The sequence below is a fragment of the Tetrao urogallus genome, assembly GCF_951394365.1.
Source record: "Tetrao urogallus genome assembly, chromosome: 22".
Classification (NCBI taxonomy): domain Eukaryota; kingdom Metazoa; phylum Chordata; class Aves; order Galliformes; family Phasianidae; genus Tetrao; species Tetrao urogallus.
The window spans coordinates 5095740-5166476 of record NC_136835.1 but is presented as its reverse complement, the minus strand read 5'-3'; the positions used below and the strand labels follow the sequence as shown (position 1 = coordinate 5166476).

General features: G+C 44.7%; 2 protein-coding genes across 2 annotated transcripts; both read left to right on the top strand.

The window, feature by feature from the left end:
• Positions 1-18387: 18387 nt before the first annotated feature.
• PRDM10 (PR/SET domain 10) lies at positions 18388-46063 on the top strand (the record flags this gene model as incomplete). The annotated part of the gene is made up of 22 exons (XM_079545914.1): positions 18388-18471; positions 20502-20666; positions 22062-22121; positions 24540-24659; positions 25588-25795; positions 26159-26400; positions 27366-27569; positions 29483-29555; positions 29996-30113; positions 30990-31119; positions 33224-33451; positions 37070-37417; positions 38239-38394; positions 39377-39556; positions 40236-40346; positions 41417-41617; positions 42167-42310; positions 43369-43539; positions 43720-43860; positions 44619-44787; positions 45255-45367; positions 45827-46063. Exons 1-22 carry the CDS (start codon positions 18403-18405, stop codon positions 46061-46063), a joined length of 3588 nt encoding a protein of 1195 aa, XP_079402040.1. The 5' UTR covers positions 18388-18402.
• A 4306-nt stretch (positions 46064-50369) lies between these two features.
• On the top strand, positions 50370-65833 carry NFRKB (nuclear factor related to kappaB binding protein; the record flags this gene model as incomplete). The annotated part of the gene is made up of 25 exons (XM_079545915.1): positions 50370-50539; positions 50782-50983; positions 51069-51196; positions 52090-52264; positions 52476-52577; positions 53176-53249; positions 53586-53670; positions 54139-54319; positions 54467-54575; positions 55032-55158; positions 55966-56031; positions 57026-57105; positions 57189-57232; positions 57636-57696; positions 58294-58468; positions 59064-59170; positions 59473-59596; positions 60076-60155; positions 60834-61054; positions 61150-61447; positions 61732-61950; positions 62428-63213; positions 63955-64061; positions 64835-64970; positions 65708-65833. The coding sequence occupies exons 1-25, from the start codon at positions 50405-50407 to the stop codon at positions 65831-65833; spliced, it is 3948 nt and encodes a 1315-aa protein (XP_079402041.1). The 5' UTR covers positions 50370-50404.
• Between the last annotated feature and the right edge of the window lie 4904 nt (positions 65834-70737).

Genomic DNA, 70737 nt, shown 5'->3' with positions numbered 1-70737 from the left:
TGGATGGGGGTGTTCTTGCTTTATCTCTGGCTAGGAAACACACGTATGGGGGAGGAGAAGGAGCAGCCCATGGTCCCCCAGCCTGATCCCACAGCCATTGCTTGAAGGAGATCCCTGGGCAGGATCAGCAGTTGGATGCCTCCAGCAGCTCAAAGCCCAAACAGCAGCAAATAACACAAGTATTACTTCAAGCTTTTCCTCCATCTACACAGGCAGAGACAGGATATATCAAATACTCCTCTTCTTTCTTGCCCTTCTTTTGTTGCCCTGTTTCTCTGCACGCTGTCCAAGTTTCCCCAGCCTCTGTCCCTTCTTTTTTTGTTACAGACCGACTTCAATCAAACCCCAGATCTCAAAGCCCCCAAACAACCAACAAAGAATGTATTTCAGCATGCTAAATTTGAGAAGCCACAGTAAGGGCTGTGGTATAATACTGTGATATCACTAACAAAGAACTATTACTGCATTGTGAAGGAGAACAGCATCTGGCACAGGACAGGAAATCGTTTACCAAAAAAGAACCCAAGAAGTACAGCGATGAGAAACAAGAATGAAATGAGTTTATGGCTACAGACATTGTTGTGTTCCTTAGGGGTTCTCGCATTGGGAAAACGTTTCTTTAAATCCTGGGAAGGAAAAACACTGCACACGTTGAGCCTGGTTTGCTGCCTTTGACACAAACACTTGCCAACAGCATCTCAACAATTGCACGATTCACTGTAGAGAATCCCATTGAGGAAGAGCCCTGAATTCTGTACAGCAGAGGGCTCTTTCATTCATTTCTATTTTCCATTTATTTTAATCAACCAATATGTCAGCTGTTAAAGAAAACCCGATGAAAGAATAGGGAAGGGGATGAATCCTCAATAGAGCTAAAAATACCGAGCTGTCTTTCAGTCTTAATTACACTTTCAATGTGTTTTTGCAGGGTTGCAGTCGCTCTATTTATATGAAATAGTATTTTGTAAAATATTTTTGCATGTTTTCTACCGCCACTGTAACAGAAATGGATCAAAGGCAAAGATAAAGCAAAGGCAGAAATGCAGTTGGTGAGATAATTGCTTTGCTTTGGTTCCACATTTGGTGTTGTTTCATTTAGCTTTGAGGATGGAAGTCGAACCCAACCCTGAAAATAGGAAAGGAAATGAGTTTGAAGCCCCAAATTAGAAAGCATTTTCTTTACACATGTATTGCAAGTTCCGTTTGCTTCCATCCCACAGAAGAACAGTTTGTGATGGCTCTCAATCTTTGTTCACACTACCTCCAATAAGCTCCAGTCCCTCTGAGGGTGTCATTGACCACAATTACTGCTTCACCCACCCTGAGCTGAAAGCAGTAATTCTGTGCCTGCAAACTGGAGTGATAGAGGCAACGGAGCTGCTTTGAGAGCAGGAAGCCCATGGGGCAACGTGGAGATACTGCTGTGATTAGCGAGGTGCTCGGCAGGTTAGCAGCAGGGATGCCTGAACTTAGAGGTTAGAGATAAATTTTATCCTCAGGTGCTGCCTACATGGTCAAAAAATACTCCTTCAGTAACAGCTCTGCTTACCCAGGTCTGCAGTTGGCATGGGGTGAGCACTGACTTTCCTTCCATCGAAAGGTGGACATTACAGTGGAGTAAGATTTAAACACATCCAACATCTTCAAGGCACAACGAGGAGCTCGAAACCCAGCCAGTGCTACAGAGAATTATTTGCCCATTGTTACAATGCCTGCAGTGCCCAGATAGCATAAGATGCCCTGGAGAAAAAAATACCTTCTGATCCAGATCAGCAAAGCCAGCTATCAAACCACCTCCTGCACACTCTGTTCCTTACTGCAGCTCCCTGCTGTGCTCAGGGAGGCACCTGGTTCCTCCTCCACCCTCTCCTTTGTGCCCTGCCCAGGTGCAGAGCAAGGAGTCCTCTCACTCAGATACCCCAATACCTGGCAGCCACCACCTCCAGCTCCTGGAAAGGGCTTCTGAAAGCTTGGCACATCGCTTCTTGCCCCCAGTCAGACATTATGGAGCAAAAGTATGCATGAAAAATAAAACAAGAACAAAAAGATTTCTCTGAGCTCAGAGCTGCTGCCATTTCACGTGCTGCAGCTGGGAAAAAGGGCTTCCAAGTGTAGGACAGCCTGCTTCAGCTGCAGTGCCTGAGAGGCTTCACCTCCTTGGTTCCTGCAATGGACATTTGTGATTATGTGAACATACACAACAGTCTGGGAAAGCAAGAGCCACAGCCTTAACTCTGCATGCAAACAGCTTTGGGGCTGGGAGTTTCCAGCACTTTAAAGTAGGGTGGGATGATTTGATGAACTTGGGTAGGAAGAAATGAAAACAGGCAGCACCAGCAGGTTTCCTCAAAGTCATGCAGAGAAATAGCAGGCAGAGGACAGGGAAGGGAAGGCAGGCTCTGCAATTCATTACTGAAATCAACACAGACACATTTAACATTGCAATATAACATTTAACATGTAACATTGCAATGTAACATTTAACATGCAACATTACAAACTGTTGCATTTGAGCAGGACAGCAGGACTGTGAAATGGCTCATTCAGCTTCATAGGATGTTCCTAAATGGAACAGAACTTATCCAGGAGATGAATTCTGCCTAATCAGACTGATCTCAGAAGTGTAAAGTGACCAAATGATCTCAGATGCTTTCCTGTCCTGTACCTTCCTAAGTAGCTCAGCACTTAAACCAGTGCCTTCCAGGACAATCCAACCACAGCAGCAAGGAAGACATCTCAGTTTAGAAATGAGCTGCTCTTTGCACAGGCTTGCAGCTGGCAAAGCCCTCTATCAAAATGATTCCAAATTTGCTTTAGGAAATAGCCCTGATATTTCTGTGGTGCTCTTGTTATGCAGTCAGATCCACACTAAGCAGGGAACTTCAAATCATTTTGAAAACAAGGGCTCAAATTCAGGGTTCCTTTGGTAAAACTTTCAGCACAGATCCATCCTGAGCTCTCACCACAGCCTGTTAGCTTTAAGAACTGCCTTCCTGAGCAAATGGATTTTAGAGCACTGTGGAATATCAGTTCTACTCTGACAGCAAAACTCTTAATACAGATTTCCAGGAGGGCTCCTGCAAAATTAAAGCAGAGCAAACCCAACATGATGCAGGACACATCAGCACTCTCAGCTGGATGCACAGCAAATATTTTATTGTGAACTGCAGCATCATGCTCTAGCGAGCAAATCCTGAATTTTTCCACTGTATGCAGGCTGAGGTTACAGGAGTTCAAAGCAACAGTTGAACAATTCTGTAATAACAGAGAAATGCTAAGTACTGACAGAATTGTTTGAAAGAATGAATGCTTGCCTTGCCATGTGAACACATTGCTTTGAAGAAAATACCTCTGCCTGGTGTTTGGCCAGGTGTCTGGGCACACCTGGGATACAGAACAGTTGTGTGCACACAGCCAACATCACACGAGCTTCTCCTACAATGGAAAACAACAGGGGAAAAAAAAAAAAATGGGGTTGAAATAATTGGGTTATGTTCCGTTCACTACACTGAAAGATTTCTGGAGAGCAGATTAATATGTTATTGCTTTGCAGAGCACAGTATCCCAGTTCCTCCTGCAATGCCATTTGTCTGAGGCACACTGGGGGACCTGCCAACACTCCCAGCTCCGGGCAGCTCTGCACTTCCCCCATTGCAGCTCATTGCCGTGTTGCTCCTGCTGGCTGCTAGCAGGAGCTTTCCCTTTGGAGCTGTCTGCACCAGGGCAGAGGCTGCAGCTCAGAGCTTAACTGCTGTCTCAGATGATACCATTTTTCTTTTGTCAGCTTCAGAAATAAGGCGGCATTGAACTCTGGCAGATCTTGGCACTTGCTCTACGTTTACCTCATTTGATTCCTACTGCTCCTTTAATACACTTGTTTTCCAAGGCTCAGGTATGTGTCTGTAGTGTGGGTGGAATATACTTACCTTTCCAACTCAGTTCAGTTTCAAAACATCCCCTCCTTTACACCAATCAGTCACCAAAGCAAACATTTCTCTTCCCCTGACACTACTCTCCTCTTGAAGGACACATCCCACTGCAAAGAACTGCTCTGCAAAAACACTTTGAACATAATCCAAAGTGACATCTAAATCAATACAGCCCCATGCTGCTGCAGGTGTCTGCTTGTGCAGATCTCTCTGCAGGGTCAGTTATTCAAACAGGACACTGCAGTCTCAAATACCAGAGATGCTGATAGCAGTGCAACACCACCAGTACTGAAAAGGTTGTTTTGCTTGCACTGAACAACAAAAATCCAGAGCCCTCTGGGAAAGCACCAGCAGTGGTTTCCTGCTCAGATCGTTTGATCTTGGGGAGAAAAGGTAGGGGAAAAACTTGAAAAACATGGTAAATAAAAACCATAGCCTAAGGGCACAGAATAAATAGGCACAAATAAAGCACACAACTGCTTCTGAAAGCTTAAATGGTGACTTTAAAGCACCCGTGAACTTTCAACAGAAAATGAAATGCTACGTCAAAAGAAATACTGCACTAAAACACAGCCCATGAAGCACAAAAATCCCACAAAGCCACAACAAAAACAAGACCTTACCTACAGCAAGGCCTGCAGCACCAGGGCACCTCTCACCTGGGGCCATTTATAAATGCCAGCATCCCCACCCCACCACCCACAGGCCCAGGTGCTCTATATAAGCGGAGCCCTGGGCTGCCACTCCTCACCTGCATGGATCATCCTGTAAGAACAGGATGGCTCTGGTTTGGGGCTGTTGGTTGGGGTGGTGGGTGCTGTGCTTTGTTTAGCTTTATCTGTCCTTATCAGGCTGTGCTGTAGCCTTGGGGCTGCTCTGTTGCTGTACCTCTGACCCGCTTTGTGGTTTTGGTCTTGTTTGCTGCTCTAGGTATCTGGGTTCAGGGTGCCACCTTCAGTCAGTCAGGCTTGTTTTGTCTGGGCTCCTTAGGATGGGGCTGTGGCTATTGAATGCTTCTGCAAGCTCAGAGGTGTGTCCTTTCCCATAAGAGCCAAAGAATTCACAATGGGAGCCCTTCCCCTTAAAACTCAGTAGGGCTTTGTGAAACTTCTTCAAGGAAGAAATCATATAGCTTGGAGACTTGTTTTCAAACTCTCAGTGATAGGATTCTACTAGAGGGGCCAGTAAGACAAAGTAGAGAACATACTGTACAAGGAGAGATGAAAGGAATGCGCACAGCTTAACAAAAACAAATTATAGGAGAGGATATGACTGCTGTCTATAAATACATGGGGAGAGTAAACAGTAGAGGGGAAAAAAAGAAGTCCCCTATCCAAGCTACATAAAAATCTTGGCGTAAGAACAAATAAGCAGAAATAAGCCTTGAAAGAATTATCCTTATTTGTCCTCAGGGCCACTTTGTTGTCTCCCAGCAAAGGTTGCAAGAGTGAAAGTGCCAGCTTCAGCTGAGAGGAAACCTGCTCAGGTGCTGCACTGCTCAGCCTGTGATGCTCAGCAGCTGGGGACCCTTCTGCCTCCCACACCCATGGAAGGATCTGAAGTCCTCATTTCTGACCATTTAAGGAAGAGTAACCGCTCGACTGATATTTCTGTCGTGATCCATATTGAAGTGATTAGTGGGTTTTCCCCAGGCACAGTGCTTATTTTTGCTGGTTGTCAAAAAGCCTGCATAAATAGTACGAGTACCTAGATTATCAGATGGGTATTAATGCTCCTGTGGAGGCATTAAACACAACTTACCCACTTTGTCCATCTGGTCGTCTTTCATAGCTGGAAGTAGCAGGGCTGGCTCTGAGGGATCCCCCCTCCCAGCAGAGGTGGCTCAGACTGCCTCCATCACCTCATCACCCCCTTTGGAAAACAGCTGTCAGAAGGATGTGTTTTAATAAATCCAGGGCTGGACAAGGGGAAATATTCTGGGAAAGTGAAGTCCTTCAGATCTTTCACAGTTCTTTAAAGACTCTGTTGTGATGCCTAGATATGGTGTTAATTCTAAGAGATAATATTTCACTTTTATTTCTGCTCAGCTTCTAGCAGACTCAGAAATATCAAAAAGCATCATTAATAGTTTTGAGTCATCCCAGGCTGCTTAATGGGGAGGAAAGGAAAATAGCCTTTGGTTACTTAGCAGTTGGCACAGAATTATCTGCTGCCAGTGAGAGTGCACCAACAGAACCAGACATGGGCAGGGGCGACACAGGGACCTGAGCAAAGCATCAGCAGGGCCGGGTTCTGTCCCCATCGTAGGGCTGCTCAGGAAGGAGGACATAGGGATCCATTACCAGCAATCCCAGGTGAAGGGGCTGACCTGGATTTGAAGCTGAGCTCCATCTGCCCAGTGCGGATTTCTGGGAAATGCTCCAATAATTAGAAAAGTAAAGAACGGCTCTGCTGCATTGGTGTTCTGTACATGACGTGGCCTGCATGCACTGCTGCTGTGCCCGTGGGATCTGCTGAACTCAGGTCTGAAGTCCCTGCCAGAGGCAGCAGCCTTACAGTGGGGGCAGGCAGGCACTGCCACAGGAACAGCTGTGTTCTTCCTTACTGTGTGTTGGCAGCTCCATCCCAATTCCTGTACCCAGCATGGCTTTGTTACGTAGGTCCTCATGGTGAACTGAAAAGCTTCCTTTTCCTAGGAGTTAGTGCACATTTCTGTGAAGTGCACAGGAAAGCCCATTCTGGAGCACGTGAATTGTTTTGTAATTCACTTTTCTGCCTATGTTCATTAAATGTTGGGGAATGAATGACATTACTGTGGGTGCAGAGCAGCTGAAGGTAGCCAAAGCGAATGCATGTGATGAAATGCTTTCTTTAATGGTACAAATTGAATTTACCTCTTAAGTCAAAGCAATCTGGAGATTATTAGGTAGGTGCTGTTAGAACAGCCCAGCTTGTTTGGTGAAACTTTCTGTGCCGAATGCAAAGGATAATTTGGCTTATTTAAAAGAAACTTTTTTCTGGAGGGGATGACAACAGGAGCACTTTGTTCCACTTGTATGTTCTATTTGTATGTCTTGCATGAGGCAATCTTAATTACCTTTATTATGGCTTGCTCTAAATCAGTAAACTCATATCGTTACCTTCACCATGTTTCATATTCTCCAAGCAGAATGCAAAGTAATCACATTTCGGCTGCATTATAATTCAGAAGGTTCTAACAAACATTTTCTCCATCTTCTAGATTGGTATTTTAAATCAGCCTTGCGTGAGGGAAGTTCAGTGGATACTACAGTGCACAGCCCATTCCATACAGCTTAATTTGCAAGTCTGGATGCGAGTGCCTACTTATCATGCACAGATGTAGACAGGAGAGGTCAGTGGGGCCATCAGGCACGGCCTGCTTACATAACTCAGATGAGTTTACAGCACTCGAGCATTTTTCTTCGTCTCATTTTAATTTACGTGCCTCTCAGAATGGGACAATGTCACAGAAAAATCAAATAACCCCAACAAAACCAGCAACCAAGAGCTGTGGGCTGAAGGAAAGCTTCAGAAAAGCTTTGCAGGAGGTCTGGAGGGAGATGGGGGTTGCTGAGCATCTTTAGGGAGAAGTGGCCCAGGAAGCGGGAGGTTTGCCTTCTATGGCAAAAACTTGTGATGGTGCCTTTACTTGGCAAAAGGGATGGATGGGGGTGTTTGGGAGAGCAACTCGGGTCAGGCAGATGTTGGTGAGTAGATGAGATGGGGCTGCTGTGCTCTTCCAGCCGGAGGGAGGAGGGCACAGCCCTCACTGGGAGGAGCTGAGTGCACGCAGTGCTGTGTCCCCTTGCAATGGCCGTGGGGATGACAAAGCAGGGAAGGCAGGAGGACAGCGTGCACAGCTGAGCAGTGTGCAAACGAGGTGATGCAGAGATGGAGATGCAGACCTGATGGCCTGTGAGATGAGAGAAAGGATTCAGTGCAGGGTTACGGTGCTGTTCCAGACAACGCGGGCAAATAGGGAAATTATTGGGACTACCTGTGAAGACTAGAAATAAATCAACCTAATGTGAAGGTTTTTCTCGCTCTGACAGCGTGAGGCCATTAGGAAAACAAAGAATGAATTAAACGTGGGAAATACAATGGGCATTACATCAGATTCCAGATACGGCAGATGATGAATCGGAGCAGCACGCCTTCTCTGCATCTGGCAGCTTGTTATGTCCTCTGAGCGCCTGCCCTGAATCGGCCTTTCTAAGCTAAGGGAAGAAAATACCCATGAAGAACTTTCAGAACGTGACCCACGTACCAGGAAAGGACAGCCCTGAAGTCCTCCTACGCTCTTCTGTGCTCAACTGCACAACCACAGGGTTGCATGGAAACGTAACACAATAGCATGCTTGTATGCGAGTCAGTGCTGAAATGCTAGGGAGACTCATAGGAATCCCAAATAAAATAGGACAACTTGAAAATCTTTGTTTTTTTCTTTCTAAAATGAGTACAGATAGCTGTTGAGGAATATGGGAAATAAAGCAATTTTATTTGGTCTCGTATATTTCCTTGTGCTATTTGTTATCCCAGTGTTTCAGCATGCTATAATGAAATTGAGGCTGGTTTTTATAGGATAAAGGGAGAAGTTGACTCTGTAAGTACAAGGAACTGCCCAGAGGATTTGAGCAGAGAAAAAAAGTATAAGGAAATTGGGTAAGAAATTCAGCTCACTTCAGTTCCAAACATGTTTTTTGTGTAACAATTCAAGTCATTGAGTGTGAGTTAGAGAATTTGTATCTGATTTTTTCTTTTTAACTTGGTTGCTCATGGAAGGGCTGTGTCAGTGCAATAGGGGCTGCTTTCTGTGCCCCAGTATAAAGGGCTGCAGTAGGGACTGTAGACAAGTGGCTTGCACTGAGAGCTGAGTTTGCTGCAGTTCTCCAAGGGCAGAGGATGAGGACAAGCAGCAGAACCTGCCCTCCCCTGCTATGGGCTCACTGGGCCACAACAGGCCAGGTTTGTGTGTGTGCTTGTGCAAAAACCGTGTGTGGAGCAATCTGGATTAAACTGAAGGATGCTCACTCATATCATCTTATTTAGGAAGTCTCTCCTAAGCCACTAGCTCACACAGCTTGCTGAGTGCATGCTAATGGCGAACAGGGACTGAGCAAAGCTGTATTTTTGCACGCTGCCATAACACAAACACCTCTTGAAGAGCTGCAACAAGAGGAAGGCGATGAACCCCACCGCTGGGACCCGTTAGCTGAATTCCCCGGAGCGGTCAATCAGCGCGGCTCCTCCCCACCGCCAGAGGGCGCTCCGCCCTCCCTCGCCCTCCCAACAGGGGGCGCTGCTCGCCTCCCCCACTAGGGGGCGGAGCGCCGCGATAAGAAGAGAGCTCGGATTGGCGGGAAGGACCTCTGCGGAGCGGTGCGGAGATGAGAGCGGCGCGTTGATTGGCGGCGGGCATCCGGGGGGAGGGGGAGCGGTGAAGGCCTGGGCAGCGGTTCCCCCCCTCCCCGTGGGTCGGCCCCCTCCTCCCCCCCCATTTGCTCCCCGACCCCCACGCTTGGCCTGCCCCAGAGTCTTTTCTCGACGACTTTTGTGCCTCATCTTCGCGGGCGGAGGCGTTTCAGCCAATCAGCGCGCGCCGCCGCTGACTGTTGCCAGGCAGATTATGGTAATGAGGTCCGGGCGGCCGCCCCCCCCCCTCCCGCTCTGCAGCTACCATTGTGAGGTGAGGACAGGTGGGGGGGTTTGGGGCCGCAGCGGGGCCGGCGGCGGAGGCCGGGACGCGGCAACCGCACGGGACCCCCTCAGGTAACGCGATGGGACGGTCCGGGAGGGCAGCGCGGTGCGGGGCCGCCGCGGGGCCGCGCCGGGGGTTTCGGCCGCGTTGTTTTAGTCGCACCCAAGATGGCGCCCGGAGCTGGCGGCCGCTGAGCGCTGCGGCCGGGATAAACCGTTCGCTCCCGGGAGTGGGGGGGGGGGGAAGAAGGGCGCGATCGTTCCCCTCCCCCCCCCCAACCCCGCGGGAGAGGTACGGTCCGCTCCCCGCCCCAGCCGGGATCCCCCACCCGCCCGGCCGGAGGGAAAGGGGCTGCCCCCACCCCTGCCCCCCTCCCCGGATGGTACAGTCCGGACCCCGGCACCTCGCTACGGGCGGGGGGTGTGTATGTGTGTGTGTGTGTATGTGTGTGTGCGTGCGTGCTGCAGCCATCTTGTTCCCCCCCAGTGCTGTGGGCGCTCAGCCCCCCGTTACGGCGGGCCGCTCGCTTTCCTCGGCCCGCTCTTTAGCCCGGCTCCCCTCCTTCAGGCAGCCGGGCCTTCCCATCTCCTCTCCTCTGCCCGCTCGGCGCGACCTTTCGCCGGCAGCCCCTGCCCCTCTGCCCCCCTTCCCCCCCCCCCGGTGCCTCCCTCGGTGGTTGGTGCTGTGTGAGCGTCGGGCTGGGGGGGGGGCGGCGGGGGTCAAACTGAGGAGAGCGGCGGCGGGAAGGGGCGCACCTGCCCCTACCTGATTGGCCGCGTGCCTCGCGCCCCCGTTTGCCATTGGCTTAGAGAGAGGAGGGGGCATTGCGCCCCACTCCTCGGATTGGCTGCGGTGGGGCGAGGAGAGTATATAAGGGACGGGTGGGGGCACCTGCGGGCTTCAGCTGCCCCTTTGCGGAGCGGCTCCTGTGGGGTGGCTGTGGGGTTGATGGGAAGGGCTTGGCGGGAAGGGCTCGGCAACCTTCACCGCCATGTTGGAGGTACCAAGGTGGGCTCGGCCAAGGGCAGAGCGGGACCAGCCCCCTGTTTGTGGCTCCTGCCATGTTGGGTGCTCTGCAGGATAGAACGAGGGCCACGTGTAGCTTCTGTGTGTGGGCTCTGATAGCTGCCCACGGGGTGCTCAGGTTGGTTTTTGTAGCAGTGTTGGTGGTTGCCTCAGCCAGATGAGCTCGTTCTTGTGGGCCGTGGGTTGGCTGTTACGTGGGACTGATTTATTTCTTTAAGGGGCCTCTTGCTTTCAAGGTTTGCGCTGTTGAGTCGCTGGAACTGCTCCTGTGTTGCTCTGGCATTGAGAAAGTGTTAAACTACTGAGTGAAAATGGAAAAAATGAGGCCTTGGGTTTTTGTCTTGTAGACCGTAAAAAGGCAGCTGACCCCATAAAGGGTTCATTATCCTGCGTGAGAAACTTCATGTTTGGAGGCTGCTCGTTGTGGATCCCTGGAAGGAGCCTTTCCAAAGCTTAAAAACCTCTTTCCCAGGTCTTTTGTTTTTGAACCTGATCTTCACAGCCGAAGGACTGAAATGAGTGGGCAGTGTTCGCTGTTTGGTTATCTGCACACAATGCTTCCGTCACATTAGTGCTGTATTCATGGTCCTTATGGGCTCTCGAAGGATGAGTGAGCTCGGTGCTGCCTATCCCTGTGAAAAGCATATCAATATTTCTATTTACGAGTTTTGATGGTGATGGAGACTATATTGAACTTTTTCTTCTATTACTTCTTTCAACGATCGAATTTTCCTCCTCTTGGCCAAGTCAGAAGATGAAATGCTTGTGAATCAACTGATTTTACAAGAGGGTTATTGGGCTCTTCTGTTGTGATGAAGTAGTTGGTGGTCCCAAGCCTCCTAACGCCTTCATTTTTAGGAGCAGTAAGGAGGTGTATTTCTCAAGTTAGTCCCAACACGAATAACTTGTCTCCTGGAATGTGATGCTTTTTGGCACTTTGCTACGTGTGTTCTTCTCTTGTGTGTGAGCTGTTTGAAATGAAGACAGCTTTATTACCTTGGTGTGGGATGAGATATCGATGTGACTGTTGTTATCTGATGGAATAACTGGCTGCTTGCTCTTGACAAGAAGTTGGTGTGAGGAGCTTGCTCTCATCCTGCACCTCTCTTTGCTGTTAACCTGCATAGGAAATCCTTAGATGAGCTCTGTTAATTTGCTTTATAGTAAGCAGCTACTTTCAGTGCGTTTCTGACCACCTGCAGTTGCTGTCAGCTGTGTAAACAAAATTGTAATTAATTTATAAGTGTAGCTCATTATGGAGGCTGACTTAACGTTGTGGATTTTGTTTTGGCTTAAACGAGAGCTGAGCTGCTTGCCACTTCTACTTTTTGTGTCAGTACACCATAGAAAGATAAGCGGCCTGTTCTGTTAGGTCGGCACCTGCCGTCATGTTCAGGAGGCCTGGTTTGTTCTCTTGCACTTCACACCATCTGCAGCAGGCGAGTCTTGGGGCTGCTTCTTAATGTGCAGAGAAGAGGTTTTGTCATTTGAAAGCGGTGATTTAATGCGGAGGGGTGGGAGAGGGAGGAAAGAAGCAGCACAGTTTGCAGGAATGGGAGCAAATTGCAGCTTTAAGTGGTGGTGGCTTTGGGAGGAGGAATGGGAGGCGAGGCAGGAGGAATGGAGCTGAGTGTGGTGGTGTGGTTTTCAGTTAAAAAGGTGCATTTGCAACAGTATAGGCACAGTTTGCTACAGATGCTTTCCTTCTTGTTACTCTCGAGGAAGAGCCTTCCCTGCTTTGTTCCTTTATCATTCTTCTCTGTCGTTTATAAAGCAAATCAATTAAGTAAATGAGGTCACTACCTGGAGCAGCTGAAGCCTGCGAGTTGTGGTTTATGGCAGTGGCAGATGCTGAGGATATCACAGGGACCTGAGAACACAAAACATTTGAAAGAAGAAAATGACATGAAAAATATAATAACGTGTTCAGAAAGCTGAGGAGGAGGAAGAAATCAATTATAGGGGTGACTAAGAAGAACATGTGTATAAACATAAATTTTAATCCTGTCTCTCTTCCTGCTGAGAACAGGAAGGACAGAGACTGTGAGAAACACTTGGTCATACAAGAACTGAGGCTGCACAGAAATCTCATCTAGAGAGGGAGCTGCATCTCCAAGCAGGTCTGGAGCCAGGTCTGTGCAGCTCTCCTGTAGGACATAAATCTGCCTTGGAATTCACTTGCAGTTCCAGATTATCTCCTGTGTTTTGTGGGATAAACAGACCTGTAGCTACTTATGTGGTACTTCCAGAGCATAGCTGCTGTTGTGGTATTGTTTTTGGAGCTTGGGCAGTGCCTTCAGTACATCACACGAGCCCTTTCATTGGTGCAGCAGCAGAGGACTTCTCTTGGAGATCTGAGAGGCCTCTTCCATCTCGTTGTGCTGTGATGGATGTGGTGCAAGGATGCAGCTAGATCAATTCATTATGTGCAATTTGAGCAAAGAGTGAGTTGGTGTTTGGCTGAGTTGTTCTATTTATTATATGGCTAAATAAATTGAAGCCATTTTTCCTTTTGTGGAAATAAATAATCTCTGCTGTCCCAGCCCTGTGTATGATTTCCATTTCTAACTCGCCGATAAAACATGAATATTGTGGCTATATATTACCTCCCCTGATTATTAACGTGCAGACAATACACAAGAGCTGAGCTCCTTGAAACAATGTGTGTTTTTGATGAATGAGGATGCAGAGGAAGAGCCAGCAGTCGTGACTCAGTAGTCAATGAGGTTGGAACCCCAGCGTGCTTCCCAGCCGTGCTGCTGCAGTGGGAGCACCTCCTTGCCAAGGAACCTCAGGAAATGCAGCAACTCTGCCTTCTAGGCAAGCTGGGGTAATTAACTTAAGTGTGGGATATAGCTTTTGCAGGCACATGTGATGTTCCTTTCGAGTATCGTAAATCACTTTCATATTAAAAGCTGGAGGAAGACCCCGTGGTCATAAAACCCCCTTTTTGTAGCAATCTTGCTGTCCTTGCATATGGTTAACAGTGGCAAAGAGTGGTCAGTGAGCTCAGTACTTAAAGAATTAAGCTAATAGCCACTGCTGTTATTGCTGCAGGGAACTCCAGTCTATATGCGAGCCTCTTTTACACTAGGGAGTAAATCACATTAGCTTTTTTTATGTGCCATTATTGTAAAGTGGCTTCTCATCTGAGATACTGCAGTGGCTTTATGACTCCCTGAGAAGGAAAGCAGTTTTCTCCCTTTGCCCAGCTTTAATGTTTCCCCCTCGCTGCCATCTCAAAGAAGGGACAAGGATGGATGTTTGGCAGCTGCTGGCTCCGGTGCTTCCTCAGCAGAATGCTCTTAATTGAACTTGGAGAGCTCTCTGCAGATGAAGCCTCAGGAGTTTTTGTCTGTATCTCCTGCGTGGCCCAATGGTTGAAAGAAAGTCTCATTCCCTAACAGCAGCTGTGTGAAGAAAATACAGGTGCTGTTGATCCTTTTTATGACTTTCAGAGCTGAACTTCTCTTTGCAGCGCTGTGTGGTTTCACTTGTCAATTTCTGTCAGGAATCCTTGCATGTCAAATAAAAAGAGCAGCTGCTTTACCTCTTCTGAGCCCTTTTCTCAAAGCACTGCTCCATCCCATTCCCAGCTGATGGGGTCACAGGGGCACCTCAGGGTGCTGTGCTGCGGATGCTGAGGCTGCCTGTAGGTAGGCGGTGCTTTCATCAGCACTTGCCCTTTGGGGCTGGATGGCTGCTGCTGAGGACAGCAAGGCTGATGAGGACGTTGGTGTTAGTGGTGAAAGAGGTGCTTTGCCCTGAGCAGAGTTCATCCAGAGCTGAACATGGCAAATGGGGAAAGCTGCTGATTTAATGATACGGCTTCAGATGCTGCTGGGATGGGAGAGAGGGGTTATGGTGTATTGTGGAGGTCAGCAGGAGTTCTCAAGGTTTCCACGGAGATGAAGAGCAGGTCAAACGCAAAGAGGCTTTCCATGCAGAGGACAGGCATCACCATTAATGAGCATTCTGGATGGGATGAGGAAGAACTGAAGATGAAGGCCATAGGTCTGTGGCAGCTGCAGGTCTGCAGTGGGTGTTAAGAAAAGGAAGGTAAATACGAGCAGCATACTGAAATGAACCAGTTTCCTCCTGCACAGGTTATTGGTTTACCTGCACTTACCCGGTGAGGCAGGCAGCTGGGTGTTCTGGTGCATAGGTGTAGAGGAGGGTTCTGTTCCTGCCCTGTGTCTGCTGACTGCACTCCAGATCAGATGCTTAGCAGCTGTGTTGAGGTCCTGTAATGATTTGAAGTCATGGAGCTGTGATATCATGCCACGTTTGCACTGCATCCTGTTGCTGCCTTGCTGTTCTGATGCACTGCAATGCTACTGGCTGTATTTATAGCCACTGCTGCTCCAACCCATGTCCTTACCCAGTATGGACTGGGTGAAGCACACCTGCTATTCTGGAGAGGAAAATGCCTGTGAATGGTTTAGCATGTTGTCATTGCTTCCTGCTCGTGTGCATGCTGCTTATCTGGCTGTATTGAAGTGTGTGTGCCCCATTAAGGTGCCTGTTTTTGTGTGTTTTGCTCTATTGGAAGTGCCTCGTTGTATGAGGAGAAACCTCAGCAGCTGCAAAGCACAGTCTGGGGGCAAACAGTGCAGAGAGCAAGCAGACAATGTCCCCTTTTGTGTCAGTATGGTAATATTGGCACTATGATTTTAGCCTGAAGTCTCATGCTTCTGCTAGGAAACTAGCAAAACTTGCAGCTAGACCCTGTGAGAAAAGTGCTTTTCTTTACAGGCATCTCCCAAAGTGCTCTTGTTAGCAGGGTTAATGTGGGCCTAACGTGCTCATTGTGGTTCCTCTGCAGCTAATTTGATAGGAACAAAGTGCTGAGGCTGTATGTGCTGAGCTGGACGTCTGTTGCTTCCCTGTGCTGCACGACATCTCTGCTGATTGAAACCCACAGGGAAATCATTAAAATCTTTGAGGCGCTCTGGCTGTCCGTGTCACAGCTGTAATGATCTTTGATGGGGGGTATGAGGAAGAAAATCAGGTCATGCAGGATTAATTAGGGAGCGTCCTGTGTAGAAGGACGGGAGCAAAGTTGGTATTTCTGTGCTCGGTGCAGGGAAGATTCCTCAGATGCCTGTTGGTGTCGCTGTGAGTGACTTTGCTGGTAACAGAACTGATAAGAAGTCAGAGATGGAGCAGTGGTGTAGGGGTGCATCCCAGAGGGGTGGATCCCAGCCCTTATTTTGTAGTACAGAAGCTCAACAGATCCTGCAGCTTGTGTTCTCTGGCTGCTATTGCTACACAACTGGCTGCATGTATCTCATTTCTCTGGGAAACACCCATAGGTAATGGCACCATTCATAGAAACCACACCACTGAGCCTCTGAATTGGCTCATCCTGGCTTTTTTCCCTAACATTTGAGATGTGTTAATTTTCAGAACTAGGATAAAACTTGAAATTTGTGTATGCTGCTTTCTTTTCTATCTTTTTACTTTTTTTTTTTCTGGTAGATATGAATCTTCACGTCTAGTTTTATCTATTTAAAACCCTTGTGGAACTGTGAGTCTCCTTCCCACTCAAGCTGTAAGTTATCTGTGTCTAAATGAGCTGCTGGAGTGAGTCAGCAGCTGCCCTCAGACCTCCAGTGTTTGTGGTGGGGAAACTCAGCCAGAGCTCCCACTTGTTGCACCACGTGGAGCCAGCCATTTCCGTACCTTTCTCTTCATTTAATCTCTGATTAATTTAATTGCATTCTTTCTAACGATGTAATTCTGTTATTATTTTAAAGATCAAAACAACAAACCGTGAAACCTTTGCCACTTATTGTTGTGAGCAATTAAGTATTGGTTAATTGATTAAACTACGGGCTGTTGTTAGTCCAATGACCTGAGCTGGCTCTTGTTTCTGACTGCCATTACTTAGCAAGGGCTGTTTGGGATGAACAGAGCTGCACAAAGTTGGCAGGCAGGCATTCAGTTTGATGTGAAGTTGTTCAGGCTGTTGTTCCATTAACACAGCCCTGTTCCTCGGTGGTTCTGCAATCACCAAAAGGTCTGAACCCAATGGAACGAGGCGTGGAGTTCAGTGGAAGTGGGTGGATTAGATAGGATTAATCCTGGGATTTTCTCCTTAATAACGCAGCGAGAAGCCTTGAGATAGCAGGATGAAAGTGTAAGGATGGATGTTTCCCACTATATCAGAGCTTATGTGAGCTGTAATAGATAAGTTATGTTTATTTGTAATCGAGCCATGTTTCAGCACTCCGAAGGCACGGCTGGGTGCTCACTGTCCACTGCTGCAGTTCTTTTTGCCATATTAATGAGATCTCCTAGCTAAAGCATAGCATGCAGGTGCATCGATTTCTTTCCTTTTCGGTGCCTTTTCTGGATGCCTCGTAATGAGCCACGAGAACAGAGATAGCATTTCTGTTCATTTATCCCAGGCCCTAATGCAGTGTGAGCCCAATAAGTGAGAGCTGCGTGTTGTAGTGTGTTGCTCAGCATGAGACAGCAAATGCTGGGCTCTGGCAATGCCCAGGAATAACTTGCCCAAACTCTGTGTGCGTGGAAGTGATGCAATTTCTTTTTGAATTTATTTCCACCCCACATGTTCTGTTCAGTGATGTTTCTGTGCTGTTGATTTCCACGTTCTGGCTGAGGCCGATGGTTCAGTCAGTGTTCAGGTCTGCAGAGCTTATTCATTTGTGGTGAAATCAGCAGAAGGCAGAAATGGACTGCTTTTTTTCCTTATCTTTTTTTAGCTTGACGTTGAGGAGCCAACTGCTGGCATTTATGGGAATAAAATATGACTAAAATAATTTGCATTTAAAATGCAAATGAATGAAAGCATCAGCAAGGAGCCTTCTGCTTTCTTCGTGGTGCACAGACAGGGTGCTGGCGTTGGATCAGTCCAGGGAGGCACTGAGTATAAAGCAAAGCTAATTGGAGTAACTGAGAAACAAAATGGGCTCAGCCTCATGCTAATTCCAGGGCTGTGGATATTTAGTGTGGCATTGGAGATGAAGAACTGGGAAGGTGCTGAACCAATCACCAGAGCCAAAAAACAAACCCTTCTGAGATTCCCAGTGGCAGATTGAGAGGCCTCAGTAAAATTGCAAGAGGTGAATAAAACATAACTTGAGAGCAGTTTGTCAGGATCTTTGGACTTGCATCAATTAGAGTTTACGTTTCATTATTCTTATTCTAAAAGTTGCCTTTGTCACATTACCTGAATGCCAGCTGCCCTTCTGTGTGAGGAGAAGGCTGGCTGTAAGCGTGAGGCCAGCAATGCATCTCTGAATGCATCCTTCCCTGTTAGAAGTTTAATGTTGATTTTGGGCACAGTGTGTTGCTTTCTGACCTTGTGTGTGCCAGCAGGACCACGTGCAGAATGTTCTGCTGCACGCTTGTGGCTGAGGAGGGATGTGCAGGAGGAGTTCAGTACCCTTCTGTATGATGGTTGAGTTCTTCCCAGCTCCTATTAAGGAGAAAATAATTAGGCAATGTGCTTGAGAATGGAAGATGAGAATGCCGGTGTTCGTTAAGGGAAGCCTGCTTTATTCTGCAGTGTGTTGCTGTAGTGCAGTAGCTGGTAGCTCCAGCTCCCTTCCATCACAGCAAGAACGTGTTACACTGTTACACGTGTGTTTTCATATCTGCATCTCCTTTCCTTCTAGCCATGTTACTGAAGATCCCCTTCTCTTCTGGAAGTAGAAGCACAGTGAAGAGATGAATCTATTCAGCCAGACATTCCTCCAGTAGTTATTTCCCATCGTGGAGCACCACGGCAGGGAGGAGATGGACTCGAAGGAAGAAAGTCCTCAGGTGTGGCCTGACTCTGCTGAGCAGGACCAGAATGCTGCTCAGGTGACTTCTGCCTTGGTTTCTGGTTCTGCTGGATTAGGCTCAGTGGAGTGGCTTTGCAAGCAAATGTTCCCATTCAGCTGGTTTTTGTTGGTTTTTTTTGAAACTATCTGGAAACTCAGCTTGTATTGGAGAGGAAATAGAAACATGCTTGTAGTGATTCCAGAAAGTGAGCTGTGCAAACCACAGCAGGGAGCACACAGGCATTCGAAATGTATGAAATGAAACCAACCAGTAGCAGTATGCATTCAGTGTCCAAAAATAAATATATACGGTTGTGGGAAAGCGAAAGGATATTTGGATTAATGAATATTAAGAAAATATGTGGTCTGTGGCAGCCCATTCTGTTGGCATCAATTGAATCAGCTGGAACTGTGGGTGGACTTTTTAGGAAAGTAATACAATTTTTTCCAGTCAGACATCTGGGTTGTAGGGAAGAGAGAAATGTTAATTGTCACTGACTAATGTGGTCAGATTCTGCTGTGTGCAGCCAGTCCCTCCATCCCTGAGACAATGCAGCTGAGAATGTTTAGAAGACTGATTTATTTCTTTGACTATGTTACGAAGGGAGCACTGCGTGTCATTTGAACCACAAGCCAAGGAATCGTGGCTTTTCTGGTAACTTCCAGCTTTGAAATTTGCAAAGAAAAGCAGCCTTCAGTAACCCGTGTTCCGTGCAGTGGGATCACAGTGCTGCTGTTTGCACGTGGCAGTTAAAAGGTTTGATCAGTATTTGCAGAGCACTCTCCAAACGTGAAACACTGCATGCATTTTTACTGTAGTGTTTGCATAAGGATTTATTGTATGGAATCAGTGCTTGGCATCCCTGGGGAGTGCCAGGTGTCTTCTGAAACAAACTTAAGGGTGAAATGAAGTAAATAAAATTTGCAGATGTGGCCTTATTTTATGTGAAAACACGGTGATGGATGTGGATACCAAAGCTAGGTTTCCTACTAACTGTCCTATTTTTTTTCTGTGCACTGAAAATGGTTTTCAACATATGAAAGGTGTCAGCAGATAAGTATGTTGCTATTACCACTGGACTTAGTAATTCTGGCTTGTTTTAGGTAATGTTTAGTCAAAATAAATGTATTTGCATTTGAACTGCCCTGGAGGTAACTGTTCTAGTAGCCATTGGAGTCACTGCTTCGTGTTTGCAGTTGTTTCCCTGTTTAAACAGGTGAATTGCCTACTGATGCTGTTTGTGCTCCACAGAAGCAATCACAAACATACTGTTGCTGTCTTGTGATAGCTGCAATCCTATTTCTTGAAGCAATAATCAAAGTTAATAGATTCTGCTAGCCAGTTTATCAAACAGAAAAATTTCTTGCAACTATGGAACCAGCTGAAGTAATTATCATAAATCCAGAAAGCAAGATAGAAAATAAACAGTGCACGTAGTGGCAATGCTGAGGCACAGCCTGCAGCAGGGGTGGAGCACCTGGTGGGAAGGCAGGGCCAGCACAGGGCAGCTCAGGTGCATGCAATGCACTGAGTGATGGAAGGGCTGCAGCCAGGATCCACCCCTTCCCAGCCCTCATTTAAGGTTGGCACTGGAGGTGAGGGGATTCTGCTGGAGATCCCTGCATACGTGGGGCTGTTGCATTTGAGCAAGTCCTCACTTGCTGCAGGCTAGGACTTTGCTGTTCTGCTGTCATTGCTGCTGCTTCCATTGCATTTCTATGTACCAATAAATCCCATATGAAAGTTCAAATCGACAGTTCAAAGTTCAAATCCAAATGTTTTCTCTTACAAATTTTCAAGAGATGCTCCAAAACTTGTTTGAATGCATGCTGTGTACCAGTAAGGTCTTGAGTAAAAATGCAGGGTAAAACCTGGAACCAGTGGTAGTTATTACATCCAGATTTCTATGCTGCTAGCGTAATTCAGATGAGTTTATAAACATATTTATTATACACTGAGGTTTCTGTTGTTTTCCTGACACCTGGTTCGATATTTGGGGCATAAGGTGGTGGGTGCCTCCACAACCGATACCTGCAGCCAGTTCAGTCCAGGGTCTGTTTTTCTTCCAGGTGCACTTTGTCCCAGAAGCAGGGACGGTGGCACAGATTGTGTACAGCGAGGAGCAGGAGCGTCCCTCCCAGCAGGTGGTGTACACAGCAGATGGCACCTCGTACACCTCCGTGGACACCTCGGAGCACACGCTGGTTTACATCCATCCCGTGGAAGCTACGCAGGCACGTGTGGTTCTGAGCCCACCCCTCCCTTATGGCATCTAGGAAATAAAACAGGCTTGTTTGAGATTAAAGCCAGCTGCCAGCGAGCGGTGTGACTGGAAAATAGCAGGCAGTTACTCCTAACGCTTTTATCTGCCCCTTGCTGAACAGGGACTTCATGCTGTTCGTTTCGGTCTGATGTGCAAATGTGGTAATCAAAGGATGTTGAGGCTATGAATTATGAAACGCTTGTTGTTTCACTAAAGGTGGACGGGGTGGTAATTAAATCAAAAGTGTTTTTGAAAATGCTTAATAGTCTCTCCAGAAATTCTGCCTCTGCCTGTATTTGGTAAAAAGCTGAGAGATCTGTGTCTTCTGGAAGAGTCCTTGTTTGCGCAGTGCAGTTTTAATTATTAATTGTAACAATAACAGCCTTGCCTTTTTGCAGAGGATCCTGGTGACTTCAATCTAATTTTGTAATCTCTCTTCACAGAAGTTGTTGATTGCATAGGCCTCAGTTATTTTTCTTCATAATTATATGGAATATCAAAGCTTTTTTTTTCCCCTCTGACAGAGTGTGTTTATATGGAGTTAATATAGCATGCATCTGTACCTCTGCATGGATAGACTTTAAAAATCCAACAAACAAACACACATAGGCATGCTTCATCAGGGTGCTTTATGTTCTTGGACAGAACAGAGCAATATTGCTGCTAAGGGCCTGTATGTGACACTGCCAGCAGCACTGGCATAGGCTTCTGTGGCATGATCTTGTTTCTTGTGCAGTTTTCAGCCATATGAAAAGCAGTTCCTATGTGGTGGGCTGTTCTGAGATAAGATACCAAGAGGATATCTCCCAGGAAGTTAATGACCAAGAGAATCTGCAACTCTCTGAATGTTATCACTTAGTCTAAATTAAAAAATGCGCTGTAGTAACGAGACATTATCTTGCAAAAAGCACCAAGGGAATTCTTCCCATCTCATGCTTCGGTTTGCTGGAGCCAGACTGCTGTGTGCTCGGGTGTTTCAAATGTTGGCCAAGCAAGCAGGCAAGCTGCTGTCAGTGCTTAGTGTTCCTCTGAGTTTTGCTCTTCTGGTGTAGCAGCTCTCCCAGCAGAGCTGTTCTTGAGGACTAGCATATGAATATTGGAGTTGTTGTGTCTTCTATTAAATGAAAGCAGACATCCTCACCCTATCAAATTCATATGTAGGATGTGCTGATATCCACGTGCTTTCTTTTGAAGAGCTCTCTTTTGAACTTGGAGGAAGAAAAATGAGTTTGCTGTGTTAACAGGCATGTTGAAAGCCAGCAAAGCAGTTATTCTTACGGGGATTGCATTTTGGTGACAGGGCGATGCTTGCGTTGGGAATGATCAACCCAAGGCCAGTTTGATAAACCTTTTTCACTTTGTCTAGACTCTGTTTACAGATCCATCCCAAGTGGCTTATGTCCAGCAGGATGCCACCACGCAGCAGGTAAGAAGAGATCGTTTTCTTTGGGCTTCAAATTATAAGGAACATCAGTGACAGAGCATAAAGAGCTTACTCTGAATTAGCAAGGTGACAACCTTCAGTCACTTACCATCTTCCCAGTGATGGTGAACAAAAAGCAGGTGTTGGTGAGAGACTGTTATCTTGGCCCTTCTGTGCATCAGTGTCAATAAAAAGCATGAATTTATTTTTTAATACGTGTTCAACACCAATACAAATTTACTGTCCCAGATATCGTGAGAAATCTTTCAACAGTATTGCTTTAAGTCAGTCAGCAGGCTGATACATCTGACTTTACTTTAATGTCATTCTGCAATGACTGAGTTAGAAATTGTCCCCATACAGACTGATCAAAATACCTAGAAGCCCCTAAAAGCTTTCAAGGGGCAGAGATTGGTTTTGAGCCAAGCTCTCAATCTACCAGAAACTTCCCTGGAAAATAAGCATGGAACCTGAAGGAACTCAGTTGTTGGTTTATTTCTTTTTGGGGGATTTCCCTGGGCTGACATGCTTGTCTGTAGGAAGTGGTCTGGGAGTAGAAATGCCCCTGGAATGGCACTGGTGTGATAGGTGTGTATTATCACCATATTGCTAATGCTGTCATTACAGTGTGTATTGGCTGTCTTAGTGGAGGGTTGAATGTGCATTGAAAATAAAGCTTCTTGTTTAAAGGAGACCTAAACTGAGACACAGACTGGAAACTCTGAATGCCACAGAGCTGTGAGCTGCTTTTTTTCCTTGTCTTTTGAAGGTGTCATTTTGAATATTTTTGCCATATTAGTTTTGTTCCAGCAGAAAGCCAAAAAATTCTATTTGATCATCTCAAAGCTTATTCAGCAAGCTTTCCCAGTAAATAGATGATGAAACTGGGAGATGGAATACTTACCTGCAGTGCAGGTGACTCTGACAGTAGGCTGTGAGCTGCTGCTCTAATATGTTGAGCACCAAGGGCATCAGAAGTTCTTGTCTGTGTGTCTTCAGACTGCCCTCCTTTCTCAGGCTGGCAGGAGTCCCAACAGAACAATCTCATTATGGCAGTTATTACCTTTGCAGGTGTTTTTACATCAGCATTTCATGTAGGACATCCCTGAATAAAGGCATCTTTGTCTTTGGAAAGTTTTACTTAAAGAAAAAAAAATCTTTAAAATTTCCTTTTAAAATAATGCCTATATTTGCATTGCTTGGAACTTACATGGAAATGAAAATTAGAGATGTTTGAGGTGTGATTAGCAGTGAGGAGTGCTAATATGTGGTGCAAACAGACGTGAGGTTGTATGAGCCTCTGGATGCTGGCACTGCTGTACAAGGATGCTGTTCTGTTGCCCCTTGGCATCCTCCATGGCAGCAGTGTGCAGTTCAGCTGTGATCCTGGAGGTTTCTTATTTGCTTTCATGCACTTCCCTGAAGTCTTTTTATTCTTTTTTTCCTGTAGGTTTATAAGCAGTTTCATAAATTACTTTTAATGCATCTTTAAGCTAGATTTGAAGTTTTAAAACTATCTGCTTATGTTACGAATTTTCTTGTGTGCTCCTTTAGTGCTGGCATACTTCACTGTTCTCAGTTCTATCTGATATTTATTGTGCACTCTGTAGTGGGGCAGAGGCTTTAATTTTAGCATCAAAGCTGTTTAACAGTCAGAGACATGAACTTGCAGCCACATAATGTCAGCTGTAGAGAAGGATGGAAAGTCATGCAGTGTGCTGGCACGAGTGGCTGCATAGATAAGCAGAGCACCAAAGACAGGAGAGGTGATTCTTGAGAGTTCAGTTCTGCTTTATCACAGAACGAATGGGAACAGTGTGTGATAATGTGTTAATTCGCTTGTTGCTACACTAAGATATGGTATAAAATTGAACAAAAAATGGATGGCGTGGCCAAATAATGTAATAAAATTGTTGGAGTTCTCCCATCTTTGAGTGCTTGAACCTCCAACAAGGTCAGTACACCTCTTTGTGTTGTTATAATGTGTCTTGTTTACTTAAGAAGAAGGAATACAGATGAAATCAGGAGATGATTCTTCATTTCATTTTTCAATGGAGAAGGAGGAAAGTAAATTTGGAAATGGAAGAGACAAAGACCATAGTTCAGTGGTTTGCCAAGAGCTAAATAAAGAGCTCATCACGCTTGGCTTTGGCCTCTTTGAAGCCCAGGCTGGGTAATGCTTCTGCTTAAAGGAGTGGGACATGGGCTGAGAAGCTTTTCAGTTTGGGTTTTGTCTTTTCCTGTTGTCTCTGGATTTTTTAGGCTTTATGCAAGTCTGTCATCCATACCAAAAACGTCATTGAAATGCTGCAGATTTTGACCTAGAGTTGGACTCCAGGGAGCTTTGCATGCAGGGCTCTGCCTGTGTACAAGTGAAAAATGGAAATGATGCAGTGCTAAAATGAGTGCCTATAATTTTAGGTAACTGTGCTCTTGCCTGCTGCTGCTCAGAGCATGAATCCCACCAACCTGTCTGTGCTCGGCAGCGTTGCTGAATCCCCCCAGCAAATGGCTCTGGAGCAGGGTCAACAAGCAGATAGAGTAAGTTGCCAGGCACCCTTTTCTTTTGAATGCAAAAGTACACTGATTTCATTGTCTCAGGTGATGAACTGTGTCTGAGTGATATGGGAGGAGATGCAGAAAACCCTAGCACAGATTTGTACTGTCTTCATCTCAGTGTGGAATGTGTTGTGTTATTTTCTCAAGAGAGAGATCATATCTGATACACAGAGAAACCTCACCTGAGGGTTGTTTTGTTTTGAGCAAGCACCTGAAGATCATCCTTGCTTTGAGAAACAAAGTTAACAGTAGTTGTAACTCTGACTGTCACATAGGACCAACATCCTCTGGGTGTCCTTGCCAATCTCTTGACAGCTTTACTGTGTTTGGTGTTTCTTGCTCCCTACCTGAGAAACCTGTGTAGCAGATGGATATTCAGTGCACCGCATGTTGGTTAAAATGTAGGGAAAAATCAAGGAAAAAAATCATTAAAATAGTGAGGGAATAAAATAGGCTTGGTGTGATCTCCTCCCTCATTGACTTTTTTTTACACATGTGTTCTGGGGATTGTTTTCATCTGATTGTATGATAGGAAAAAAAAAAATGTACCAAAGTGCAGGATTTGACAGTTTGTACAAAAGAAGTTGAAATACAGCTTTAGGCTCTGTGTAACTTCCAGAGAGCTTGGACTCCATTGCTGAAACTTTTCATGAACATCCAGAACTTCTGACTTCAGCTTTTTCTTCCTTGAAGTCAGGCCTTGCCAGGGCTGTCCTGAGGGACTGTCAGCAGCAGGGATTTCAAGCATCACTCAGCATTCATGTATCGTGTAGCGTCACTTTCCTTCCTCCTTTCCCTTACCAGAGAAAGCAGAAAGGTTAGGCTAGCAGGAGCCCTCATTGCTTGTTTTTGTAAGAGTGTTTTTCCTTGTGAACCAGTTGTGATTGCTTTCTTTGAATTCTGTCTTCAGGCATCGTTACCGGTGCATAACCAGGTGTTGCCTCCTATGGAGGCAGTGGATGGTTCTGACCCTCTGGCACCGCTGCAGAATCAGATGGAAAGGATGGAAACAAAAGAGGAAGATGACGAGGACGAAGAAGATGATGAAGATGGGGAAGACACTGACATGGATGAATGGGATCCAGATCCACCTCGACCATTTGATCCCAATGATCTGTGTAAGCATGTGAAGTAGTATGTAGCTTTTCAGCTGCTCTTTCTTTTGCTTTCACCAGGCCTCTACTAGATGGAGTCAAAGATCTCTTGTGTTTTTAGCAGTAATAACTGAAGCCCTTTATATCCAGAAATGTATGCTCATGTTGGGCTTTGTCACATAGAAGGCAAAGTGAGATAGTTCTTTATTTTGTGGGAGGCCACCCTCCCTAATCTTTAAATCCCTAATTTTTAAAAGACAGGCAGACTATTGGAGTGAATGTTCCTGTACCTGAGACGAAGATGCTCAGAGTGATAAGGCTGTCTCTTCTGAGCTGGTGTGTGAGTGTCTGTCTGACAGTCATGTCCTCTCTGACTTTGTGTTGTAGGGTGTGAAGAGTGTAATAATGCACATCCCTCCGTGTGTCCAAAACATGGACCTTTGCATCCGATCCCAAACCGGCCTGTGCTGACCAAGGCAAGAGCCAGCCTCCCCTTGGTGCTCTACATAGACAGGTTTCTGGGAGGAGTCTTCTCCAAAAGGCGTATCCCCAAACGCACGCAGTTTGGACCTGTCGAAGGACCCCTGGTTAGACAAACTGAGCTCAAAGACTGCTACATCCATTTGAAGGTAAGGGTGTGCGTGTGCGAGAGGAGAGGAGTTTATATTTGAACTTTGATTTTTGTGAATTTGAATCAGTGGCTGCGACTTGATCAACTACTTCACTGGATGTGTGCCTGTGTTGCTTCATTTCTGAATGTAACTCAGAAATATGCAGCTTGCTTTGGCTTCAAATCTGTCCTTTTATCAAGGAGGCAGTAATCATGATGAATATTCTAACATTGTGGTGTTACGATGTATAGGACTCCAAGTATGCAATGCTGTGAATCACTGTCATGTAGGCAGAAGCAACGTGTAGACATAAAAATAGTCTGAGGATGTTTTGCAGCCCTTATTTTGCATCATGCTGTAACTTATTTTGTTTTTTCTTCCTTTCCCTTCTTCCTCCCCCAGGATGTAGGGGAGAGGAGAGATTTTTTTCTCTCCCGTTCTCCTTGCCAAGTCTATTGGCACGAGATAAACTGGGTTTCACTAATTTCTATTTCATGTTTACTGGCTTGATCATAGGAGTTACTCTAGTATTTGCTTGATGTATGGTCCACAGTCTTAACAGCAGTGGTCAGTGTCTGACTAGGAGTACAGACAGGTTCAGTAACAGATTCACAAGTTCATTTGAAGAAGTGGGTTTTGTTTTTTTTAACAGCTTGAGGCACTGAGAGGCCTGAAATAGAAGAAGTGGGTGTGCTAGTTAGAAACATCGGACAACATCTGCTGTGTCTGCTGCTGAAAGTTCAGCTTCTTGTGCCTCAGTCACAGCTGTACATCACATTCTGTGCCTGACTCTAATCACTACCTGTGCCTAAGTATTTTCCTGTGTACTGCTTGTTCTTGGATCCCCATTGGCAAAGAGATCAGCTATGTGCTCGTTGCTTTTCTGATGTAAATGTTGTGTAGTCACAGTAGACTTTCTTTAGAAATTGGAATTCTTTCAAATCTGCTGCAGGAAAGTCATGTGTAACTGATTTTTATTACAGGTATCTCTTGATAAAGGTGACAGAAAAGACAGAGATTTACAAGAGGACCTGTGGTTTGAACTTTCTAGTGAGGCTCTTTGTAACTGGATGATGTTTGTGCGTCCAGCTCAAAACCACTTGGAGCAGAACCTGGTTGCTTATCAGTATGGCCACCACATTTATTACACAACCATTAAAAACGTGGAGCCCAAACAGGAACTCAAGGTATGGCATTGCTCGTATTTGTGGGCTTACAGTTTCTGCTGATGGAATCGATTTCGATTGCTACCTAATAAGCACATCTCCAAGAGCCAGAAATGATTGCTGTAAATAATTGGAGCATTTCTTAGTGCTTTTTCTTGTGATAAAGCACATGGTGGCCTGAATCAAATGTCACTGAACTCGGCAGTCAGCCACTTACGGGTTTTAAATGAGTTTGGCTGAGACATAAAATGAGGAAGCTTAAAATTAGAGCATGTAAATGATTTGCTTGTCACTGTCATGCTTTACACTGCATATATTTTGCTGATGCAATCTAATTTTTATTACAGTAGTCTTATTCTTTTTAGTTCTGGATGCCCTTTCCAGTTAGTCCTATGTGCCTTTGACATGTTTTCTGGTGCTTAAGTGAATGTGGTCTTTCACTTTACCTGGCTTTCCTGGGACTTTTGAAACTTTGCATGTGGAAAGTGATAAAGGATGTTGTGACTGCTCTGTGAGTGACTTTTTGTTCCCTCTAAAAATGTATTGATTACTTTGAGCTCAAAGCAGCATGGCTGGCTGAGACAGCCTCCCTTCTTAACATCATCTGGGGAATTGGGGAGGTGACAAGGGAAAAGCTAGTGTCAGGAAATGGTTTGTTCTTCAGAGCTTTCTTGTTGCACATGAGTTCTTACAGTTTAACAGAAGGAAGTTGGAAACACACTTAACTAAACCAAAAGCCTGCTGATATGCTTGTTGCTGATTTTTAAGAGCAGAAACTTTTTCCTTCCCTGGAATCAGTTTTTAATTTGTTTAAACCAAATCACTGGGTACCTTATTAATCTATTCTAAACGTATCCAAACTGCATTTTTCAACTGGTCTAAAATCAATTTGAAATCAGGCTTCAATTAAATCTGTACAGACCTCCTTGTGAAAGCACCATTTTTCTTCATGTGTCAGTAGTGTCTTTAGGGGTAGAATCGTTGGGGTAATTGACAGCAAATTACTTAGCCTGTACAGTGTTTTCTTTGCCAAGTGAGCATCAGTATGAATGTGTGGAACTTGAGCACTGCTCAATGACAGGTGAGTTGTCTGGGGGCTCCAGGTTTCTTCCTTTGTCCAGCTAGTTAGATGCCTACCAGGTAACATGTATGTGCTGAGCAAGTCTCCCAAGGTCTTAGAAATGCTGCTCATAGCACTGCTACAAAAACACCTGTGACTCAGTCAAAACTTGCCCAGGTTTTTCATGCTGGAAATCCGTTCATGCCTTATTTAAGAACATCTTTTAAAATTGAGCCTTTTTAAGTAAACAGCAAGATGAAAAGTGACACAAGAATTTTGAGCTAAATTTAAGTATCTGATTCTAGGTTCTGGTAAACTTGGCCGTTCACGTGGCTCTGTGCTGAAGGTTTCCTAAATCACTTTAAAAGTGAGCCCAGCAGGCTGCAGCCTGGCAGTCCTTTGTTCTGGGAGGCAGGACCATCTTGCTTGACTTCTGCTTCTAAAAACACTTTTAGTTGTGTCTCTGCGTGCTGTGCTGCCTGTTGTCTGTGTAAAGACATGGGAAATCCCTGCAGTTAAGAACTCTTCCTTTTGGTACAACTGCCCTCCCAAATAACAGTGCTGTGCAGTCAGATCTGCAGAGGTGAATTTCCTTTCCTTTCGAATAGTGGTAGCCAGGTGTGAGATTCACATTTGTATGAGGAGGCTGTACCTTAACATTACGTGGACATGCTTTCTGAGCTAAGCTCTTCTATTCATCCGTGGAGGTATATTAAGCTCAACAGCTTTATTAGCAGGGACGAAAGGAGAAAAAGGAATTAAGGTCGAGGCGAATAAAGTGAGCGTATTGCATAGAAAACATTTTTCAAATGAATTCCTCTTGGTTCTTTTCCATGTAAGGAAGCATTTTGTTCCCTTGTATTTCCCACTCAAGGTGTGGTACGCTGCCTCTTACGCAGAGTTTGTGAACCAGAAGATCCACGACATATCTGAGGAGGAACGCAAGGGTAACTTGGGCTTTTCTGCCTTCTGTTTGTGCAGTGATGCTGGTTGGGTGACAAACTTGGTTTTGAGTATGGGGCCTATAAGCTGCTGGAAAGAAGTCTTTCTGTACTTGAGAAATGAACCTGTATGCTCCTGCTTCAGGTTGAAGAGACTTCTGTTGACTGCACCTAGCCACACAGTGCTGTAGGTGCTCTTTTGGGTACCTAATTCATGTGAATTTTCCCCAGTGACCTTGTCTTTCTACAAGGAGCTGCAGTTGTGTCACAGGGCAGAGGGGATTGCTAAAAGCAATGTTGTGTGGGGCTGTGCTGGGTGTTCTGCAGTCTGTCTCCACTTGAGTGGAGAAATACAGCCCAGGATAGAAGTGCTTGGGGAAAAAAAAATGAGGCATTTAATTGATAGTGTCTGAAATGCTGTTACTGACCTTTCCAATGGAACACAGTTCTCAGAGAGCAAGAGAAGAACTGGCCGTGTTACGAGTGCAACCGTCGTTTCATGAGCTCCGAGCAGCTTCAGCAGCACCTCAACTCCCATGATGAGAAGCTGGACTTCTTCAGCAGGTACTGAAAGCTTTAGCTTTGTCCCTGTATAATGTTGTTGCTCTTCAAGGTTTGCGGAGTTGATTTCTGCAGGTATTAGTAACCAACTTGGGTATTCAGGAGAGAATGGCTCAGCACCAAGAAGGTGAAAATACAGCACCAGAAAGCTGACCGGCTTACGAGGTTTTGCCACAGAAGGAGCTGAAGGAAAATAAATCCTTCAGGGAAGATGGTGAAGTTTTTTTTGTTTTGTTTTAAACAATGACTTAAACTGCAATATTTTTGTATGGCAGAAGTGAAATGCTGATCCTTTTCTGTGTATCCAGATACAGAGCTCAAAGAATGAGGCATCTAGTGCTTTGCCTCTCCACTGAGGTGGAAAGATAGTTATCCTGACCTATTATAAACTCAATCTAGACCCATCCTTCAGGGAACAGTAGACATTGGTGCCTTGTTGTTCCTGAAATTTGTTAAGCGGCTGTATTTTTTTGTTTTGTTTTGACACAGAGTTGTTCCCTTCAGTTTAGTGTCTGAGTGCTTTTTTGGGGAGGGATGTTATGGCTTCAGGCTTTAAATTGGATTGCTGGTACAGTTACTTCCCAGCACTCTGTACCCTGGGATGCCAGAAGAAGAGTTGCCATGGCTGAGCACTTGCTGGAAGCCAGTAGTCCTCTCAGTCCCAAAATTATCAAAGAAAATTATAATGTATTCTGTACTGTGATTTCTCAGAGTGCAGCATAAGAGCACTGGTTGGTACCTGCTTATGGTTTTTGGTGACAGAGTTTCTTCAGATTTTGTTCTTCATTGCAGGCTGTTGATACTAAGTAAGAATGCATTAAATGAGTGAAGATGCCAAATCCATCTCTTGTCTCTAACTTGAAGCATTGTGCTCTGCAGAGCCAGAGGAAGAGGTCGTGGGCGAGGAAAAAGAAGGTTTGGACCAGGCAGGCGCCCGGGACGCCCTCCCAAATTCATGCGTATGGAAGTAACCATTGAAAATGGAGAGAAGTGTGAAGAAGGAACACAGGTATATTTGAGGGATGGGGAGGAGGAAAACAAGATACCACATGGGATGTAAATGTTTAACTGGAAGGATTTAGGGCATCAGTGTAAACTGAAGGCTTGCTCCTGCTTTATACCCAAGTAAATTGTGATGTTTCTGGGTGTGAGTCTTTGCTGGGGGAGCACGTCACTTCTGTTCTATAAAGTCTGTAAAATTGCTTGCATTTCTGCAGCAACTTTAATCCCAAATCTTGTAGCAGTGAGATAGGCTACTGCAGCTGTTTAGCAGCATCACAGAAGTAGTTTAGACAGTAAAACTGTAATGGGAATTTAGGTTCACATTTGTCCTTTCTGGAACATGAGGTCAGAGCCTGCTCTTATAACTGTTGCTGGTGGAATTAAATCAGGTAGAGCTATGATTCTTTATGATGTTTTAATATTAACAAAAGGTCCTTCTGTCGGCCTACTTACTGCAAAATTATTTTGCTTGTGGCTGTTAGTTATATTCTGCAGGAACCTAATGTGATACATTGATATAAATTAAATGTTAATTCTGTCTAATGCTGACTGGGCATAGGGTTAACATAAGACCCTTTTATGAAGGTGTCACAAGAAATCAGTGGCTCAGTTTCGTTGCTTGGCTGAAAGCTGGTGTCTGGAGTGGTAATTTTCTTCTGGCATCTCACTTGGTTACAGTTCATTGCTGATTCAAAGGGAGGAAGGCATACATGGCCTCTGAACTCCTGCTATTTGCTTTCTGAGCATGCAGAACTGCCCTAAATTTTGCATTATATGCATAGTTTGAGATGATGCCACTCTCTTTGCAAATTGAGCCAGCTCCAAGTCCCAGCTCTTCAGAGAGTCAAGACTCACTGGGCACAATCCTGTGCTAATTTGTCTGAGTGGCTCTGGGCTGGTGGTGGCTCACATCCTCCCAGCCTGGGAGTATGGCCCAGATTTAGTTCACATGTGTCTTTGAAGTCAAGCAGGGAAGTGTCCCAGGTCTTTGGATGTCTGCCCACCTTCCTAATGACTAGGCACAAGTTCATCTGCCTGAGAACTTGAGGCTTGAGGTGTCATGACCACAGTTCTATGACAGCTGTGTGAAAATTTGCCACCTAGGCCAGGATGGGACCTTTTGGATAGAATCCTGTTCTACTGAATCTGTCTGTCTGGTAAGCACTAATGGTTTATAACAGCTGCACTCCTGGCATCTTGCTGTTTTGGCTTTTTTTCCTCCCATTCCTCCATTTATGTTTGAACAGTATCAGCCCTGAGCTGTTGCACTCTTGATGTTTTTCTTCATAGTTTGAGATTTTAAGTTCCTTAGTTGCATTATAAGTGATTACATGTAAGGATCCATGGGTTTTTTCTCCTCATACTGGAGGTTTCTGTCCAAAAGGAGTTACTGGACTTCATGAGGAAAACAAATGTGGATTGTAGCATGTATTTCCTGTTCCCAACACCCTCCCTTTTCTTTTATAGTCATGCTAAAATGGAAGAGAATATCTTTGTGTGATAAATACAAGTAATATATGCAGCTGGATAGATGAGAGTGCAGAACTTGGAAACTGGATAGTAAAACACACCGTGCACAGTGTAATGATCTCATTTATCACTCTTCAGTTCGTCATTCCAGCTAGTTTGCTAGAAAGGGGAGCCTGCATATCAATGCCTGATAATGATTCGAAGTGACAACAGTTTCAATGAGACAGAGATTCCCTGCTTTTCCTGGAGGTCTGATCTGTGCTACAGACTTTGGTCTTAAAATTTCTTACAGGTCAGCCTACATATCTTTGGTTCAAGCAGTGATGAGGTCTGTAGTGCAGAAGTTTGCTTGGCTGTTAACAGCTGGGTTATTTTGATCCTGTGTCCAGTCAGATGTGGATGATGATATGGCAAAAAGTGTTACGTTCTGGCAGTGCTGCTTCCTCAGTGCTCTGAATGTTGCTGCTGTAGGTGGAGAACTGCTGAGATTATCACTGAAACATATTGGAGTAGAGCAGTGTGGACACTTGTTTATAGCTTACAATGAAATATGTAGAAATCTGGTTGTCTGCTGAGTGATATCAAAGCATTTTTCAGTGGGTGGGGGGAATAATCACTGGCTGTATGGTTTGCGATTTCAGGACTTGCTGCATTTTTCCAGCAAGGGGCAGTTTGATGAGGCCAGACAAGCAACACTGAATGGGCTGGAGCAGCAGGAACAGACTCCAGTGCCATCAGAGACACAGCCGACACTGGAGCAGCAGTCAGAAAGCCACCCACTGCAGATCCAGCCCCAGCACGACGAGAGCGCGGCGCCTGCGCAGAGCACCATGACTGCAGATGACATGAGGAGAGCAAAGCGTATCAGGGTGAGCAAAGACAATGGTGGCTCATGTTTTCTCTCACCCTCTCCATGTGCTGTAACCCAGAGAATGCTGGACCTGCCTGAAAGGAGCAGCTGGTCCCTTTCTCCCACTGCAGTATCCATTTCCAAGTCCTGATTAAAGCATCTCATTCCTAGCAAATTTTCCTTCTGAGAGGAAGACAAATCTCATGTAAAGAACGAGTATCTCATGAGATGCGATGGAGAACTGGTCACCAATTGGAGCTGATTCAATTCCAGCACAGTAATTCTTTCACACAAGCACAGTCCATCCAAGCTGGCAAGCAGGAGTGCTTCCAACAGCCGGCTGGATCTGTGCTGTGGCACAGACTGGCTTATTCACAGCACCATCTGTGTCTCTCAGAACTCTTGCCTTGCAAATAGTTGCTAAAGAGAAATCACAACCTCAGTTCAAATCTGCTTAGTTGATGATAGTGATAAAATCCTTTCTTGGGGTAGAAAACCTGTCTGCCTTTGTGAGATTAAAACCTGTGCTAAGAGCTTTGTGTACCAACAGCAAATGCTTTGAACCTGAGCTGTGTCAGCTGAGTGAGCTGTTTTTTTTCTCTATTGTGTGTGGGAGGGAAATGATTCAAGCAAATAATCCTTCAAGCCATGTAACTGTGAGATTGGTTTATTTAGCTAAACATCTTTCTCTTCCATGTGTAAAATTTTGATTACAGAAGGGAACAGCTGCAATTTGGTAAGGCATAGTTTTTAGGGGATGAGAAGATTAGGAAAGAGTTGAGTAACAGTTCAGTATAGGAAGATGTTGAGCCAGATTTGTGTCTCAGTTTACAGTGATATGCATGCAAACGATGGTTGTGTTACCCCATAAGTACAGCAGCATATCTGGAAGGAGGAGTTTGGCTGTGATGTTAATTTAAGGTTTTGTTAAACAGTGAATGCGAGAGGAAAGGGAAAGAAATTCAGAAGTTACTTATGTCTTGCTGCTTGGTGTTCATCCTCTGAACGTTTATCACAAGCAGATCACAAAAAGAGGTGTGCAGTGGTGGTTTGATCCTCAGTGGTGTGTTTGTATCACCAAATCTACAAATGAAACAGCTTGTTTAGCAGAGTCCTGGTGAGGTTTCAAGAGAGAGGCATTGGCAGAATGGCACACTGGTTGTGTAGCACTTCTCATTGCATCAGGCTGAGACAACAGAAGACTAGCTGCCATTACCTTTTAACAACTGAAGAATTGTGTTGAGTTCAGTACCCTGTGAGTGCTCCTTCCATTCAGCTGTTCTCAGCATGCACAGTAGCATGTCCTCAGTATTATCAACAAGTAAATACTGGGTTTTGAGAGTATAGCATGTAATTCATTTCCAGAGAATAGGTAGGAAGCCTTGACAGCTGATTACCATCTGGAAACCTGTACTGCTGTAGTTCTTCCTTATTACTCACGTGAGGTTGCATTTTCAAAGCCAGCAATCTCTTGTGACTCACCTCAGCTTTTCTGAGGTTTGAGGCAGGGATGTTCTGCGTGTATTTTCATTCCAGCTGTAGTATTGAACTCTGGTGCCCCAGGTTCAAGTCCTGATGGAATTAGTTCATTTTTCATCCTCTGCTTTGAAGCCTGTGGAGTTTGACTTTAAATATGGAAGTCTGTTAGTTACTATTGAAAGGATATAGCCACCCTATTCTTCCAGTGAAATAAAGTACACTGTCTTCAGCTAAAAGGAATTTTTTAATAATTTCAATTTAGTTCTGTTGTCCAGAGTGATTATGGACTGATCTCAGAAACACATGCACTTCCAAACGGCCTTTTTTCATGTACAGACCTGATCCTAACGTGCCCTTCATGGGGTGACTGTTTACCCAGAGGAAGCAAGTGGCATGACAGGGATATGATTAGGAAAGCACAGTCATTTCCTTTGTGCTGAAGGAAGGAAGGTGCTAAGTTCTGTAACGATGAGTACGAGGTGAGGCTCAAAATGTCACTGTTCCTCAACTTTCCACCATATCAATCCTTGCCTGCTTGTCGTTCTGCCCTAATTATTCCCTTTTGCCAGAGGTATTTCATTCTCTCTGTGGCTCCACAGTTACATTACATCATTATTAACTCTGAATCTAAGAAAATATGAGAAGTCACAATATACTTTCAGGGTTATCTGTGCTTTTTATTTTGATCCTTTAAATCCTCCTGGGCAGTTGTTGTTTACAAGTGAAACATTGAAGATCTATTTAGTGTTTCCGAAGGCAAAAAACTCAGCAGAAGTAAAGGGGGAAAGAAAAAGCAGTCTGAAGTGCTGGCCCCCATTGAGGCCCACAGAAAGTGTGAACACAGAAGTCAAGACTTCTGTTTTCAGGTCCATTGCATAACATAAGTATTTTTCTCTCCCTTAATGCTGCCTGCTCAGCTGGAGCTGCAGGTAGGTTTATTTTTTTGAGTTTTTTCTGTATCTGATCAGATGGTACATAACAACATTGCGTTCTATGTTGTTTTGCCCAGCTTCTGTTTAGTGTCTCTTGATTTCCACATCATCAGTTACAGTTACATAGTTGTCCTTTAAGCAACTGACATCCAGAATGAAGAGTTATCTGAAAAGATTTCCATACTTTACTGCTTCCAGGACTGTGCTGACTTAGATGTAGAATAGCCTGGCCTGCTGTCTTAGTAGTCAGGTTGTTTGAGGTACAAATAGCAACGTATGTTAGCAGTGGAGTTGAGAACTTGTAGCACGTCTTAAACTGTTTGACTTATCAGCACATCCTTGTAGTTAAGGCAAAACTATATGGAAAAGTGGAAGAAAAGAACAGCAATTTAGGATATTAAATCTTAAATAAAAATCTGTGCCACTCTTGCTCAGTTCAGTGTTCCTAGTTTCTTTCAATACCAAGAAAAGCAGTTTCAGGTTTGACTGTGTTTAGTCTGCTTCCCTTGGAGCAGACAACAGAATTTGAGGGAGTTTCTCTTGATTTAGAGCCTTCGTGGGTTTTTAGCTTCTTCACTTTCAGTCTCTCAGATGTGATACGTGCTAAATGGCAAAGATGAACAAATTGCTTTCAAGTTCTTACTATGCTTATAAAACTGCCATTCTGCCCCTGCTGTAGTATTCTGAAACTCTGTTCTTCATAACAGTAAAAAGGGTCAGCATCTCTTAAAAATGCACTCCACCAGAAGTTTTCCAGGCAATGCTAAACCACTGCTGCACACCTCTGATCTTCACAGAAGTGGATTTTTGTACAGGGCAGTGCAGTTGCATCAGCCCTGCTCCTGCATGACAGATGGAGGGATAGACAGCGTGGGGCTGACTGCATGGCCCAATCCTGAAACATAAGTTGGAACTACAGCTCTCTTCTTGTACCCAGGTCTCTTCTTTGGAGGGGGATTTAGCTCTATTTTACAGAAGGATGCCATGCTAAAGATGGAGATGTGGACAGGAGGGGGAACTTCTCCATTCTGCTTTCTTAACTCAGTGTGTAGTTGCAGGTATTTCCCTTCTATCCATCACAGCATCCACTTCTGTAAAATGCAGACTGTCTGTGTGACCAGAGCGTCTTTTGAAGTTCAGGTTCACTGATCTATAGTTTTTGATCTTGGAAACGGTCTGTGAGGTCAGTATCCAGCAACAGCTAATGGACTCTGTGTTTCTTTCAGAATGCAGCTCTTCAGCACCTGTTCATAAGGAAATCCTTCCGCCCATTCAAATGCCTCCAGTGTGGGAAGGCGTTCCGGGAAAAGGACAAACTGGATCAGCATCTGAGGTTCCACGGCCGGGAAGGGAGCTGCCCTTTGACTTGTGACATTTGCAACAAGGGCTTTATCAACAGCGGTTCTCTTGAGAGCCACATGAAGTTCCACATGGACCAGAAAACATATTCCTGCATTTTCTGTCCCGAGTCCTTTGACCGGTTGGATTTACTCAAAGATCACGTGGCCATTCATATCATTGATGGCTATTTCACCTGTCCTACCTGCAAAAAGCGCTTTCCAGACTTCATCCAGGTGAGATGTTGTACTGATTTAAAGCCCCACCTGCCAGATCTCTTGCACTCACTGTTTTTCTCACTGCAAGAAAGATATTGAGGCCCTGGAACGTGTTCAAAGGAGGGCAACAAAGCTGGTGAGGGGTCTGGAACACAGGCCATATGAGGAGAGGCTGAAGGAGCTGGGAATGTTCAGCCTGGAGAAGAGGAGGCTCAGGGGAGACCTCATTGCTCTCTATAACTTCCTGAAGGGAGGCTGTAGTGAGCTGGGGGTCGGCCTCTTCTCTCGTGTCATCAGTGATAGGACCAGAGGGAATGGCTTCAAGCTACGGCAGGGGAGATTCAGGCTGGACATGAGGAAGTATTACTTTTCAGAAAGGGTGGTCAGGCACTGCAATGGATGCCCAGGGAGGTGGTGGAGTCACCGAGCCTGGGGGTGTTCAAGGAAAGGCTGGATGTTGTGTTGAGGGACGTGGTTTAGTGGGAGCTATTGGGAATAGGTGAACGGTTGGACTGGATGAGCTTTTAGGTCTTTTCCAACCTTGGTGATTCTATGATTCTTTTTTCTGGTGCTTGGATTTCAAATGTGAAACCTCATTAATATTTTCTGAAAGAAAAGCCTCGAAACACAGAATGCTTTAGGAAGTGAAGGCTGGTCCCAAAGTAGGCGAAAGCAATTGCTGTTACAGAAAGTGTCACCAAGATATCAGCTGTTAAGATGAATTTATTTTTAAGCCAGAGACTAAAAACTTTTTTTTTTCGCTAAGAATTTCTGAGACTGTTTTACCACACAAATCTTTATTTGAATAAATTCCACTATTCTGTCATCTGCAATTCCAGGTCAAGAAACACGTCCGCAGTTTCCATTCGGAAAAGATTTATCAGTGCACAGAGTGTGACAAGGCTTTCTGCCGCCCCGACAAGCTGCGGCTCCACATGTTGCGGCACTCGGACCGCAAAGACTTCCTGTGCTCCACGTGTGGCAAGCAGTTCAAGGTAAGGTGATTCCTCACTGGATCACTCCTGATACAAGTGGAAGTCAGTGTTCTTTATCTCCCTTTGAGCAGATAAGGTCGTCCTCTGAGGAGGGAGGAATGGATGCGTGTAAGCTGCAAGCACTGCTTTGCGTGGTGTGAGAGTTTGCTTCTGCTAGAAAAGGGATGAGATCCAACCCAGCAAACTCTGCTGTAATAGGGTGCCTCATGTTTCACATCTTGTCTCTAATCAGTTAATTTCTAAGGCAGTTTCATCTGCTCATTAAGAAACGTCTCGTTAAACAGCTCAGTTGCTAAGTGCTCGTGTTGTGTACTTCTGGCAGTTTAGTTAGGAAAGTTTCTTTCTGATACACCAATGGATTGGTAATATTTCTGGCTGAGGTGTGCGTGTCCGTGGAATGCATCTTGTCAGCACATGGCATCCAGATGTCTTAGTAGATTTCTTCAGAACAGGCAGAGCAGACTGAGCCAGGTAAAGGGTGATGGCTGCAGTCTAGATTCCCATGAGATACTGGGGGGATTGGAAAGCACTTTGGGGTGAAGAAGCACATTCTGAACAGTGCGTGCCCAAAGGGGCTGAATAACACTGGGACAGGCTCAGCACCACTGTGGGGCTTGAAGTCAGCATTGCTGGAGAGCATGAAGTGATGTAATCTTCTAGTCACATAGAGTCAATTTTAGATGAATTCAGAGAAAAGCCAGGTTGGAGGGGTTCACTTCTATTGAAGCCACTAACTTAGCATTAGTTTGACTTTGCTTTTTGTGGCTGAGTAACCTCAGCTTTTGAACAGTCAGCCTAAGCTCAAAGAGTTCTTTCTAGTCCACTGCTGAGCATGCACCTCTATTTCACAGCAGCAGTGAAGAGAAAAAGCCAAAGAGGTGTCTGAACAACTTACATTGTGGTTCCTATCTGTAGCAAATAGTATGGCAGTAAGCATTACTGATGTTGTTATTGCTGTTGTTACTGTTATTCCCTGGTGTAGAGGAAAGACAAATTGCGAGAGCACATGCAGAGGATGCACAACCCAGAGAGGGAGGCCAAGAAAGCCGACCGAATCAGCCGCTCAAAAACTTTCAAGCCTCGCATCGCTTCCACTGACTACGAGAGCTTCATGTTCAAGTGCCGGCTGTGCATGATGGGCTTCCGCCGCAGGGGGATGTTGGTGAGCATCCACGTGATCCAGCCCCACTTCTCACATCTTAGCTAAGGAATAAGGGTAGAATTCCCATCTCTGGAACACAGCGATGCTGTGAAACCAGCATCATCTTGTTGTTGATTTGAAGTTGGGCTCCTTCTTTAAACCTGACATCTTCTCTGTTCAGCAAAATGCATTTGTGTATTTCATTGCCTGTCTCGCATGTCTGCTTGTCTCCAGCATCTCAGTGTCGTGCAGTGTTGGTTGAGCCTTAGTGATTGTTCAGCTTTTATCATGCTTACGTGTTTTTCTCTTGCTCCTCGGAGGGGCCTCTGCTGGCCAAGCACTGTAACTGGCCCTGTGGAAGGATGCTAGCAAATAAGGCTGCTTCTTTCATGTTTTGAGGGTTGTGATCTCTCCTGGCAGAGATCCTTTATATCAGCTTGTTCTCAGCTACCCAAGACTTCTGACAAGTTATTTTAACCCTTCCCATTGTATTTTCATGAGGGAAGCTATGAGGACAGCAAGGCCGTGTTTACCTTGCAACTGACGGAATACACAGTAGCCTTTGCAGTAGTAAATGCTTCTGGTGCTGCTGGCTAATACCACAGTTTTGGTTTGGCACTTACCATGTTTAGGACAAAAAGCAATTGCTTAGCTTCCAGTTGTAATGTGCTCTCTTGTTCTTCTGTTTCTTTCTCCTAAGGTGAATCATTTATCAAAGAGACATCCAGACATGAAAATAGAAGAGGTGCCAGAGCTCACGTTGCCCATCATCAAACCCAACAGAGATTATTTCTGTCAGTACTGTGATAAGGTAGGTAAGGAAATGACCCTCAGAATGTAGCTCAGTCCTGGGCTTGTGTACAAGCAATTTGTCTCTGCACAAAAACATCTGGCAGGGCTTGCAGTGTTTTGGAGGGGCTTGCCAGCAGGCACTGACCAAAAGAAATTGAGATGAAATGAATTTAGGCCAGGGAGTCTGAATACTAGCTGAAAATTGCAGTTATTCTTTTCTGCTGTGTTTGGAGTTGGTAAGACTTAAAAGATTCAGCATGCAGCGACCCATCCAGAGTCCTGTGTCACTCTTTGCAATACAGGACTAAGTATCCTACTTAGCTATAATTTCAGAATTTCTTCTGGTTTTCCTATTGCTTCTAAAAGTTCTAAAAATCCCAATCTCCCTTTTATTTTAAGCTGCTTGGTCACATGTCAGTAATTCCCAGTGTTCTTAGAGCCTGAAGGTTCTTCTGCACTTGAGTTCCTGTCCTTGCTCTCTGGCCTTTTGCTTTTTGTGTATGTGGGCCTTTATGTACCAGAAAATGCATTTTGACTGACTGTTCTTACCCTTGGTACGTGCCTTAGCCATGTCTCTTTTCCTTTGTTTAAAGAGGGGAGAAAAATGATAGTGTTTAAACAATACTATACCATATTTGTTCATGCCTCAGAAGTAAAAAAATGGCTGTGGTTAGTTGAGGTTATTAAAGCTGTTTGATGCCTCATGCAAGAATGGAGACATCAACCTTCACGATAAATTAACACTGGGCCATGTAGAAGTTTGGTGATTGTTGGCTTCCCTGATGTTTGTCCTTTTAAGTACAAGCCAAAGATGATTTTCCTCTTCATTTCCCATCCTGATTTGATGCTTTGTTTTACACTGATCATGTTCTCAAATAGCTTCTATGTTCTATACAGTAGTTGCTCTTGCAGACTGATTAAATGCTAGAATGTGCATCTCTATCTATTCATTACGTTGTACTTGTTTAGAGTTATAGCTAAACACTGTCTAAAACAACATGGAGACGTTCCAGGTGAAGAGAAGTGATACCAGATTTCTGTGCTTCCATTTGAAATTAAAATGATGTAACTCCAATCATTACCCTTCAGGTGTACAAGAGTGCCAGCAAACGCAAAGCTCATATCCTGAAGAACCACCCTGGTGCTGAGCTACCTCCAAGCATCAGGAAACTGCGCCCCGCAGGCCCAGGAGAGCCAGATCCCATGCTGAGCACCCACACCCAGCTGACAGGCACTATAGCCACCCCTCCAGTCTGCTGTCCTCATTGTTCCAAACAGTACAGCAGTAAGGTATGGGGGCATCTCATAGCCTCAAAGGACAGCTTCTTTTCATAGTGATGCTCTTTCACTGTGGCTTTTGCATGTAGAGCTCTTTTATTCTGAGCTAGAGTGCTACTTTCATGCTGCATGCTGACAAGGTAGGTGCAGCCTGCTGGTTTTATGGCAACATGGGGGGGATGAGCTTGAAAGAAGAGATGTGTTATCAGTGTGTGGTTACAGAGAAGTTTGGAAACTGATAGCTTGTTTACTTGCAAGGGAAGAGGGATAGAGGAACAAAATTCAAAGAAAAGGTGGCCTTTGGAGAAGGTGCCCCAAATGTTTAGCTGCACTGAGGTAAAAAGCTTATGGATTCTGATGTTTGATGTTTTGTATCAGGTGGCTCTAATCAGAAGAGATTTTGTGATCTTATTTCCCTTCTTGCTGACCAGAAAATCCCGTGGTGCTAATCCTAATGCTGTCATACTGAGAGAAACCTATATGTTGCAGTCCACACGTGTTAGAGTTCAGCTGACCTTAAGCCTGGCCATTTTTCTAGTGCTCTTTTGCATCTCTCTGCAGACGAAGATGGTGCAGCACATTCGCAAGAAGCACCCAGAGTTTGCTCAGCTCCCTAATGCTATCCATGCCCCCCTGGCAACAGCTGTCATCAGTTCCACTCCTGCAGTCCTCACCACTGACAGCACTACTGGAGAGACCGTTGTGGTAAGGATTCAAGACGTTCAATCAGATCACTGGAGGGAAACAAACAGGAGAGGAGCCCTCTGGTAGCAGGCTTAGTGTTTCTTAGTATTTCTGGCAGGCATCGCTTTAAAACATGTGTTAGGACACCACTGGAGGTCATTTCTGTTCTTGGATCTGTGCTGTATTTTTGCTGGACCAGGAGTTGTGTATTTCTTCCTGGAGCTGTAAGGATTTACCTTTTCCTCTATTCCATTTCCTTCAGACATGTGCCACTGACTTTACGTAATACTTGCAAAGATGCCTGATTTATTCAGGAATCCATGTCTCGTGGATTTTTCAGAGTCTGTTCTCCTGAGATGCTGAGGATTGTAAGGATATGTTTAACAACAATAGACAGAGGGCTGGATCAAACTCCATTCAGAGGAATCAAGGTTTTCCTGAAATCCTTTAGACAGTGCAGTACTGAGTGGTAATCACCTCTGCTGGTTGATCTCTCCGGTGTTAATGCATTAGCTGCTACAGAAGTGAAAGCTGAGGCTAGAAAATCAGTCTTCTGTCCTTTGGTGATGCTGGGGTGCTGCAAAGCTTCTAAAAACCTTCCATCAGTAACCTTTATTTGAATCTGGATAAGAGACTGTTTTGCTTGGAAATAGGGAGATTCACTCATTACATTTTCTAATGGATTTCAGAAATGCAGTTGTCAAGAGAAGTATCATTCTGGCAGATGAGGAGGAAAGATGGAGTATATTTAAGAAAACAATGCTCTATTTACTAGCAGAAATCCTGCACTTAGAAAAAGTAGACAAAGTTTCCAAACAAAAGAAGTATTAAGTCAGAAAATCACATATAATAATTTAAAGATTGTGGACTTTGAGTGATTCTGACTAGCATTTAGATAGTGGATGATCCTTGGTGACAGCTTGTGACCCATCAGCCTAGCTGGGTTTAGCTCTTGTAAAGCAATGGCTGGGCTCAGTGGTGTAGATGTTGGGTTCAGTGCAGTGAAAGAACTACGCCCTGCAAAGGTGTTCAGTCCTGTAGGCACTATGGATGATTTTGTGTCTCTCTCTACTGCTCAGACAACAGACTTGCTGACACAAGCAATGACAGAGCTGTCCCAGACCCTCACAACGGACTACCGAACTCCCCAGGGGGACTACCAGCGAATCCAGTACATCCCTGTGTCTCAGTCCACAACTGGCTTGCAGCAGCCTCAGCACATTCAACTGCAGGTTGTTCAAGTGGCCCAGGTGTGTAACCTGCTGGGAGGCTCTGTATGCTTTTTGACCCTCTCATAGGAAGCCTGCACTTCCTTGGGGCTGCGGTACTGGGAGATTTGTTAGGGAACAGTTGAAAACAAAGCGAGGAAAGTTCTTGGCTGCTTCTGCAGAGAACTTGAATATATACCTCTGCTTTGGTTTTCTTTCTAGGCTACCTCACCTCACCAGTCTCAGCACTCCACAGTGGACGTTGGACAGCTTCATGACCCCCAGACGTACACCCAGCACGCCATCCAGGTGCAGCACATCCAGGTGGCAGAGCCATCACCCACAGCTCAGTCAGCATCGCAGGTATTTCACTCTTCTCTGCACAGATGGCATATTACTATCCTGAATCACAGGAATCATTTTGTACATCAGTTAAAGGACTGCACGTGGAAGAATTGCTATATAAACATCTTTGAGATCGTCGTAATCTCTAGGGCTTAGTTGTGTTTTCAGAATGTACAGAGGGTAGAGATAAATGGCCAGAAATAAGTGAGTTCACAGCTATTCCTGATTAAATAGAGGCAACCACTTGAAAGATATAAATGAAAATTGGCATTCTTCAAATATTTGAAGTACAGTTCTTCATGCTCTGGAATAACTTTTAGCCTCTTGTCTAAGTCCTCTGCCAGACTTTTTATCTTGGAATCAGAGGATCAATGAGTCCAACTGATGGGCTACCTAAAAATTAAACCATGTGTGACAGCATTGTCCAAATGTTTCTTCAAAATGGAGTAGGCTTGGTGCTATGATTTCTTCCATGCGGAGCCTGTTCCAGACTGCCAGCTCAGTGAACAACCTTTCCTTAATATCCAGTCAACCTCTCTGAGCTGTGCCATTTCCTCAGGCCCTGTGTAAACTTTGGGAAGCCATCTGTCTTTACTAGTCTCTGAATATTGATCATGGAGAGATGTAAGCTGGGGGGGAGGTGGAGGAAAGCTTTGTACTTCTTGTGCTCAGTGTGCTGTTGAAACCTCAATTTTCCTCTCTTACTAAAGGAGGCTATGTTGATAATGAGCAGGAGTATGCAATCCTTAGCCTGCTTGCTGCTTTTTTTTTCCTAGGTTGGGGGTCAGCCTCTGAGTCCCTCCTCACAACAGTCACAGCAGGAACTCAGCCCCTCGCAGATGCAGACAGCTGCATCTACACAAAACCAAGCCCTCCAGCAGCAGCAAGGATCTTCAGTTCAGCACACATATCTGCCCAGCACGTGGAACTCATTTCGGAGTTATTGTAAGTGTCAGCAGTAGCTAGAAGTTTGGCTAGCATGTGAGGCTACTGTTTTCTAGTTTTACTGGCCAACAAATGGAATGTTTTCAGAACTTGTCAATCTTAAGTATTACCTTAAATGAAAGTGATTGTGTTAGCTTTTATTATTGTAGGTCTATAATTATCTGGTACGTGGTCTGGTCAGGCAAACTGGATTCCTTTAGTCCAAGGATTGTTCAAACTTGAGTGGATCCTTGGAAAAAAATCAAGAAGGTGGAGATGATGTGAAACGATTTTTTTTTTTTTTTTTTTTTACATCCTTGCAGCTAGGATGGTAATTTTATAATTTCTTGGAGGATAACAGGATGTCAGTTATATTCATGAAACACCAAATCCTCAATAGCTATTATTGTTAATGATGCAAGGCATAATCATCTTTCAAGGTGGTCTTTGAGTTTGCAGACCTTGATTCTCTGGCTTCAATCTTTTAGCATCTGAGATCCAGATGATGACCATCCCTCAAGGCCAGTATGTCATCACAGAGACAGCTGTAGGTACACCTGTCACCACTGTCAACACAGGGCAAGTGAAAGCAGTTACTCAGGTAAGGAAAAAAAAAAAAAAAGGCTTCTTTAAATCTAGAATAATGTCAAGCTTAAAGCCTGTAGAGGTTAACTGAGTGCTCATGTAATAAGCAGTCCCACATGAGGAGTTGCAGCAGTTGTACTGCACTGACATTGGACACTGTAAGTAAAACTTCAGCTCAACACACGTGAAATGCACGAAACTTTCAGAATAGTTATAAATTGCTATCTTAATTTCTAGTGCTGAGTTAACTGTATAAATAGTTTAACTGTTAATGGACCCAAATAGTCCAAAATACCCCAACAAGAGTGTTTTGTTACACTGGTCTGATAGCTACATTTAAAAGCAGGACATCTTCAACTTCAAGATTCCTTATTTATGCCAAAATGTCATTCAGCATAGCAGCAGGAAGTTTAGAAATAATCAGAACAGAAAATATAGAAGACAAAATGATTGACTTCCTGTGTTCTTCTTGCAGACTCACTATGTGATATCCGAAGGTCAACCTGATCTGGATGTCAAACAGAATTCCTCACTCTCCAGTGAGGTACAGGTTGGTGTTTCCCAGCCACCAACCCACACTGATACTCTGGAGTCTCAAACAAGTAATCAGCAGCAAACAACCCAGTACATAATCACTACAACCACCAATGGAAACGGGGGCAGTGAAGTGCACATCACTAAACCAAGAACTTTCTCAGCAGAACACGAGTGAAGAAGCACTGGGGTGTCACCTGTATTTTTCACCTCCTCTAAAAGCCCAAGTATATGGGTATCCTGGAGCTCATCTGTTTTAAAGTATATGCTCACTTCCGCTAAAATCCTGGAGCTCTTGTTAATGCTTTAAGAGGGTTTAAGTCCTCAGTGGCCATGAAGAATTACCCTCAAAATCCTTCTGGGATGCCATTTTATGCAGCTTTTAACAAAAAGGACAAGAGGAGAAATGAAACCTCTGCTTGCCCTGGACTTTTTTGGCATGTCTGCTGGCCCTAATTTTTTCCTTCTGAGAAGTGTCTCTGGTAGCCCTCTACTATTTCAATTGTAAGGGAGTAGCTTGCCCCTCTGAAGGCTAGTTGGCAGGTTATGTTGTATGTATATTTATAATGGAGCTGTTAAACAAGAGGACATCATGTAAATTGCTGGAATATGGCAGAACTCCTTTCTCTGTCTTTGTTTCAGCAGCCAAGGTGAAAGGGAATATAAACTTGAGAGCAGACTTCCTGGAGAAAAAGAGCAGCAGTGCAGCGGTGACTCTGCGTATGTGTGGGATGGATATTGCAATGAAGCTGTGACGACGTGCAGAAGCAGTCCATTAAATTATTATTTTTCCAACCCTCAAACTGTTTACATGCTGTCTCACCTATTCTACTTTCCCAAGCAGTTCCAGAAAAAGGATAAGTACAGCCTTATGTTTGGAATAAAACAATAGCAGCACGTAACAGTAGTATGGAGCCGCTGTTATTATTTTTCCCTCCAGAGTTTGCAGGGGAAAACACCTTTTTTGCCCATAAACAAAAAAAGGTTTACCTTAGCCTGCCTAGCAGCTTCTGCTGTGATCTCTAACAATAGATCTGCCAGGAGAAATGGCTATAGAAACACACCACCTGAAAATGCACGGTAGTCATCTCTGTTGCCACCTCAAAGTTGGATGTATCTTTCTCTTGAAGACTGGATGAAGAGTTGGTTATGCTGGTTTTCCAAATAACTTGTTAAAAACACACTAATTCCTTTTGGACAGTTTCTTAAAATGACCAGCCTTGGACTCAGGAAACACAAGAAAAATACCAGTGGACCACTATTTACAGGACACAGAAAGCCATCTGCAAGAGTTGCCTGCTTTGCAAGACCTGGTCTATGTACAGAACTCGTGTTATGTCTAGGGACCAGGAGAGAGGGAAAGGTGTTGTTTATTTTTCTTAGAAGGCAGTGGGTTTTTTTCTTACGTAATTCTCCTTCACAGGTCGTGTTGGTTGGTTATTTAATGCTTTTTGGTATTTGCAAGAGTATGATTACAACACCATCTATACTGCTGATGGGCTGTACTATATCTGTCTAAATGTTCATTCGTTCTGCTTGGAGCCTCATTCCAGAATATCAGTGCATAACAGGATAAGTTTATTTATAGAGTTGAAAGCAGAGAAGTTTTGTCGTAATGGCCCTTGAGAAAGGCCAGAAGAACTAAAAGAGGATCTCAGTTTTTTAATTTTCTCTTAACGCTGCGTTGAGTGCAAATCTGGAACTCTGGTGTAATTGCTTCTACAGATTGAGATGGAGTTGAATCATGTGAGCAGTGTTACACATGTACACAGGTTGTGGTGCCAGGCCTTACGGAGGCAAAGCTCTTGGATATGAGAGAACTTACTGCTCAGACTTGGAAAGCAGATGTCTTGTGACTTGCTGGCAAAGCCTTGTAGCATGTATTCCCTTGGTGAATATCGTATCTATGAATACGGCGTGGAAATAGTGACTGTGCATGATGAGAAACCCTGATTAAAATACTGGCCAGTCCAGAACTGTTTCAAGGTAGCTTTGAAGTGATTTGCCAAAGTGTAGATGAATTTGTGCCTGGGATTTCACTTCTCTTCTCGCAGCCACGGTAGTGGGGCATTAATTAATAATTGGGGCATTAATGAGATCGGTAAGGCGTTGAAGACCTGAGCTCCCATTTAGTCATGTGCAGTGATGAGTCTTGGTTCTGTGCATTTGGGAGCTCATCTACTTTCGCAGTGCAGCCAAGCAGCTGTGATTCCCCTGGATTCATTTGAAATCACGTTGCTGAGCACTTTTTAAATGGCAGGCCATTGCAGTGTTTGTATGGGAGAATAGAAAGGAGCTCTTCATACTGGCTTTGCCTCAGTGTCCCTTTTTAGGAAAGGGTCTGCTGCATGAACAAAAGTCACACGTGTGGTATGAGCAGCAGGAAAGTAGAAGACTGGGAAATAAAATAATTGCAAATGGATGCTGCTCTACAGGAGCATTTTTAAAGTCTTAAAGCCTGAAATCTTTGGTATCAAACTTTAATGATTTTGCAAATGTGAAATTAAAAAAAAAAACACCATCAACTTTGCTTTATTCAACTTTGTGGAGGGTTGCAGAATGAGGATGCTTGCTCTTGTACCAGTTTTTCAAAGCTGAAAAGTGCAGAGTGTTCCAGGAAACAGTTGTAAAATGGCATCTTTGAACTCATCCCTGCTGTATTGAAACTTCTGCTCTGTCCCACAGCAATAGCAGTGTACTCAAGCCATCAGCTTGACACCAGCATTAAGTGATTCATCGTGTCCTCAGTCAAACTGATGCTTTGTGGAGGGAGAAGCATGTCTGGAAATCAAGTAGTGTGAATTTTCATTCCAAAGTAATTAAGTACAGTGACTTCCCAGAGTGTGGGGGGGAAAGCTGAACAGCTCTGCAGAGCAGTTGTGCTGCAGGACTGGCCATTAAAAAGAAAGAAGACAAAGACAACAGTTTGCATGGGTTTTTTCCAACTTCTGCAGTGCAGAAGACATAGGATTTATAATTGTTTTTTAACCAGAGCCACCCCAGAGATCTGTCTTTTAAAACAATGCCCTCCTGGAGCTTAACTCTGCAGCACTGCTACCTGCTCAAAGATGGGAATTGCCGTGGGCTCTGCTTGGGCTCATGCTTTTCTGTGTGGTGTTCCGGGTCGGATTCTGTTGTGGTTTTGTTTTTGTTCTCCACTACCCCCCCCCAAAAAAAAAACCACCCTGAAATGAGCTGTCTGACTGCTTGGGCACTGGGGACGGAGCTCAGCTCTTTCCCACAGTGTTCTGCCTGCCATTATTTAAATGTGTATGTTCATTGTACATTCGGTGACTGTTAGTGTTAATAGTCTTGTGCTACCTGGCAGATGTAAAAACAAAAGTAATAAATCTTTTTTTTTTTTTTTTTTTTTTAAAGGCTGTGGTTTCTGTGGGCTGCTGTGAATGTTCCCCTGCACTGTAGGGAAGGGGTGGGGCTTTTAATTAAGTGTTAATTAAGAAAACTGTCCATTGTCACCGAGAGACAGGAGGGGGTGCGGGGGGAGAAAAAAAATCCTTTCTTAGATGCGGCTCGATGGAGCCTGCCCCACAGGGCAGCACTGCGCAGGCGCAGCAGCTGTGCTTTGGCGCATGCGCCGAGAGCGCCAGGCGCCTCACCACTTCCGGTGCGGCTGCCTTCTGACTTCCGGTTCGGGGGCCGTGAGGGGGCTGAGGGAAACGGCCGGCAACTCCGGGCCGCGCCTCGGCGGGAGCAGCTCCGGCAGGCCGGGTGCTTACCAGGCGGCGGCTCCCCGGCCTCGCTGCCGGTGGAGGAGCCGTGCGGGTTCCGCTGAGGTAAGGAGGCGGCCCGGGCGCGGGGGAGGCAGCCTCGGTGCGGGACAGGCGACCCGCCGAAGCCCCCCGGCGGTGCGTGCCGCAGTGCCCGCGGTCGGGCGCCTGGCGGGGCGGTCGTCTCTGCTCAGCGCCCAACCGCTGTCCTCTGCGTGCCGTGCGATGGGAAGCTCGGGCAGTTCAGTGTGAAATACCCATTTTTGTCCTGTTTTTTTTTTTTTCTTCCCCTTCACTTGCTCTGCGTGCTTCCTCCCCTTCGGCCTCTGCAGAAAGCCAACGGAGACGAGAGCTGAGCTGCGCAGCTGTTTCCAAGTCCAGTGTGAGGGGAGCAGGGCCCTCCATCAACCCCTGCCTGCAAACAGAGCTTGTGGAAAGCTTGAACTTAGTTTCAGTATTTCGGTTTGCGTATCAAAGACTCTCCAAAAAGATGAATGTAGTCACTTTATCGTGATGCTTCATTCCATACGTGGCAGCTTCTGCACATAGGAAGCAGTGTGAGGAAAAGCATTCCTCCGTTGGCACAGTGTGTGCTGCAGTTGAACATCCTTTTGTGATTCCCTCTGGTTGTGTCCCTTGGATTGATGGTGTGATTTGCGTTTAAACAGCTGCTTCATCAAATGTGACCCCTCAGATGTTGTCAGTGTGGGGCGTAGCTGTTTTGGGAGCTCTGGGGCTGGTGGGTGTGCTGAGGGTTTTGCTGCTGTTGTTCAGGAGCTGGAAAGAGAAGAATGGACTCTCTGGATCACATGCTGACAGACCCCTTGGAGCTGGGGCCATGCGGGGACGGAAATGGGGCGCGGATCATGGAGGACTGCCTGCTGGGTACAACCAGAGTCAGTCTGCCCGAGGACCTTCTGGAGGACGTGAGTAGTGCTTTGTGTTTGCAGAGCCTTGACGAACAGCGTGTTTTAACTCCTATTGTGGGGATCACAGAGGAACAGAATTTTCTTGCTACCAATCTCATTTATTTCCTCAACTTCTGTGCAGTGTTGTTTTGTTCGGTGTGAGACAGCCTTGTGTTACTTAACCAGAGAAAGCCTTAGGAGCTTAAGCTGCTAAAGATGCGTATGCATTTTTTCTCATTGTTGTTATTTCCCTTGTTTAGCCCGAGATCTTCTTTGAGGTTGTCAGCCTGTCTACGTGGCAGGAGGTGCTGACAGATGCACAGCAAGAACACCTCAAAACGTTCTTGCCTCACTTTCCTGAAAACAACCGCGAGCATCAGAACAAAATCATCTCTGCGTTGTTCAGCGGCGAAAACTTCCGCTTTGGAAACCCACTGCACATTGCCCAGAAACTCTTCCGGGGTCAGTGAGCACAGTAATTGTGGTGTGTTATCAGAGTTAAGTTCTCAGGCCGAAAACTGAAGGAATTTTTACCTCTGTACCACAGATGGGCACTTCAATCCCGAAGTTGTGAAGTACCGGCAGCTGTGTTTGAAGTCGCAGTACAAACGCTACCTGAGCTCTCAGCAGCAGTACTTCTACAGGCTGCTCAAGCAGATCCTTGCTTCCCGCAATGTGAGTGGCTTCGGGGCGCAGCCATCGCTTTCTTGTGCTCTGTAACTGGCAGGCTGTCTTTCCAGCAGTGTGCCTTGGTGTCTGTGCATTCGCAATTCTCCAGTCTCCTCCTTTTATCTTCTTTTCCAGTGGTCTGTGTAAAATAAGAATGCTAAAAGTTCTGTTTGCAAAGATGCACCTCAAACTTAGGTTTTAAAATTCTCAGAGCTCTCGTTTGTGTCATGTCCTTTTTGCGCCCACCTCACCCTTGATTTGCTTTTTTTCACTGTATTTTAACGAGTCAATCTGCTGTGATTTTTCTACATTTGTCATTGTGAAACCAGAAGTTTGCTAACAAAGCCTTACAAACCCACTGCTTCGTTGGAAACAGTAGAACAGCTTAGGATCTCTAAAGTCTTGTATGGATACTGCTGTCAGCCAATCTGCCAACTGAAATATATCCTTTGTAAATGCTTGCTTATTGTTGCATTAAGCTTAAACATTGAGGTGGGTGAAGAGGGAAGTCTGTATAAAATGCCCCACAGTTAATGAACGTGGGAAATGAACACAGAACCGTGCAGGAGCTGATTTCCTCTGTAGCTCTCACAAGGGAAGTTTTTCATGTTTCATTAGGTGTGCAAACTGCACAGTACATCTCAGACCAGTGGTTTGTGTCCTGAACAGTCCACGTATTGCTGGTCTGTGGTAGTGCAGTGTTTTACATACCAAGGAAGACGCAGAAATCTCTTACTAGATCTCTTCTTCTTCCCCTCTGCTTGAACGATTGTTTATAATGCTGATTTTAGAACTGCCAACAAATTCTGATACTTTGCAGGGGTTGCACATAGCTTGGCCATTCCAACTTACAGAGCTGTAACTGAGATAAGTAACACCATGCATATCTTCTCTTCTAGCACTTGCTGGAGTTAGCTAGGAAAGGAGGCCCTGATATGATCCTGAAGAGAAAGCATTTCTCACCATCGTATGACGCAGAGGAGCGGGAGAAACGCACGCATCGGCGCTACTTGAAGATTCTGAGGGAAGTGAAAGAGGAGTGTGGAGATACTGCTTTGTCTTCTGATGAAGAAGGTAATGCCCTGGGCTGCAGTGAGGATGTGAGTTGTGAATAGAGAAAAAGGCTTTTTTTTTTTTAAAGTGAGGATAACATATTTGGTAGAGGAATGAGAGGTGAACTCCAGTGTTACTGACTGCCCTTTAACAAGCACTGAGGGACAGGATTAGCTGTGTTTGGGGCTGATAAGACTTGCAGAAATTTATTTGATTGTTTTGTTTATTGAAGATCTAAGCTCCTGGCCCCCAAGCTCTCCTTCACGTTGTCCCAGTCCACCGGTTCCCCTGAGGGTGATACCCACACTGTCAACCATGGACATGAGAACAGCAGGTGAGAAACAACCTCGGTGTTGGGGTATACCGACCTCAATAAGGATTGAGGTGTGAGGATTACTTTGAGAATCCTCTGAGAGACTGCAATAAATCTGTGAGAATCTGTTGTTTCATGAGAAATCGTGTAATACTTCAATTGTGTAGTCCCCACAGTATCCAAATCTTCTCATGCTTTGTTTTCACTTGAAAAAATAATAGTATTTTAACACAGGGTCTGCAGTTTGTTTAATATTGCTGATTTTTTTGTTGTTTTTTTGTCCTTGATGATTGAAGCAGTAGCATGGTACAGTTGTAACTGTTTAGCTGTATGTGGCAAGGGAATTCCTCTGAAGGTTACTGTAAGCAGGGCTGCAGAGCCTTTGGTGCTCACTTCTTTTCACTTCCATACCTGCGTTAGCAGTGAAACCTAATGAACAAAGATAGAAACTGTTGTAACAAACTGGTCGATGAAAAGAGCTTCCGATTATCAAGGGATATTTATTTACTGTAAGTTGGAGGTTTTGAGAGTGAGAATGAATAGAAAATTGCATTCTGAGTCTGTAAAGTAACCAAGCAAAACAAGAAAGGCATCTTATCTCTGACTTTTTTCACTGCAGACAGAATAGAACTTGGTGAGAGTGATCTGAAGATGATGCTGAGGAAACACCGTGAGAAGAGAAAATACCAACCTGTAAGAGAACAGGAAATCTTGGGGTCTGACAAGGAGGGCGTGTGGCCACCTTCAGTTCATACCATCACACGTGTAATTGTTGATGGATATGTGCACCCCGTGGGCATGGTTACCTGCTTAGAAGTATTCTGTAACTTCCACCGTGTGTTGTTGAGACACAACATTTTCCACTTGGGGATTGAAGACTTCCCTGTTTCTGTTGTAGTGATTCACTTTTTAAGCTGATCCCAGACAGGGTTGAGGCGTTTCACTGTTTGATTTTCTTCTGTATCTTTGTTGCTAACACAGCATTTTATCCATTCCTGACTTTCCTTTCTGTCCCCTTGTCCCATGTAGGACCACCCGGACTTGGTGACAGCAGATATTACTCTCGAGGACATTATGACTCGTGTAAATGCTGGCAGGAAAGGTTCCTTAGCAGGTCAGTGGCTGGAAGCAGTGCTTGCCCACTGCATAAACATGGGGTGTTCTGTGACTGGGAAATCTAAGGATGGAGGTAGGCTCTGCTGAGTGTTGTATTCTTTTGCTCTTTGCATACCTGGCTAGCTGCTGTGGGATTGTAAGTTTGGATTGCACACAGGCAATCCCAGTTTCCATTGAATGTGCTTCCAGCTAATTGGTTTTAAATTAATTTATATGCCTGCTCTGGGCTGTTACCTTCGCTTTTCTAATTTCATGTATGTTGGCATAGAAACTGGGATTTTCCTGTTGAGGGATAAAAAAAAACAGACAGGTGGGAATAGGAGGATGGGATGAGCAGATAGTGAATAAGTTTGTTTCATGTGTGGTTTTGAATATATGTTTAATGATGTTGTTATTTTATGGTCCCCACTGAAATATAGTAAGATGCTTTCTTGTTGTTTTTTCTTACCTTTTATCATTTCTGAAGCTTTATTTGACCTTGCAACCTTCAAGAAAAAGGTGAAGGAAAAGGATGACAAAAAGAAGAAGAAGCTGAAGGTCGTTAAGTCAGAGGTGGAAGATTTGGCTGATTCTTTCAGCGGTGCACATGGGATCCCATCACTGTCTCAGGACCATTCCCCCATTCCTCTGTCATCTGTCAAAGAGGAGTAAGTGCTTCTGAATGCCCTGAATGCTCTGTACTGCTTGGAGGATGTTCAGCTCCATATACTCTGTACATGAAGATGTGCTTTGTATGATGTGTGATCTCAAACTCAGGATGCTCACACTCTGCTTGTGTGTTCTTTCATTTGAAGACCTCTTGAAGAGATGAAGCCATGCCTTGGAGTCAATGAAATATCTTCCAGCTTCTTCTTCCTTCTGCTGGAGATACTGTTTCTGGAAGGTCCTGCCAGTCTCTCTGTGGTGAGAACCACCCACATGGTTAAGAATCTTTGCAGAAAGTAGAATTAGAGTGCAGAGTTTTTTGTAGCTGTGTAACAGAGATTTTGTCCGGAAGCATCTTGCTGTAAATCACATCCTGTGTGGTTCCATATTAAAAAATGAGAACCCACATCTGTTTGTAACGACTCTCATGCATTTAATCACCTGCCTTTGTGAGTCTTTCCATATCTGCTGTTCAGGCCATGATTACATAAATTCTGTGTATTAAGCCTGGTGATGGGGGGGAGTTATTTCCCTGTTTTTGCTGTCTGTTTTCTGAAATACCATCTTACAGTTACTTGAAAAAGTCAGGTGATCTTTTTTTGTCAGTGTGGAATCTTTTTTTCCCATTAAATGTTTGGCTGTTTTGGTTGCTATTCGAGCATTCATAGCTTAGGTCATTCAATGTTTAACAGAATGCTTGTTTTTTCTTTCCAGCTTGAGGATAAAGTTATAGATTGGCAAACTTCTCCTGCCAGTGCACTGAATACCTGGTTCTCCTTTGCCCCTAATTGGTCTGAACTGGTTTTACCTGCCTTGCAGTATCTGACAGGTGACAGCAGAGGTAAGAATAGCTGTCAGAAATATTAATGGTGCTTGTGCATTTGTTCTAATCAGTGCTGGTTTGTATTATAGCTTCAGTCAGTCTTTAATTCATCAGTACAGTAAGTCGTTGTATTGCTTACAGTGTTTCTGTAATAGGTCTTAGGTTTCTTTCTTGACTGTGGTAGACTTTGTATGAGGATAGTGGGTAAGACCCAGCTTGATTCAAATGAATGTGAAACTGAAACAGGCTGTTTCTCCTGTTTAAACTGTGTCTGTAAGGCAGCATGTTTGAAGCAGGTGCAAAGAGCTGTGGTTGCCTTTGGAGATAATGACAAATAAATAAGATGCTGCTCTGAGCAATCCACTGGAAACATGGAAGTTGGCCCAGCTTTTACCTGGGGCTTGGGCCAGCTAAGCTCCACTGGTTCCTTTCAAACTAATTTATTCTGTGGTGCTGATTTGCTTAGTTTTAAGTGGAGGGACAGTGTGGATTGCAGTGGCCTTTGCAGAATGGATGCATGATGGTGATTACTGTGAATCTCAAGTTTGTTTCAACGTGTGCCCATGGATAGCCACCATGCAGTAAAGTTCCTGGGATCTCATCTGACAGCTTGGAGCTGACAGGGTTGTTACCCTGTTCTGTTCTTGGGATTGCACTGTTACTCAGGAGATGCTGACCTTCCCGTTGGGCAGGTGTGCATTTGGGGATGTAAGCACTTGAAATGCTGTCACTGTGAGTCTGACTCAACAGTTTGCATTGCAGCTGTGGAACTGCAGGGATTGTGTTGGTGTGTGATGATTCTGAACTGCGCATCTCTCTTTGTAGATGTTCCATCCAGCTTCTCACCTTTCGTTGAATTCAAGGAAAAAACTCAGCAGTGGAAGTTGCTCGGTAATTTGCACTTCTCTATGATTTCCACTGTAGTAAAGATCATTTGTTTTCCCCAGAACTCTTCTGTTTTCCTTGTAGCCCAGAGATGAAGTCCAGCAGATCCACCATTTCAGTGGTTGGGCCTTTTGTATTTTGGCTGAGCAGAAATGAGGTTTACATTCAGTACTTTTGCTAGGCATTATTTTCAGCAGTAGAAAGAGTAAGTGATCAAAGGCACTGAGCCTTTCTTCCTTTATGTTGCTGGCATAGCTGTTTGTCACCCTTCAGATCTTTCTGAACACTTCCATATTTTCCATGCTGTAGAGCATGCTTTCTGATTATTCAGTCTAATTCTTAATTACAATTATAAATAATTTAAGCTTCTCTGTGAAGCAGGCTGAGTTTATTCTCATTTTACAAGCAGGAACTGAAGAGCAAATTAAGAATAAATTTGCCCAGGCTCATATTGTGTGAATTACAGATGCTTTGCATTTTTTACTTCAGCTACTAGGCAGATTTTTCTATTCTCAGCTATTGTGACCCTTGGTCATATTCACAGGTTTAAACTGGCAAAGTTTTGGAGTCAGGTTGGACTTGGTGATCTTAGAGGTCAACATTAATGATTCTGTTATTCTGTGGTATTCCTCCAGTCCTTTTGCTAGTCTTTGGTGCAGGTTATGTAGACACTTGTTTCTGCCTGGGTCTTGCTGACTGCATTTACTTTGGGAAGTGGAGACCAGCTGCACGTGTCAAGTATTGCAAGCAATGTCTTGTCTGCTGTTCTGGGGGTGAAGCATTGTCCTTCATATCAGCACAGGGCATTTATTAGATTGCAGCCCTTTGCTGTGCCTGAATGTGTTCAAGTAGTGAAACTGGAGCATCTGTGAAGTATGTAAGGTGCCTTGTGATGGTGACACGTGAGGTTAGAAGAGAGCAGGAGGTGACTGGAAACTGCGAGCAGCTGGCTTCGTAACAAATAATTTTCATTTCTTATGTTTCTTGGTTTTTGGACTAGGTTCTTGCCAAGATCATGAGAAGGAATTGGCAGCACTGTTTCAGCTCTGGTTGGAGACCAAGGACCAGACTTTCTTCAAAGTGAGTCAGAAGAAAATGGCCTTTCAGCAGCACAAAGCCTGACTGGGTTGTATCCAACACTGACATTTCTGTTTCTTTGATAGGAAAATGAAGACAGCTCAGATGCCACAATGCCAATTCCTAGAGTGTAAGTGTACAATTCTGCTTTTAAACTTTCACAGTGTGTGCTGAAGCTGGGAGGTTTGGTCCTTGTACCTCTAGAGCTGGTTACTTCAAAGGAAAATTTTGCATCATGTGTCAGGAGGGAATTTGTAGTTTATAGATGAAATAATTGGACACTGCAAACCCAAAGAGACCTCTGATCCAACATGTATCCTCGTTACTGGATTGCTTAAAATCCTTGCTTACTTTCAGGTAGACTGTAAAGAATATTTCGTGGTCTCTGCGGGATTATTTATACCAGCATAAGTGCTTTCAGAGCCTTTTCTTTGGTGCCAGAAGAATTTGCAGTGAGGTGGCTAATCCTTTGGGACAGGTTTTGGGAGTACTGTGGGTTTGTTGCTCAAAACTGATGGTGGTCTTTGTTTCAGAAGGACTGACTACGTAGTCCGACCTAGCACTGGAGAGGAGAAACGTGTATTCCAGGAGCAGGTAAAAAGAGAATCTTCCTAAGAGTTGGCCATTGAAGGAAGACAGTTTGTATTTTGAGAATTGTTTGAGAATTGTGTACTCTCTAAAAAGTTTGTTGGTACAGATGATTCATGTGTTCCTTCTTATTGAAGCGGGTGTTTCAGCCTCAGATAGAACTTGCTAACAGCATGTCCTAACTGCTTATTTCAAAAGCCCCTATGTTTCCAATGGGTATCAGGTAAATTAATTGACCTGAACTGTGTTTGTTCTACACTGTTTAAGTGTTTACTTAAGGAACTATCTAGAGAATGATAGTAACTTAGCCTGTATTACAGTATCAGTTACAAGCCTCAAGACTTTGCTCTGTTTAAATTCTTTATAGAGAGCGGTGAGGTGCTGGCACAGCTGCCCAGAAAGGCTGTGATGCCCCGTCCATCCCTGGAGGTGTTTGAGGCCAGGTTGGATGGGGCTCTGGGCAGCCTGGGCTGGTATTAAATGAGGAGATTGGTGGCCCTGCTTGTGGCAGGGGGTTGGAGATCTGTGATCCTCGAGGTCCCTTCCACCCAACCATTCTGTGATTTGTATCCTGCTAAATTCACTCCTCTTGTTTCAAAACAGGAGCGTTTCCGTTACAGCCAGCCCCACAAAGCTTTCACCTTCCGTATGCACGGCTTCGAGTCGGTTGTTGGTCCTGTGAAGGGGGTCTTTGACAAGGAAACATCATTAAACAAAGCCCGAGAGCATTCTCTCCTGCGATCAGACAGACCAGCATATGTCACCATCTTGTCCCTCGGTAAGGCGATTGCATGCTCTGACAGTTGTTTATTTACTAATTAAAAGGCACATTTGTCCACCCAAACAATGACTTTAGGAATCTACGTCGTGAAAGAAAAAGGTGGATGGACTGATAGGACATAAATGAAGAAGAAAAAAAGACCTGAAATAATGGTGATGAAATGCTGGGAGCTGGAGTTGACTACAAGAACAGAAGACAGCTGTGTTTTACTTCTTTTCTGAGAGAAAATGGGAAATGCAGAGGAGAGCTCACGAGGCTGGTGGGAGCTAAGGCTCAGATAACTGCAAGACAAAGAATAGTGGCTTAAGTGTGCTGTTGTGAAGTTGGGGCATTGTGAAGTTGAGTGCTGGTCCCTGTGTTCATTGCTCCTGGCTCCACACCAGCACAGTCAGTGTACTTTAAAATGATCATTTGTAATCTCTGCTCCTACAGACATCAGGGGCTCTGAGGGATCACTGGGACTAGATTTTGCTGACTGAGAGGGCGTTGTACAGTGGAGAGGAGAAAGGCATACAGAAACATATCTGCTGAATTATTTGAATACCACTGCTTCTCTAGGGCTGGAAGTTTAAGCTCTGATTTTCTACTTCAGTTCGTGATGCTGCTGCTCGGCTTCCTAACGGAGAAGGAACTCGTGCTGAAATTTGTGAGCTGCTTAAAGATTCCCAGTTCCTAGCTCCTGATGTCACGAGTGCTCAAGTAAGTTGAATGTCATCTGGGAAAAAAGACCCAGAATTTACAACACATCATGCATGCAGCTGCTTACAGAACAGATTCAGAAACAGTCGATTTTTCAGAGCCCTTGGATTTGTTGAAGCTCCATTTAATCCAAGAGGGCAGGCAGCACCCTGCAGTGCAACTTCTGCTCCTAGTCATTTCTTGCATTTAGATTGCCAGCGACTTGCCCTGGTTTAATGCTGAATGGGTTTGACTTTTCTGCACGTGACCCCCAGCTGCCCCAACAGGGACCTGCTGTAATACAGTGAATTCTGAATTTTCAGGTTAACACTGTTGTTAGTGGAGCTCTGGATCGACTGCATTATGAGAAAGATCCCTGTGTCAAATACGACATCGGACGCAAGTTGTGGATCTACCTGCACCGGAACAGGAGTGAGGAAGAGTTTGGTAAGCCTGCCTTGGTGGGACTGCCCTGTGCATCCTTACCCACACCACTGAAAATGCCCACATGTTTCACCCTGTTTTTTCAAGAGCATTTGCTGTGCTTTTGAGCTTCTCCATCCTAGTTGAATAATGAACGCTAATTCATCAGTCTAGCTTTTTTACTCTAGTCTTTGCTAATATTTGCCCAGCAGCATACAGTCTTGCAGAGCAGTATGTTAGTTGATAGTGAGTGTTTGGTAGAAAAATAGCATTCTTTGTGCAAGAACTGCAGATGCATGTACATTGACAACTTCAGCACATCTTCATTTCAGCCTTTTGGGCTAATTTTATTTTGCCTTTTTTTATGTGCTATTACATGTACCTGCGTGGATGTGTGTTGTGTTTCTTGCCTGAAGATGAACTGAGAGGTGGCCACTTTCTTAAGCACATTTGTTTGTGTTCTTTAACTCTTCTTTAACTTTCTTTTTAACTTGTACTTGCAGAACGGATCCACCAGGCTCAAGCTGCTGCAGCAAAGGCCAAGAAGGCTCTCCAGCAGAAGCCAAAACCTCCAGCAAAAGTGGTAAATTCCTTTGCACAGATTGGCATGGATTTGTGATTGAGAATGAGATATGGATTTAACTTAATCTGTAAATTTTGCATCTATTGAGGCTGGTGAAATTTGCCACCTATTCATTTAATTTCCTTTCTGTACACGTATGTGAGAGTTAGTCTGGTACCAGTGCACAGAATGTAAAAGAAAAGAGGGAACTTTGCTTCTCCCCATATTACCCACATTGATCTTGGCAGGAAGGTCAACAGGATTTGTGCTCCTTCTCTCAGAAGTGGTCTCTTTAGATCTTTTGAGATCAATCTGTAGCAGGGCATGTGAAACATGCCTCTTCCTGTGCTGAAGCTGTGAGGATTTGCATGTCTTTCTTTTATTTTTTGGCATTGATACCAAATATCTGTAAAATAGTCACAGCTGGCAAATTAACCAGAGTGGACATCTGACTGTTATGAACGTTTCTCAGTGCTGAGAGGCACTTCTCCCTTAGAACAGGAACAGCCAAACTGACCAGCCCACTTGTGGCTGCCGCTGAGGAAGGCAGAAAGACAGATGTCTGTGATTTCAGGATTCTGCACCATGGCATCATTTGTAATTTTCTAGTTGTTCAAAGTGCTCAGTCCGTTCTCCTTACAGTGCAACAATGACAACCATTTCTGTAAAAACTTTCAGTTTGACTTGGTTCCTTTGCAGAAATCTAGTAACAAGGAGAGCTCTGTGAAAGCACTCCCCAGCAGCACGTCAGAGCCCAGTCAGCTGAGCCTCAGTGACTCCAGCATGCCGCCAACTCCCGTGACTCCTGTGACACCTACTGCACCAGCACTACCAGCAACCCCTATTTCACCCCCACCAGTGTCTGTGGTGAGCAAGAGTGTACCTAATGCTGGATCAGAGCCAGCAAAACCCAGCCAAAGGTATGCTCTGTTTCTGTCTTACACTTGTGAATATTACTGGTTCTTTCTCGGTCATCTACACCTTTGCTGACCTACTGGCTTTATCTTTTCTGTAGCGTTCTTCTGGTTTCATCCCCTACCATGCCACAGCTTGGGACGTTGCTTTCCACAGCCCAGAGTTCACAGACCCAGTCTGGGCAGCAGCCACCTCCCAGCAGGGTGGTAAGTCACACTGCATCGTCAGTATTGCCGCAGGTCCGAGTGGTCAGTGCCCAGTCCAGCCTCCCAGCTGTGTCTCAAGCCCCAGTGGTAACACAGCAGCAGCAGCAGCAGCAGCAGCAGCAGCAGCAGCCTACATCAGTGCCTCAGATCCGTGTCCCAGCTACAGCCACGCAAACCAAAGTACTGCCTCAGGTGAGACTGGGTGCTTGGAAATGCTGCAGTTGCTCTGATGTTTGCCTGTGGGTCTCTCTAGTTTGGTGCAGCTGCAGGAACAGAGCATTGTTAACAGCTGTGCACAACTACTGTTCTGTGCCCCCTTTTTTGTTTCCGTTGCCAGTTTATGTGGCAGCATCAGTTTGTGTGTTACACTAAAAAATACAGAATTTGCAAGCTAAGGCATGAGACAAAAGCACTGTGTATTAGTCTGTTAGGGTTGTGTTAGTCTGCTCATAAGCTGCCTCTTTGTTTTGCTGTAGGCTGTGATGACTTTACCAGTAAAAGCTCAAACCAGCCCAGTACAGGTGCAAAGACAAGGAACCTCTGTGACAGGACAGACAGGCATCACTGTGACAGGACTGTCTGCAGCACCCAGTCCTGCTGTAAAGGCAGTAACCAGCTCTCCAGGCAGTTCTGCTACAAGTACCTCCTCTACCACTGTCATCCAGAATGTAGCTGGCCAGAATATCATCAAGCAGGTGAGAGGGAGGAGAGATGAGAGCAAACTGCATGTCCCAGTTGTTTAACATTTGTCGTGACAGATGTGCATGCAGATGTGAAAAGAAAGTGAGAGGAATAGTTAGCCATCGTGTACCAGTTGATTGACCATGCAGACTCAGGCAATTGCTGGTTTGCTGTGTTTTAGCCCCATTTTCATGTGCAGGTAAAGAATATGTTAGTGCAGGCTCTTTAACTTAGAATCTGCACCTGTTGTTCTTTTTTTCCATTCCTTTTATTTGAAGAAGAAACAATTTCCAGAACACTTGATTTTGTGAATGCTGTGTAGCAAGCAACCAAAACTATTTTCAGGAGTGCAGTAAGCACTTAGCAACCTGCTGAAGAGGAAAAGAACACTGAGCAAACATCAACCTGTTGGAAGTTTTACTCTTGTTTTACTGTGCCCTGGACTGTGCTCCAGTTTGATGCAACAAATCTGGTTCTCTGGTCTTTTCCAGGTGGCTATTACAGGGCAGCTTGGCATGAAGACCCAGCCTGGAAGCAGCATCCCACTTACAGCCACCAATTTTCGGATCCAAGGAAAAGATGTGCTGCGCCTGCCCCCCTCCTCAATCACCACAGATGCGAAGGGACAGACAGTGCTGCGAATCACCCCGGACATGATGGCCACCCTGGCCAAATCTCAAGTCACTACTGTCAAACTGACTCAGGACCTCTTCACAGCAGCTGCTGGAAGCAGTGCTAGTGGGAAGGGCATTTCTGCAACGTTGCACGTGACATCCAATCCTGTCCAGACTGCTGATTCTCCGGCCAAGACCAGCACGGCCTCATCTTCTTCTTCCAGTCCAGCTGGAAGCACGGTGGTTAAAGTGACTCCTGACTTAAAGACTGCAGAGCCAGCGAGTTCTGCTTTCAGACTGATGCCTGCTCTAGGCATGACTGTGGCGGATCAGAAGAGCAAAGCCATTACTACAGTGGCATCCACTGAGGCCAAGCCAGCTGCTACCATAAGAATCGTCCAAGGGCTGGGGGTGATGCCACCCAAAGCTGGGCAGACGATTGCCGTAGCTGCTCACTCTAAGCAAGTACCTTCTTCTGCAGCAGTGAGCGTGCCTGGCTCAGTCCATACCTCAGCTGTCTCCTTACCAACCGTGAGCGCCACAGTGTCCAAAGCAGTTGCTGTTGCCTCAGGAGCTGCTGGGACTCCCATAACTATAGGCACAGGAGGTACTGCTGTGCGCCAGGTTCCTGTCAGCACCACGGTTGTATCCACATCACAGGCAGTAAGTAATGCTGAGGTTTTTCTGGAGTTGGCAGAGAAAAGGGAGTGCTGGTTTATTACTGATGGCTTATCTCTAAAAACCTCTTACATCTGCAGAAGGTCAAATTAAGTAGTGTAGAATGTGAGTCCACAACTGATTTTGTGGTGTTGGAATTGCAGCTAAGTATTGAATGACCAGAATACAGTTAACTGTGTGTCTTCCAAAAACTCCTTTTGAGACAGTGAGTGAAATAAATTGGGTTTATCTGAAGTCCTCACCACTAGATGCAGTTCAGCATCTTGCCTCATGCTTCTGAAACCACCTTTTTTGGAATAGTGTCCCAAGCAGAATTGCTCTTCACTTGTATAAACATTTTTACCAAGTTACCAGTTCATTGGTTTAATGGCTATTACCAGTGGTTTTAATGCCCAAAGCTGAATGCAATGTAAACAGTGTTGTGAAAGTTGAGTAAGTTAATTGACATTACCATAGTTTCATAAGGATAAAAATGATGGGCAAATGCAATGCTCCTTCACAGAGAAATACTGTGGTGCAAAGATGAAAGGGATTTGCAGGACTGGGGCAGCTGTGAAGTGAATCAGTTGGAGGTGAATTTCAATTAGACTGCAGATTACATCAGCAACACTGCTTTGGTTTCTATTCCCAGGATGCTGAAAAGCAAGCTGAATGGCAACTGCCTGTTGCCAAGCAGTTTCTCTGCTGCATTCCCTGTGGCTTCTCATGTATTTTCAACTTCTCTAGGGTAAACTACCAGCCCGAATAACAGTGCCTCTGTCAGTGATCAGCCAGCCAGTGAAAGGCAAGAGCGTGGTGACTGCCCCCATCATCAAGGGCAACCTGGGGGCCAAGTGAGTACCTTCCACCTAGTAGTTTTGTTTGGAAATAGACTGAGGAGGTTCTCTGTGCAATTAGGTTCCTGGGGATCTAGCAAGCAGAGGATGGTAGAGATTTGAAGTCTGTTGAAAGGACCACTAACAGCAAGAAACTGAATGTGGAGTCTGGCAAAGAATGCAGTCCTTGTTTAGGTGCACTGAGATGTGGATTCTAACAATACAGGGAAGAAAATAATAATATTTGCTTTTAAGCCAACTATAATAGTTTAGTTTATAATAGATTAGTTCTTTGTTTGAGCAAGAATTAACCTGGTGACATACCTAAAATTGTTTGTAATCTGAGGGCATCTCTCTGTCAAAGAAACTAGTGCAGTGTTAACTGCCTCAGTGCAAATCCCTGTGGCGTTCAGGTATTGTTGTCTTTCTGTTTATTCTTCCATGAATTCTGGTAGTATCTCCCTTGGTTCATATTTCAAGGCAGAACATTGTGTGCTCAGCTATTCTCTGCATTCGCTGGGAAGTGTTCAGGTCTGATCAGACTAGCCCAGTAACAAACACGGTCCAGAGTTAGAGGGTTTAGTCCATGTGATAAAGTCATTCTCCCTAACCGTGAGAAACGTTGACATAAACTTTTCACTTGTGTATTTGCCATTGTTGTGAAACAAAAATAATTAAAACCATTAGTAAATTAGCTAAGTCATTTAATCTCCTAGCAACTGAAAAACAATTCATAAAAGACATAGCCTGCTGTACTGTTTATTAACCTTTCAACAATTCTCTTTCCTTAGCATCAGTGGGTTGGGCAGAAATATCATCCTGACTACGATGCCAGCAGGGACAAAACTGATTGCTGGGAACAAACCAGTGAGTTTTCTGACTGCACAGCAACTGCAGCAGCTGCAGCAGCAAGGCCAAGCCACACAGGTAATGGCATGAAGAATGATTCCCTCATTTGCTTTGTGATGACTGAACATCTTCATGAGGACATCTGATAGATGCATGGGCTTCCATGAGAAGTGCAGGTGCACAGCTTGTCTGTATTGAGCACATGCACTGCATCGTTTCCTTTTCCTTCCTTACATCCAGTTATGGTTTTTAAATGTTTGTGAAGTACTGATGGTATAATGAATGGAAAACCAGGAGTCCTGTCATTTCTGGTTGACTGAAGGATTGTTTCTGTACCCTGACTTCCTATGTTGTGCTTTGCTCTTTGGCTTCTGCAGGCCTCCATTTCTTGAAGAAACCACATTGCTTCTTTGTGTAACCATTTTGCTGTCTGGAAACTTAGTGTTTGGTTTCAGAAAGGTAACCTTCCTTGAGAGCTGCTAATAATAAGTCTTGAGAAGTGAAGCATCCAATGGAGTGAAGTTCTTCCTCAGAAAACTTGTCATAGCAGCTGATATGTCAGTTTTTACTCACACTAGGTTTTAGTTCTTCCTGTCTGATCTTGAGATCTCTTGCCACCCTCCCACATGAGTCGTGGATGCAGCGATCTTCTTGTGCCACATTCTGTTTCTGATATGTTTTGGTGTTTGATCTTGTTCACGTAACTGAAATTTTGTCAGCAGCAGAAGCAATCATTTATCAGTGTGATGCAGGTGCTGTGTGGCACCAGGTTGTTCTTGACACGAGTTGAATTTTTTTCTTTCCATTTCAAACAGGTGCGAATTCAAACAGTTCCAGCCTCCCATCTGCAGCAGGGAACGGTGTCTGGCTCAAGTAAAGCAGTTTCCACTGTCGTCGTGACAACAGCTCCATCTCCAAAACAGTCCCAAGATCAGCTATGAGTACTGGTCTGAAAACCGATGGCTTTCCTGAATCTGCTGTCATCTTCCAAGGTCACCCAGCCACAGTCATGGCGAGGGACTGGACTGGATTCTGTCACATGCAGCACATGTTACTTGTCCTGCAGTCAGCATGTGCTGTCGAGGTAGAAATGCCACATCAGAAGATGCTGTACCTGTAAAACAAATGGTTTCAGTCCAGATCTGTAAAGCTAAATTCTGTGGCATTCAGCATTTAAGAGATGTTTTTCTTTCCCATGTTCTCTTCCTATCTGAAGCTCTTTTTACCAAAGGCCATCTGTCATTTCTGTCCATTTTGGTTTATAGACAAAGCAGTTGATCTTGGGTCTTCTTAACCAGGGTATCTTGCTCAGAAGAGACAACTTGTTGGCTTTTCAAAGTCACGAAGAAGGTGCAGCATTTTGGTGGAGTCTAGCTGTCACTGATTTTATATAGGTGACTTAGGATCATGGCGTGACACCAGACGTTGTTTGTAACATAGCCTGGAAGTAGATCCCTAAAACATTCAATGTACTATTTATGTATAGATTTTTAAAATACCTCTTCCCTATCTCTGAGCTCCAACTTCTTGTTGGATACCACTTCCATGTCAAATTTCTGTCAAGGCAGTATAAGAGCCCCTGGTCAGGATGATTCTTGATACAAAAAGAGAGACAAAGGAGATACAAACAAGTCAGAGAGATAAAAATGACAAGAAGTCACTGTGAGTAAGTCTGTCAACAAATAAGAATATGATGGAAAGGAAAGCATTCACCAGAAGCATTCTCCGTTATTTTTCCTCAACAAATCTTTGTGTGTCAGAAAGGACTAGTTTATTTTAAAAGTTTGGAATATGTTTTCAAATATACCCCAACTTCAGTCTCTTGGTCGTGGAAGAAGTATTTTAGCCAGTGATTCTGTTTGGCCTTCAGTTTGGTTTTTATCTTTGGAATTTTAACCCTTTACAAATTTGAGTTTTGCACATATTGGAGAAGAATTCCTTGCTGTCCTGATGTGACCCTGAAGCTTTTCCAGAACAAGGTCACAAGGAGTGTTGAGCTAGGAGAATAAGAATACAGAAAGCCTTACAGATCCCTTTGCCGTCTCCTTTCAGTTTTGTACAGCTTGTTGTTTTGTGTACATGATTGTTTAGCTTGCCAAGGGCTAATAGATTGTCCATCTTCCTTTGTGAGATGGTTCCTTCTAACATGGTTCTTCTTGTCTTTTTTTAAAACCTGGTTTGCTCTGAGTTACACACAATTGAATAGAATGTATTACAGAACCAAGTCTCATCTCTCAGTGCTCTAGAACTTCATGGCAGAAGCCTCAGCTGAAGCTGTGTGTTGCTGTTCAGACTGGCTGCACCTGAGCAGAGCAAACTGTTCTGCTGAGCTTCAGTCAGGTATGTCAGTCGTTCTGTGCAGCAGCTAACCTGCTGTGTGGGTTGGAGGAAAAGAAATGGGTGTTTATATGAAAAAACTGGCTAGCTGCAAGTATTAAACAACCAGGACACACCAACACACAAAGCAGCTCTTGGATATGCCACAAGAACAGAACTGGGAGTGATAACAGTTTTCTGAGCACCTGTCCTGCTTTGTCAATTTGTGTACCTCTTGTATGAAGTCTGTCAAACAAGTGGACAGGACAGGGCTGTGGTCTGGGGGGTGTATGAAGACATTCTGAAGTCCTTCTACAAATGCTTTTAGTTGTGAAGTTAAACATTAGAAGTGGAAGAGATGACAACTTTCTTCTATTGCTTACATGAAAGAGTCTCTAAATTCAAAGCATAATCAAGATGATTGTGCTCTGTTGGTTCTATTTGTAAGGTTCTTCAGTGTCAAAACTTGCAATCAGGTGCTGAAGGATGATTACAGTGTGAAGCACCTTTAATTTCCGTGAATCCTCTTGCAAGCAGCCGTTTGAATTTGTCTCTGGAACATAAGGCACTGAAAGCATTAGGTTTCACAAAACTAACAAACGTGCATCTAATTGCACGAGTTCAGTGTGTCTCTGAGGCTGTTGCTGCTGAGTTTCAGGAGTCTGACTCCTCAGATCATCACCGTCTCCTTTCTTCCATAACCAGCTTTGCTAAACTGCTTGTCCACGTGAGCTACCTTTACATGCATGGCTGCTTGACTGAAGACCATTCTTGCTGCTTTTGAAGCCTGTGATCTCTGGGGAAGGAGCACCAGCCACTGTGTGGGTTTCTTACGTTAAAGAGCTGCATTCTGAATGGAATAGCACACCAATTTCAAGAGCAAAGTACGCCCTGTTCCATGGTTCAGCTTCACCCGTCTGATGCGTTGATTCCACTCTGGTTGAAAAATAACCCTTCAGCTTCTGCAAGTAAAGAGCAGTTGGTTTTATAAGTAACCTATAATCTCTTAGCAATGTGCTCAAAGGCAGAGAGGGGTTCAGGTTAGTTTTTCCTTATGCATGCTAGGGCTGGATGAGGGTATATTTAAGCTAGGCTGTTTTCCATGCGTTTGCTCCTTTGTCCCCCTGCACTGGGAACTAAACACTCTTCCTGTGAGTACCACAGGGCTGTGCACAGGAGCAGGAGTAAAAGGCCGAGAGAAAGCAGTGTGCTGACAGTATCTGTTTTCCAGCTGTTTGTCCTGCAGGGCCTGAAACTGAAAGGATTTTTGTTCTGATGCATCCCGGCCATTATCTCTTGTAATTAAAAAATGGGATTACAGCCTGTTTTCATCACAGCGAGTTCCTCACGAGTGTTATGTAAGAGCCTTTATTGTTTCTTAAAAGCTGTGGGATAGGTATTTATTTCTACTGAGAGAATGTCATGTAATCACTGCTTATAAGAACTGAGTCCTACACAAACTGCCTCAGGCCATTGAAACACACAAACCTTTATTTTAACAACTGCTTCATTTTATTCAAATCGTGGGGAAAATCTCTATTTATACCTCAGTGAGATGTTCTCATAACCTAATGATCTCTCCTTGGGGTTACTTGGAGTGTTCCTTTTTCAAAGCAAACTAACTGAACAGCAGTCTGCCTCTTTTTAACAGTTGTTCTTCATTTTTCAGTTGTTAGGTAAGTTCAGAAACCTTATTGCTTGCTTTTCATACGGCAAAAGTGAACCATAGACAGCAGAACAAAGTAGAATTAGACTCAGCTTTGGAACCTGGTCCAGCGTGGCCTGGATTTGGCAGCTGGTGCCTGACCTCAGGACCCTTCTGGCTGAGTACTATTCACAGTGCACTGTGTGGTGGCAGTCTGGCGTTCAGACTTTTCCCCTGCAGCCTTAAACACAGCTTGTTACAGAGCAGACAGAGCTGCAGGGGAAGCTGATGGAGACTGCCTCAAACAGAGATGTGTTCTAATGCTGTAGTTGCTGGTCACTGATGAGCTTAGTTCCCTCTGTAACTTAGTTGAGTCATTATTATTAGGTTAGATATGTTGTAAATCCAATAGCATCTATAGTGCTACACTGGTCATTCGGTGGTAGCAAAGTACATCCAAGTGCAGCAGTGGGAATTAACACCAGCAGAGTAGTTAAACATTAACGCTGTCTTTTGACTTTGTCTTTAATAACCCAGAGAAGTACTATGCTTACATGTTTAGTTTGCATTGTGAGCTGCTCCTTGGAATCTTGGTTCAGTTGCTTGTGCAACGGTGCAGTAACCTGTGAGCTGGACAGCTGGCGTGTGCTGGAACTTGGCATCTTCTGTTTACCTTGTGTTTCCAGCTCCACTGAGCTACTGACCTCGTTTGATAAAAACTTCAGGGTGGCATTGCTGTTATCAAGTGATACAGCAAGTGCAGCTTGTGAATTCAAACTTAGTATGGTTGTTTAATGGAAGTTTTGTGAATGTGTATTGAAATGCAGGGTCGTTTTGGCAAGCTGCTTCCTCCCACTGTGCCTCTCAGTGTCCAGTCCTGCTGTCATCCAGTGAGTGTTGGGATAGCTGGGTATAACAAGGAATAGAGTAACTGTGTACCAGCAAAAGCAGACTGTAATCATTATCAGAAGTGTAGTGTGGGTTAAGAGTGCACTTTGTAGTTTTGAGCCTGGGCTTCATTAGCATTCTGGCATTTTGTATTGGTTCTGTGTATCTCCCAAGCTTTGTGCAGATTGCTGCTGGGAGGTATGGAAGAAATGTGGCATCTGTTTGCAGAAGGGAAATGGTGGCATCCAATGGTTGGCTGAATTTGTCTTAACTTGTGCACTGAATTTCTAGATACAGAAATCTGAATTACTCACCACTGGTACCTCCAGAGGCAAATGCATCTGACCACCCCCAGATTCTTGTAGGATGAATTGCTCTCTGGATATTGCCATTTTTTTCCATGGACTATAAAGATAATCATGGATGACTAGCTCAAATCTGAGCTTTTAAATATTTAGTTTAGAGATGATGCATCCTATGTAAAGTGACCCATCCAGGAGTATGAGGGAAGATTCTGGAACAAAGTATTAAACTCAGAGCATTCCAGCTCCATTTAGTTTTATTGTTAAATTACTGTCAGGAAAAACTGTCAGTTAAAGTTTTGGAGTTTTAATTTTTCTCAAAACAGTGTAAACATTTTGCCTTGAAAATGATCTGATGTTGGCTTTCCCACAAGTCTGGCAGAATTCCTATCTGTGAACGGAGATGGAGCACTGCATCCTCATCCATGTTTTAGGGGAGTCCTGATTTCTTTTCAGTTGTAAACTCTATCAGCAATTTCCAGTTTGAGTATGGATTGATCTTGTACACAGCATCCTGCACTGAGGACTAATAGGTAAAAGTAAAAGGTAAGGTAAAAGTTCTAAGAGCCAATTTGTTTGCTTCCACTGAGAAGTATCCACCAAACTAACAAGCCTTACACCTGTCAAGTTACCTTTTCTCACTGTCCTCCAGTTTGCAAGACCTGGGGCAAAGTAATTCACCTTCCAGAGCAAA